Genomic DNA, 72,089 nt, shown 5'->3' on the forward strand with positions numbered 1-72,089 from the left:
ATCTAATTCAAATTTACCGCTAATTAAAGTAAAATTTAAAAAATTAAAAATTGTTGAAATAACTCGTAAACATCTTCTGGCTTTCTATCCTTCCCTTTGTTATTCCTTTTAAAACAATATATGGCCAAAGAATTAAGGCTAAATTTTTGACTTTTCAACGTATTAGAATGGCCACCAATTAATTGACACTTGGCATATTTTATAAAGAACAAAAGAAAATTGAAATAAAATTTGCACAGCATTAGAAAAACTAACGTGCAATCCCTTCACCTATTTCTCTTTCTCTCTCATAAAGTGAACAACAACATAAAAGGCCAGATCTATATATCGACATTCATTCACCTTTTCTTCTCCGTTTTTCTTTTACCCAAACAACCACACAACAATTAAACATACAGATTTTCTATATCAAGATCTTGGCATGGCTCAATGTTAAGAATCAAATATAAAAACGAAAGGTACCTTTTGAATTGGAAATCGACGCTCGCGGCGGAGGTAAGTAGATCTGGTGACATCAACGGGTTGTGTATACGATTGTTCGTTGGTAGGATCCACGGCTGTGAGCAGGTCCGAAGGTTCTTCAGTGCGATCGTGAACGGAGGGAGTTTGACCGAAGATGTCGGCTTCTCACGTCGTGTTGGTCAGTTGTTGTTGCGGTGTTGGTCTCTAATTCCTCTTTTTCTTTTTCTGCAGAGAAAAACATCAATTTTTACATATTGTGGTGTTATGGATGGTGTGATGATGTTATGAGAATTTTTAGAAGTTAGTTCATAGTTAAAAAAGATGAGAGAGAATGTTTGACTTCTCTCTAAAAAACAAAACACAACTTTTTGCTTAGCCTTAGCACTTATAACTCGCAAAGCAGTATCGTCCATGTCAACCATGTACAACAATCATAGATCAGAACCAGCAGAATGGAAACAAGTTAGGAACAGGAGGAATCAAAAGTCAGGTAATCAGGTGTGGAACGACATCAGAGGTAGAAGGAGAGAGGACCTAGCGGAGCACAACACAACAACTTTCTTCTTCTCTGAATTCCCGGAAGACTTCGGGGCAAAGGAAATGTACGCGATATTCAAGGAAAGCGGAGAGATTGACGAAGTTATTATCCCACCTAAAAGAGACAAGAGGGGAAAAAGATTTGGCTTCGTGAGATTTTTCAGGGTCGTGGACGCTAGATTGATGGCCATCATGCTGGACAACATCATCATAGGTTCTAGGAAGATTCATGCGAATCTTCCACGTTTCCAACGGGAATCAGGACGGGAGGAGGTCAAAAGAAAAGAGCATGAAGGCCTAGGAGCTATGGGGATAACAGCTGTGAAGACGATTCCTAAAGGGGGTTCAAACTTCAGGGGTCATGGTGAGGCGGCGCCATCTTATGCACAAGCAGTTAGAGGCAACCACCCAAAACACCGTAAGGAGTCGCAACGTAGACATATTGGAACATGCCAAGAAGCTCCCATTTGTACATCTGGAATATAATCTAGAAGAGGAAGATTTGGCGAGGTTTCGAAGAGCTTTTGTAGGAATAGTGGAGAATCCAGGTGTGACTTATAATCTGCAGGAATATTTTCATATGGAAGGATATTTCGGCGTTAAGGTAACACCTATGGGAGAAAATCTTTGCCTGCTAGAGGAAAGTGACGAGGGTGAATTAGCAGCTTTGATAAAGGAGGTGCCAGATTGGATTGGCCAGTGGTTCCAAGAGATTAGACCGAGGCGTCCCCAGGATGTTGATAATGAAAGGTTAACGTGGCTCAGAGTGTACGGGTTACCTTACCATGCATGGAATCTGAAAGTGTTTGATTTCATGTCAAAACTTATTGGCCACTTTGTTTGCTCAGACGAACAAACTTCTAACCTTAAAAACCTGGATGTAGCAAGAATCTTGATTAGAACTAAATATTGTATGGTCCTGAATGAAACATATAATATCTCTATTAATAAAGATGTCTTTCAAATCAAGGTGGTGGAAGATGTTCATGGCCCAATGAGAATATCAGTGAACACCAACAATGAGAAGAAGGAAAAGGATGATGAACCGGAGGACAACTCAGATGAGGATGACAAGGATTGGGAGGAGAATCAATCCGACGAGTTTTGGAGCAAATGTTTTGTCCAAGATTCTCAAGATGTACACCCAGTGGCGGCGAATGGGAAATGTGTGGAGATTCAAGAAAAATTTAATGCTGGGAGCAGCAAGGTGTCGGAGGTGCATGAAAAAACGGTGGACAAGGACTTGCAGTCATTGGAAAAGAGGAAGCAGGTATGTGTTTTAAATGGTCCCGAGGAAAACCATGATGACACTGACTTGGCAGCCTTCTTTAAAGGAGATGGTGGAATTGAGGGAGAAGTCAAGATAGGTGATTGGGAATGTGTAAAAAGGCGTGGTGGGGCCCATAAAGCAATTTCGGATTTGGGTGTTAATCTTTGGGCTGAGAAAAATAGAGAGGTTAAAGGAGCCCAATATGTTAAGACTAATAAGGCCCACAGCTGGACAGGATCCTTTGATGAAGCGCTGGCCCATGACGGGAGAGTGTCTCAAATTCTTCCCAACAATTCTGGCCCAGTTATTCCACTGAATAGAGAAGTCAATGGAAGACCGTGTGATTACAATATTTCGAAATCATACTTCTCAGCGTTGAGTAGGAGAAAGCTAAGAGACCCCATCTCCCAAGCTCAATCTTCTGAAGGGTCTACTCTTTGTCGAAATTCTCAAGCAGAAACAAGCTCTTTGCAAGGGAATCAAAGTCAGTCGGCTGTAAGTGATACGACGCAAAAGGTTTGGCACGATCTTTAAGATTAGGGGATTTCTAGGGGAGGTAATGATCATCTGTTTGTCGAAGCAATTAGGGACATGGAAGTAAGAGATTTCGAAGGGATGAAGGACAGGAAGGCGAAGCAAACAGCGGTGCAATGAATATTATGTCATTTAATATCCGGGGGTGTGGAATTTCTATGAAACGAAGGCGATTAAGACAAATGATTAGTCAAGGCCAAGATGATATTGTGTTTATCCAGGAGACCAAAACAAAGGAGATCAACGAAAAGTTTGTATCTAGCTTATGGGGCAACGAGGTAGTGGAATGGTCGGCTAAGGATTCTATTGGGGCATCAAGCGGGATTCTCACTATGTGGAAGAAGGATGTCAACATCCCTTTGTTCAGCTTTATTTCAGAGGGTTCTTTAGGTCTCTGTGCAAGATATAAGGGATAGGTTTGTTTTTTCGTAAATGTTTACTCTTCATGTTCGCTGGACTTGAAACGAAAGTTATGGGCTGAATTATTCCCGCTGAAGAGTAAATATGGGGAGGGGTGGTGGTGCTTGGGTGGCGATTTCAACACTACAAGAGATAAGAAAGAAAGGATTGGGAATCATGCGGCTTACAGAACCACCGATATGGTGGAGTTCAACGAATTCATTGACCTTATGGAAGTTGCTGATGTTCCAACATTGGGTGGAAGATTCACCTGGTCCAACAAAGAGGGTAGTTCTAGAAGCAGGCTGGATAGGTTTCTTTTGTCTGATGACTTGATTATCAACTGGAAAATTGTGGGACAGGTTGTGGGTACAAAGGACATCTCAGATCATTCACCCATATGGCTTAAATCACATGAGGTTAATTGGGGTCCGAAGCCCTTCAGAGTTAACAGCTGCTGGTTTGAGCATGAAGAGTTCTTGATATTTGCGGAGAAGTCGTGGCGTAGTCTTACTGTGGTAGGGAAACAGGCTTATGTGCTAAAGGAGAAGCTTAAATTGCTCAAGGGCATGCTGAGAAAGTGGAACAAGGAAACCTTTGGTTGGTTAGATCTTAAAGTTGAGGAGGCTTCGAATAAAATCAACAGTCCAGAGTTATGTCCAGTTAATGATGATGAGATCAATAACAGAGGCCGGTTTGAAAGTAGGAAGCAGGCATCCGATGACTTTTTGAAACATCTCAGTCTTAAAGAGAGTCTACTGAGGTAGAAATCCAGACAAAATTGGCTTTTGGAGGGAGATCAAAACACAAAACTTTATCATGCGATTATAAGGGAAAGGAGAAGGAATAACAATATTGTCTCTCTTCTTAGTTTCAATGGTTCCAGAATTGAAGATGTTGAAGGTATCTGTGGAGAGGTTTTGAGATCTTTTAAACTCAGGTTTGAAGAACCAATTAAGCTCAGACCTAAACTGTTTGGCTTGACGGTTAAGAGCTTATCCCAAGAATACAACACATTCTTGGTCTCAGAATTTTCACGTGAAGAGGTTCGGGCCGCGGTTTGGGACTCAAACGGGGAGAAAAGTCCTGGACTCGACGGCTTCAACTTCAAGTTTATTCAAGAATGTTGGGGTTTTCTGGAGGATGACATTTTCAGGTTTGCCACGGAGTTTCACAGGACAGCCATACTGCCCAAAGCCATTACTACATCATTTTTAGCATTGATCCCAAAAAAGTTCAACCCACAGGGTCTTAGTGAATATCGCCTATCTGTCTCGTGGGCTGTTTGTACAAGATCCTCTCTAAAATTCTGGCGAGCAGAGTTAAAAAGGTATTGGCTTCGGTTATCTCACCTTCCCTGTCAGCCTTTGTACCTGGCAGACAAATCCTAGACGGAGTTTTAGCTTTAAACGAAGTTATAAATCATGCATCGAAGGAAAAGAATGAATGCTTTATATTCAAGGAAGACTTTCAACAGGCCTACGATTGCGTAAACTAGGACTTTCTGAGAGCTTTGTTTCAGAGTTTTGGTTTCTATAGCAAATGACGTGATTGGATGGAGGCTTGTATCTTCAAAATCTCCATGTCCATTCTAGTTAATGGAAGTCCAACGTCAGACTTTTGGGCGGGGAGAGGTCTTAGGAAGGGAGACTCCCTGTCTCCTTTTCTCTTTACTTTGGTGGCGAAAATATTGACAGGTTTGGTAAACAGAGCGGTGGATTTAGGGAGGTTTGAGAGTTACAAAATCAGTGAAGATTTAAAGGTAAACATTCTGCAATTCGCTGACGACACGGTTCTATTGGGGAGCGGTATCTGGGATAATCTAAGGAGCATCAAATCCATCTTTAGGGGCTTTGAACTAATTTCTAGTTTGAAGGTCAATTTCTGCAAGAGCATGATTATAGGGGTGAATATCAAAGAAGAATCCATGGAGGGAGCATCGCATTTCCTATGCTGTTGCAGGGACCAACTTGCCTTCAAATTTGTAGGCATCACTGTAGGTAACAGTCCAAGAAGATGTGACTCATGGACACAAGTGGTTCGTTCCCTCAAGCAAAAACTTTCGAATTGGAAGGGGCGGTTTCTATCGTTAGGAGGAAGAGTCATATTGCTAAATTTTGTTTTATCCAATATTCCCATTTATACGATGTCTCGGAGGATGGCTCGGAGGATCCCTTCTTAAAGATAGTTTTCCCATTATTTTCAATTTGACGAAGGCGACATTGGGAAAGGTAAACGAGATGGGGCGGTGGCATGCAGAAACATGGCAGTGGGATTTCAGAATCGAAGCTGATGATGTTTTGGATAATCCAGTGGCAGCGATCGAGGCGTTAGAATTGCTGGAACTGTTAACAGATCACAAACCTTTGGTTGATGTAGTGGACACTTTTAAATGGTGGCCTAGTCAGGATGGTTTGTTTTCTGTTAAAAGCTGCTGGATGTGAATTCAATTTGGATGCTGAAACAACTCTGGTCCTCTAAAGTTCCTTCTAAACTCAAAGTCTTCGACTGAAGATTAGTTCTTAACCGTCTTCCTACGAAAGATCAGTTGGCAAAGAGAAATATTATCCACTCCGACTCTGACAAGGTATGTTATTTCCGTGGCATTGTAGATGAAGACCGGGATCATCTTTTCTTCTTGTGCAATCTATCTAGGAATATATGGCAGTGCATCTCTGTTTGGCTGGATGTGAAGGAGCTGGAAAATCTACAGGGGGTTAATCATTTTATAGCTTTCTGCAATGCTTTAGAGGGGCGGATAGCTCGTAAACAAATCTCAATGCTTTGGCTAGCCTCGGTTTGGTCCGTTTGGTTAGCTAGAAACAATTCCATTTTTAATAGTGTCGCGGTCGCTTTAGACGATATCGTAGGAAACATTAAATTGGTGTCATGGTCATGGTTATCCATTAGCAACAAGGGGGTAAAATGTCCCTTGTGGTACAATTGGTTTCATGCACCAAATAGAATGTTTTTCTTCTTGTTGATTGTATCTTGGCTGAGTACTGTTTGTACTGATTATAAATATATCTATTTGCTTATCAAAAAAAATACCATGGTGGTGGTGATGAATGTAAAAAGAAAGTTTTAATTTTAATGAGAGAAAATTCTTTATGTTGGTTCACTTTGCCATGATATTGAAAGAACACTGCACAAATTCAAAAAAGCAAAGAAAACATTTTTGTTCGTATACACGTAAGATTTTCATGGTCATTCCAATTTATGAATTAAGTTGCTCAATCGAAAATACTTTCTGCCAGAAAGAGTTTGTCAATTGCAAGATAACTAAATCATAGTATAAAATATTAGGGGAAAATAGAATTTAACTAAAAAAGAACCCAACCAAATCACAAAAATTAGAAATTAAATTATAAACAAAGCAGGTGCAAGGTTTACAAAATTTGTTAATCATCTCAAGCTGTGTTAGTGAATTTGCACTGTCAATATTTACAGTGTAGGGGTGAGTACAAAAAGTATTGAAATGAATTTTGCTTACATAAAAAATGGAATTGTTGATAACTGTTTTTGTGGATGAAAGCGGCTTCCTTCGTTCATTTACAGTGTACGAAGTTGGCCCCCTCTGACTGTTAGAATTATTATTTATTTATATATGCTTGAATTAGGGTTTTCTACACCCAATGGGCCTATTGCCCAATTAACTCAATAATTATAAAAAGACTAAAAATAATCCTAACAATAGTAATATTTAAATTAATACTTATAATCCTAATAATATTGATCCTAATAATAGTAATACTTATAAATAATAATAAATAATAATCCTATTAATGTCTAATTCAAATAAAAGAAATTGATAAATATATTGTAACAAAATAAAACCCAAGATAAATAAGTGGGCCAAAACGTTTCAATATTCAGCCCAATGATGCTTTAATGACACCCCTTTCCCTTGCATGCACCCCTTGAATAGTAATAACCAATTAGAAATAGATTATGAGAATAAACCCAAAATAAAAATACTCAGGCCTAATGTTTGGACCTAAAATATTTGCTGTCCACACCCCTGTTTTATCAAATTTATAAAAGAACGGGTTTAACAATTAAAATGTTAAACCCTATAACTCCTAATTTTGAAACTCCTAACAAATAATTGACACGAATCGTATCGGGTAAATTTTAGGGTATGACACACTGAACCCGACGCAGGAGTGTCAATAACCATACTTCCATTTATATCAGATATTTCTAAATTCAATCTTTTAGCACAATCCAACGAAACAAACGAATGAGTTGCTCTAGTATCTATAATTGCAATTGAAGGCGTGCCATGGATGTACCTTTAATCAATCGATCATCAGGAGTAGTCTCTGACCCAAACAAAGCAAAAACCTTCCCACCAGATTGTTCTTCTTTCGCTTCGTGCACTGCGGACTGATATGGCCTTCTTCGCCATAGTTGTAGAAAGTCACGGTCTTCATCCTACAAACAGAAGCAATATGACCCGCCTTACCACACTTGTGTAGCAACCTGCCTTAAAAATTAAATACTTTTAGAGTCGCCACCTATTCTACCAGGGCGAATAGGAAACCCTACGCAGTTAAGAGATCGGGGTAAGATTATTATAATCAGGTCGAGGGAAGGTGTTAGGCACCTTCAACCCTTTCCTAAGGTTTGTATCTTAAAGTAAAGGTTTGTGGCTAAAATATTCAGGTTAATAGCTAAGGAAATGAATAGGGTGAAAATTGAGATTTGAAAGTGAATTGAAATTGTGAGGGGGGAGACTCGCCTTGTTACCAAGTGCCTACGTATCTCCTTATGGAGAATCAGAGTCAACGTAGTTCGGGCATAGGGTTGTACGCCTTAGAATTTGATATGAAGGTGTTTTAAAGGTATTTTGAGTTACCTATCGTAATTTTGAATTTGATTTGAAAGGCATTTTAAGTTGCCTGATTGGAAAGGATGAAAATCCGTAGTTTTGGAGTGTCTTGAATGTTTTAAGTCTTGGGCGTACAACCCTGATTTGATATGTCACCGTTAGATGCGATGACCAATAGATTTGGTCAGTATAGCTAACGGATTAGTGGGGCATTGCTGGTTACTCAGATCGATAGATTGATCCTCGCGGGCAGCAAATTAAATATGTTTTAAATTTTATGTATTTTTATCTCTCGTCTAATGCGACTAATAGATTTAGTCGGGTCGAGGAGAGAATTTATCAAAAGTTAGTGTTTTCTTTGCCAAATGGGCAGTGGGATTGGGCAAACCCTAATATTTATAACCTTCCTAGGTTTTTTTGTGATTTATAATTAAAGATTAATTAAATAATTAAGTCGAATAATCGAGAGAAAGCAATCGAGAGAAAACAATCGAGAGAATAATCCTAAATAATTATTGACCTAACCCTATTATTTATGCTAATCCTAATTTTATAATTATCATTTAAATTTAACTAATTAAATAAATAAATAAACACTAGAAGAACCTGGCTTGGATCACATGTGAGTGAGTTGAGTGTCTATGGCATGTGGCTTCGTCCTGGTACGTTAGATTGGAATCATAAGAGATCCCGTGGCTTTATGCTGAGGGTGTATTGTGAGCCTTCCCTTTGTAAACGCGCTGGAATATGGAAGCAATACTAATCCAAAATAATAATATGGACCCAGGGATCGAACCCTGGTCCTTATGGTAACCAGAAATTTCCCTTACCAATTAGTCTGCGGATGTGTCTTGTTAAATGAACAAACAAAATTAAGTAAATATAAAAACGCATGGGAATTTGTGAAGAGTCAAAGAATTACAGACGTGGGACCCTCTGTGCTACGCACTGGCCAATTGGGAAGGAGAGAGAATGTTGGAATTGTTTGACCAGCTATTCATGCTATCCCACGCGTCTGGAGAGAGAACCGGGAGTTGACCGGCCCATGGTCTTGCGCCACGCGTGCAGTCAAGTATTCCCTCCACACTATTCATCACCACTAACCTCGAAACCTGCGGAAATTGCTGCAAAATCACCTATGGAATTACCTGCGGAATTTCGCAGGTTTTTTCCCTTTTTACACCTGCGATTTGAAACCTCAACAAGACGCGTTAGGAATGAATTAAGAGCGCCCAGATCCCCTCAAAAATCTCCCCTCAACACGATGGTGATGTTATTTTTGACTTATAGTGGTCCTAGCTACGGATACGAAGAGATTGAAGCTCACGGTCTCAACAATGGTGCACATGAATTCACGCATCCCTGGTTCCATGTGGTCGTCCCGATCCACTCTAAATGACTCCATGAGTGTATTAGTACATTCAAATCACAAAAATAAAAACAACCAATCATGCGATATAAAAATCAGAAGGTATGAACGAAGTTGTTACACATGATACGTGTAATCCATGTGTAGTTAACCTTCAAATCTTACCTGGACTCACCCTATGATGCCCTAAGAGGGGAATGGGATGCTTATTTGCCTCTGATACGCCCTCCAACCAAAGCTGCGAGTTTGCCCTAATTATTGACCTTGGGGAGTTTTGAATAGGGTTTTTGGAACCAGCCTCCCCTCCTCCCTTTGGCACGTGCATGGTTTGCATATATATAAAGGAGAAAAATAGGGTTTCAAGTTTGAAGCAAAATAGTTTGATTAGTGAGAAAGATTTGATTTGGAAATTTGCATTTAAACTTTATATTTTTGAACCCCATCTACTCTTTCTTTCTCCTCGAGATTTGCACCATTTGTTGGCTATTTGGGTGATTGAAACTTGATTGGAAAATAAATCCTTGATTTAATCTAATTATTTTATGTGTTACTTAATTTATTTAATATTTAAATGAATAAATTCAAATAAATAAAATAAATGTATTAAAACTAAAACAATAGATCTTTAGGTCCTAATATTATTCGTGGATATGTTTTATATCCAAAAAATAGGCCCAAGAATTCAAAATTTCAAAATTCTCCACTTTGCATTAAATGTAATTTCTCAAAATCGCCCAACTTGTACACGCTATAACTCCTTCAATTTTTAACATATGGAGGTGTTCTTGGACATTTTGGAAAGCTAAAAGAGTCCTCTAAATGACCTTTTTGGTTTCATTTCAATTGAAGCTTCCATGCTCAAGTTATGAGCCTTGGAATAGAAGCTTGATAATTGACATAGCGATACCTTTAGACATATGAAACACCTTGAGATCCATTTGAGGCCCTAAACATTCACAATCCTTTGATAAAATGAAAACCCTAGTTTTGAGAAACCCTCGATTAGGGGCATGTTGCTTGAATAAACCATTGGACCTTGAGCCATTGAAGATAAGCAGAGGAGGGCAAATTTTGGGGTATGACAGCTGCCCCTGTTCAATCTTCTTAAACCTGAAGAGTCGGATAGGCACGTCTGCCTATCGTGATCTTAAAGGTAGAAGATGATTGAACACTGAAAATGCCCTGAAATTTGCTTTTGTCGGGAAGAAGTTCTGTGGGAGATGGGCTTACAGATGCCACCCAAGGTAAACACCATTTCTCAGGGTTTGAAGCAGATGCTTTCAAAAGGAACCACTTGCTTTGATTGTAGCATGGCCTGAAAAGGCAACCTGAATTTTATGCAATGTTATGATGCATGCGATGTATGATGCAGTGAGCTTCTCAAAATAAATGAGAGCCATGTATGTATATGCATTATGTATGAATGAGGTATGTTAATTGAATGATGCATGATTGTTAATTATGTTAGTTGTTGTATGTTAGTAACTTTGAAAAAGAAAAAATAAAACCTTTGTTTGTTATTGATGATGTTTTGGAGAATATCACTGCCGAGGGACTCACGTGATAAACCCAATTGAAGGAACCTTTTGTAAAACCTTGTGCTCGAGCGTGAGAGAAAAGAAACGTCCTGCTAAAGCCTGAGTCTTACATAGCGAGGACTTGTAAGAGTGATCACTTGTTATGATTCTAACAAGCTCACCTGCACCATTAGGATAATTTGCAAGGGATATAGCAAACTCACCTGCACCAATAGGATCATTTGCGAGGGTTATCGCCAACTCACCTGCACCAATAGGATCATTTGCGAGGGTTATCGCAAACTCACCTGCACCATTAGGATAATTTGCGAGGGTTATCGCAAACTCACCTGCACCAATAGGATTATTTGCGAGGGTTATCGCAAACTCACCTGCACCAATAGGTTAATTTGCTAGGGTTATAGAAAACTCACCAGCACCATTAGGATTATTTGCGAGGGTTATTGCAAACTCACCTGCACCATTAGGATAATTTGCGAGGGTTATCGCAAACTCACCTGCACCATTAGGATTATTTGCTAGGGTTATAGCAAACTCACCTACACCATTAGGATAATTTGCGAGGGTTATCGCAAACTCACCTGCACCATTAGGATTATTTGCCCTGGCTCGGACAAATTTCACCTGCACCATTTGGATCATTTTCCCTGGCTCAGACGAATTTCACCTACACCATTTGGATCATTTGCCCTGGTTCGGACAAATTTCACCTACACCATTTGGATCATTTGCCCTCGTTCGGACAAATTTCACTTGGACCAAAGGAATTACCTGCCATGGTTTTGACAAGCGTACCTGCATAAGAGGAATCATTTGCTATAGTTCTAGCAAACTTACCTGCACGAAAAAGATTCACTTGCTATAGTGCTATCACAACACGAGGGTTGGAAACTCACGACACGTGGGTCGGGAAATACACCTATCATAACACGAGGGTTGGAAACTCGCGACACGTGGGTCGGAAAATACACCTATCACAACACGAGGGTTGGAAACTCATGACACGTGGGTCGGAAAATACACCTATCACAACACGAGGGTTGGAAAATCACGACATGTGGGTTGGAAAATACACCTATCACAACACGAGGGTTGGAAACTCACAACACGTGGGTCGGAAACTACACCTTTCACAACACGAGGGTTGGAAACTCACGACACGTGGGTCGGAAAATAAACTAGTCACAACACGAGGGTTGGACACTCACGACACGTGGGTCGGAAACTGGACTTTTGTAGTATGTGAATGCACTAGATGATATGTATATGCTAATGCCTATGTATGTATGCTGATGCTGGTGTCGATCCCAAGATTTTATCTCCTTATTGAATTTATTTAAACCATATTTGCACCTACACCATGACTATGCTTATGCTGGTTTGGCAATGTTTATGATAATGCTTATGCTTATATATATATATATATATATATATATATATATATATATATGTTGATTGATGTAACGAGTGGAACGAAGTAATGTCTTCTATAAGACTACCTGAAAATGTTTCTGGAGTGGATGTGAATGTTTGTTTTAAAGAAGATTATCTGAAAAGATCTTTAGCAACGAGTGAGGAATGTCTTAAAGAAGACTACTTGGAAAGGCTGAATATGTCTTACAAAGACTACCTAAAAAGGTTTTTGGAGAGGACAGTAAATGTCTTAGAAAAGACCACCTAGAGAGATTCGTAGAATGTCTTAAAGAAGACCACCTGAAGAGGTTCCTGAAAAGGATGACAAATTGTTTTAAAGAAGGTTACCTAAAGAGGTACTTAGAAAAAGAATGTCCTGAAGAAGACTACCTAAAAAGGTTCTTGGAAATAACGATGATTGTCTTAGAGAAGACTACTTAGAAAAGTTCTTAGAAAAAGACATTCTTAAAGAAGACTACCCTAAAAGGTTCTTGGAAATGGCGATGACTGTCTTAGGGAAGACTACCTGAAAAGGTTCGTAGAAAAGAATGTCTTGAAAAAGACTACCTAAAAAGGTTCTTAGAAAGCATAGAAATTTGTCTTAAAGAAGACCACCTAGAAAGGCTGAAAATGTCTTACAAAGACTACCTACAAAGGCTGATAGATGTCTTAAAAAAGGCTACCTAAAAGGTTCTTAGCAAGGAATGAGGAATGTCTTTAAAGACTACTACCTGAAAAGGCTGAAAGGTGTCTTTAAGAAGGACTACCTAAAAAAGGTTCTTAGAAAGGACGATTAATGTCTTAGAAAAGACCACCCAGAAAGGTTCGTAGAATGTCTTAAAGAAGACCACCTGAAGAGGTTCCTGAAAAGGATGACAAATTGTCTTAAAGAAGGCTACCTAAAAAGGTACTTAGAAAAAGAATGTCCTGAAGAAGACTACCTAAAAAGGTTCTTGGAAATGACGACGATTGTCTTAGAGAAGACTACCTAGAAAGGTTCTTAGAAAGAGAACGTCTTGAAGAAGACTACCTGAAGAGGTTCCTAGAAAGGATTGTGAGATTTATCTTAAAGAAGAATACCTGAAAAGGTTCTTGAAAAGGATCGTAAGATTTGTCTTAAAGAAGACTACCTAAAAAGGTATAGTGTAATGCATCCACCAATGTATGTAATGCATGATTTATATGTATTTGCATGATGCTCCAATGATAGGTTGTTAATAACCAAAGCGTATATAGTTCGCTGGAGTTGTAAGGTTGTTGGATGCTAGCGCGATTCTCCAATACCTATTTTTTGAACTTTGAATAGCGTAGTTAGGAGAAAGATTTGTTCGATGTTTGTAGAGTGTGAGAACGCCTTTTCCTTATGTTGTGCGTCTTGCCCCATTTTGGCTTTGTCGTATGCTTCGACTTTTAGATTGAAGGGGTATGCCCTTGATCCCCAGGATATGGAGGGTTATCCATAGTGTACTATCCTTTTGAATTTGAATTCTTCCCATGTTTGACATGCCCCATGTGGACCTCCGATTTTTTTTTAATACCGGGCCATACCTCTGATCTGTAGAGATACGTGAACTGACTCTTTTTTGTCGCTTAATGCTTTCGCATTTTTGAAAATTCACAGAGTCGCCACCGACCTTTTATTTTATCCAATTAAGGAAAGGTTTATAAAAGAAACAGAAAAAAGACCTTTAAGAAATTCTGGGTAAGGGGGTAGGTTATACAAAGGGAAGGTGTTAGCACCCTTTGTATCCATGGTTATCCATGGGCTCTTAAGTTTGCTTAGCTCACTTGTTTTTCGATCACTTTTCAATTGCTCTGAAATTGCTCATATGTGGTTTCAAATACCTTTGTAATTTGAATTTTGTAATGATCCGTGTGTGGATGTATACAAAATGCTTGTTTATCTTTCGAAAGATGTTTTGAAAAGAACGTTAACTTTGTAATAACCCGTGTTTGGATGTATACAAAGTATTGTCTTTTTTGAAAGTTTTGAAAAATCAACAGTGTATGAGAATTTTGTTTGTTTTGATTTGAGCAAGCAAACTAGGAGGTCTACCCTGAGTTGTAAGGTCTTTATCCTATTTCCTTTAAAAATCTATCCTTTCACCGGATATAAAAGCAAGGTTCGATTTTGTACTCAAAACAGTGGAATTTTGACTTTGATTTTGAAAGGAATGAGAAGGGATTTACCTTAAGAGGTGCAAGTGTGATTGTGTTTGTATTCAGATATTTTATCTTTGAAGTTAGTGATCTAACGGTTCAATTTTATCTTTGACATACACGCAGTTTATATTTGCTGGAAATTAAAATGCGGAAATGTAAAGTGCGGAAAGTAAATCTACGCTATTACATCGATTGTGCAGGAAATGTAAACTAGCCTATTTACATGAATTTGACATCCTATACATTTATCTAGGAATTTAAATTGCAAGGAAAATAAAAGGCATGTTTTTGGATTTTTTATGATTGTTTTTAATTATAATTAATGCATGATTAATTAAATTAAAATGAAGGAAAAAGATGAAAATAGATTTAAACCTAGAAATTAAGTTTAAAATATGTACAAAATATTTGTCAATTAATTTTAAAACAAAACTAATTTTTTTGGAATTTTTGGAATGGATTTGAAATTGATTTAAGTTAATTAAAACATAATTATGCAAATAATTATACAAATAATTAAAACTTAAAGATAAAATTATTCAAAATATGTACAAAATTAGTTTATAATATATAAACAATATTTAACACAAAGAACAATTTTTTTTATGATTTTTTGATTGGTTAGAATAATTAAAAAGCCAATATATAAATATATACTAATTAATTATGCAAAATATTGAAATTATGAAGAAAAATAAAATATTTTTATTTCAGAAAATAATATATTATTTTAGAAGTCTAAAAATATTTTTGTGTATTTTTTGGATTTTTAAAACTATTTTTAATTAATTTAACAAAGAAATTAAAATAAAATAGAAAATAAAAATAGAAATAAAAGGGATACCTATCAGGTGTGATGGGCTGGAAAGTGCATGGTATAGATCACTCATATGGTGCGTTGGATGAGATGGCTAGTGGATCATGTGGCTCAGATTTAAAGTAACATGATGCACATGGATAGAGAGAACACATGTGATCATGCTGATTTGGAAAGTCCAACGTGGGACCCATGTGCAGTTGACCAACGAATGAGAGGGAGTAAATCTGCCACGCGTGCTGGTCAAAGATTCCACCTTACTATTCATCTTCTTCTTCATATTACCTGCGGATTTTGCTGCAGATTTACCTGCGGATTTTCCTGCGAATTTTTCTTTCTTTTTCCATGCTTTTGAACGACCTACAAAATGAAAATAAAAAAAACAAAGGCCACCCAGATCACCTAATTGGACCCTTCTGAACATGATAGCGTCGTTAGTTTTTCCATTTGAAGCTTGTATCATGGAGAACGAAAGCTTCACATGTTTGAAGCTCAAAAATGGTGGAGCTTCAAAACCACGTTAAAGCTTGCATGTGATCACTCAAACCTACTCTATATCATGCCATGAGTCCATGCAAGTGGTTAGTTTTTATTTTAATCAAGCATGCATGGGAAAACGAAAGTTACATGTGTATGTTCATGAAAAACACCATACATATGTTACGACTCTCATGGGACCACACAAAGAGTTTATTCTTACTCTATATTATTTTAGAAGATAATTGGAAGTGTTTGCTTGTATTGATATTGATTGGAATATGGAAAACGAAAATTACAAAGTTTTATGGAATTTTGAGAGAATTTATGAAGTTTCTTGCTATGCTTTTGCTTATAATTTTCGTGCTCTCTTGGCTCTCCTTTGTTTGTGAAGTATTCTTGCCTTTATATAAGCCTTGGAGTGCTTAAAAAATAAGCTAAGAAGCATTCATGAGCTTTGTTGGAATCTTGACTTTTCAAGCTTAAAACTTAAGCCACCATTGCTTGATCTCCACACCTTTGCTCTAGGCTTTCCTTGCAGCTTCCTTGCTGCATAATTGGAGTGATTATTTGATGAGTCATGCTTGGAAAATAAGCTACCCATTATTCTTCCATTTTCCTTTTTAAATTTAATCTTATATGTGATAAAATTAATTCAAAAATGGATAAAAATGATGTGGGCTTTGTCTTGGTCGTGGGAGGCCCATAATATCATGGAAATGATGTTTGAATGCTGAAAACTTGGCCCCATTTGGAAAAAATACATTTTTGAGCAATGTTGATTTCATGTATTTTCCCAAAATTTAGCCAACTTCAACAAGGTGTAAATCCTTCAATTTTTGTCATATGAAGGAGATCTTGCACTTTTTGGAAACCTAAAAGAGTCCTCTAACCAATGCCTTTGGTCTCATGTCAAAATGATTTTTGAAGCTCCTTGTGTGTCCTTTTGAAAAAAGTGTCTTTTTGTTGACTTTGAAAATGACCTGTAATGTCTTTGATCATATTTTTCAAATGGTGAATCCAATGACCATGGGATCGATGGCATTTGAAAGATAATTGAATTTCCTTCAAAACAAACTTTGGTTTGAATTTTTTGGATGAAGGATGAGAGAGTTATGATCAGTCAAAGTTGAGTTGACTTTTCAAGCAAAAACCCTAATTTTGAATCTTAGGGTTTTGTTGATTTTTGATCTTTCCTTGATGAATTATGATCATCCAATGATCAAATGATGAATCCTTTGACAAAATATGGACTTTGACAAAAAATTTCATTTTTGACTGTCTGTTGACTTTTTTGGTCAAACGGGTCGTCTGTTGACTGTTTGAGCTGCTGACGGTGCGTCTGAGTGAATTGAAGTCTGAAAATTTGTGTGATGGTACTTTGAGATATATGGATGTGCATGAAATCCATTTGAGGTCTCAAAAGCTTGTTTCTCCTGTAAAAACAAGAAAACCCTAGTCAGGGACTGTTTATGTAGGAGACAGTTAAGCGTACCTGATTTTTGTGCAGTGTTGAGTCTCTGCTAATCGCGTGATATTCAGAAGACTTCTAGAACAAAAATCTTGGAATTTTGAATTGTGAAAGATTGATTTGATTGATGGTACAAAACACTGAGAATTGTACTGCCAGCAGTTTGGCTGTCAACTGACTGTCCGGGTATTGACGTAGCAGTTAGAGTGAAAAATCAACAGTCAAAGTTAATTTTCTTTTTTGTTGTTTTTGTTTTTTGTTTTATGTGAAAAATGAAAGTTTATTTACATGACTTGTTAGAAAAACACAGACATAATAAATAACTAATATTTACGGTATGCGGGCAAAATTACCGATAATAACCCTGAAAATCATTTAATGCACAGAAATAGGAATATTTGACTGGCAGAAAACACACAAAATATTATCTTAGTAATTAAGCAATATTATGACAAATAGTACAACATTTAATACTGACAGTACAAATATCACATACTATATTGAACAGTACGACGAATAAACGGTACATTTAAGAAATAAGAAATACGGCAAATTTTAAGAATGACGATTAATGACCCATGCTATGAACAATAACATGTAGATGATTGGGAGTGCAACCATTGCAGGTCCACACTCTTCAGGACTATGCAGGTAGAAGAAAGTCATGATCACCGTAGCAATGGTGATGACTGTAAGAAACAGTGTCTCTATCCATTTTGCCATTCTTGTTAGGGAAGAAGAGAAAATAGATATGAGGTAGGAATTTGAAAGATGAGTTGGAATTTGATGTGAGATTTTATGGAAGGAAATGAGAGGTATTTATAGAATGGAAAGAAGGAAAGAGACGTTGGGGAATGATGTGATTCCGTACAAAAAGGAAAATTTGAGTGGAAGTAAGATTTGAAAGAAAGTGTATGATAGTGTTGGAAAAAGAGAGATTTGATTTTTGAAAAAGAGATTTGAAACGATTTTTGCAAATAATGGAATATAGTACAAAAATTAGTGGGAAACAAAAGATAATAATAATCTACTTGTTACCAGTACAGTCTGAGTTTCCTGATTCTGCGCCTGCAAAAAGATTTAACTCTGTACCAATTGTGTCAGTACTATTTATCTGTAAATAAATAAATAGCATGTGTGAAGTAATACACAGTATTTGGTGTTTGCGTAAGAATAAATTCAACTGCAAGCCAAATTACTGTATAAGAAAAATTCTAAAAACTAAGTATTTCATATGTCAGGATATTTGTTGAAATAAAAATCCATGATTATATGAGACCATTAATTTTCAGATTGGAGTTTCCTTGAAAAATATGTGGGCAAATTTTGGGGTATAACACCCCAGATTGAGCTGTTGCTTCGAGATGTTCCCCAAGTCGATTGAACCTTAGGAAGAATGCCCCCAGTTAATAGGATTTTTGTTCGTATGCCCTGCGATCCTTGAGTTTTTGCCCCTGTTAAGGGAAACCCCCTAGATGTGATTCCCCCCATTCTAGAGTCTTTATTAGAAAGATCGCCTTTGATTAAACCAATTTCGAGGTCTCCTCGATGCTAAGTGTATACTTGTAGATGACGTTGTACCCTTTGAGAAGTAACTCCAATGCGATGCGTATGCATGTTTTGAAATCGAAGTTCGTTATGAATTAGGACTGGATGATTAGAAATGAATGCTTGAAGAAGCGTAGTGATTAAAAGTAGTTTTAACAAACATAGGAGTCAGTATAACAAATCCTGCTTAATATGCTTTCGTAGTTAACCTTGCCTCAATTAGGACTTTTGAATGTTGTAACTTGGCCTGGTTCAGGTTTTAAGAAACAATGTATATAAGGCTCAAAATTTTATTTATCCCACCCCTTTCTCCTTGATATTCTCCAGATCCTAAAAATTCGCCTAATCCAATGGATGTGCTTTGTTTGCAAGAGAATCACTTCAGTTTTGACATTGAGCAGAAGCCTTAGTAGAGATCCAGGCACTGATGAAAATGTTGTAGAGATCCAAGTATTGATGAGAAGATTCGATGATTTGGCAGTCACAAGATTGTACTTTGTATTTTGCTTTTGTTGTTCTTCTATCCCTTATTTTTGCATGAGCCAATTCTTTTGAATTTGATTCATCGGGATGCCCTAATTTTTGCCCAAGTCGTTTTTGTTTTCTTTCATGAAAATTTTCCATTTTGACTTAGCGGGCGCTTTCCTCCTTTTTGTTTTGAATGCTCCTTTGGAAATATTGATCCTTGGATTTTGAATATTGTGACTGCCATGTTGACTTTGATTTGTAAGCTTCGATTTTGATACTTCCTCGATCTTGAATGATGTATTGAGGAAGAAGATGTTGTGAATGTTATCTCCATTGCTTCCTCAATCTTGGATGAATGCGAGGAAGAATATATGCTTGAACCTTTGCTTGAATCCTTGCTTGGATTGATTGATTCTCTTGACAACCAAAATACACCATTGAATTAGTCAAAATCTACCCTGCCCCTGGTTGAAATCAAGGTTTATTTGAAAAGTAGAAACAAACTCCAACTCCTGGCTCGAGGGGGTGACGAGGGATTAACATCCTTATATCTCCATTGTTTGGGAATTGAAACAATGCCTGTACATCGTCGGTTCGGTCTTACCTTGAAAGCATATGTTTAGCTGGACTTAGTTATTTGTATTCGTCATTCTCCCTTAAGTTTGTTAATAACCCTAAATTTGAAATTGAAAATAGAAGTGTGCGACTGGAAAGTCGTGGTAGTGAGAGAATGAATTGACTCCAAAACCTGCATGGTCATCCCATTAGAATTGCTAATTCGAAGGTACAACTTCTATCCTGAGTAACACTTAGCGATCGTAAGGGTTGAAATTGTGAGCATGGTAAACACCTATTGATCCTAGGGATAATCTCCTTTGTAGATCCACTGACCTTGTTTTACTCCTTAGTTGATGAACTTGTAGAAGTGAAGGGTAACCTCGAGTTCTCCTTAGACATGTCAAACCTATTGGGAATAAATGGTTAGCGGTGGGTTTTCGTCGTATCGGAACTTCATGATTTTCCTTTGACTGAACCTCTGTTGCCTTTCCCAAGGATAGTATCACACCATTCGCAATCTTTGGAGTTCGTAGGTTGATGAAGAAAACCTATGGCCCTTTTTCCCCTTGGTGTGGAGTCAACATATGCCGCCTTCCCTCCATCGTAGTTATGCACCTCCGTTCAGGATATTGCCCCAGTTGGACTAATCCTTGCCCCCAGGTTATCGTAGAGCGTCCTTGTAAGTTTGATATGTTCTAAGATGAACCCCTTTATGACTAGATACATCTTGAGTGTATCTATGAGGGAGCTTCTTTGTTGAACTAATCCTTGCTCGATGACAACCTTTATTGTATTTACAAACCCGTTACGGAAAGGCATGGACATGCGGCTGGCATGATGAAAGGCATCCTCTTTTCCTTAGTAAGACTAAGATCATTCTTAATAGTTTATCCTCCTTTCTCCATAGTCTATGATCCTTTTCTTTTCTTCAGGAATTTCGGGAAACCGGCTAGCATGGTAAGCATGGGTGCGGGCGAAGACGCGAATGTAAATGTATGAATGAATGCATGAAAATGCGAACGCGTGCGTATGCGAGAGACCCCTTGTATTATAATTCCGTGTATGCAATGCAGACGGGTGACATGTAATCCTAGTGATAGCCTTAGAGGCGACATTAGACCCTATTGAAATTCTTGCGCGATAGATGTTACGAAACGCCAATGGAAATCCCTTAGTTTAGGGGATATGCAGAAGGTGGCGGCTGGTGACTGTTCAAGACAGTCACCAAGTCTCATGGCCATCGAGAGGCCAATCGACGTGTACCAATGAAGTTGTCTCGTATGGGAAGGTTCTCTATGCGGAACACAACCTATCTAAGGATGATATCGAATGAACTGAAATCCCTACAGGCTAGGGATGAAAGACGTAGAGATGGGAATCCAAACCCTACAAGTTAGAGGGTGCGCAGAAACAAACATGGAGTGACCGTTCCAGACAGTCACTAGATCTCATAGCTATCGAGAGGTCAATCGAACGCATGCTAATGAAGTTGTCCTTCATATGAGGGATGTGATTTTTTTGAAGTATAATCCCTACAGGCTAGGGGACACATAGATGTAAGCACGGGGTGATCGTTCAAGACAGTCACTAGATCGCATGGTCATCGAGAGGCCAATTGACGTGCGTAAACGAAAATGTCCTTCAAACGAAGGATCGTAGTTGTAAAAATATAAAGATTTAGAAAGAAAATCCCTACAGGCTAGGGAATGCGTAGATGTAGGCACATGGTGACTATTCATGACAGTCACTAAGTCTCATGGCCATCGAGAGGCCAATTGACGTGCATAAATAGAGGTGTCCTTCGTGGGAAGGATCGTAGTTGTAAAAATACAAAGATTTAGAAAGAAAATCCCTACAGGCTAGGGAATGCGTAGATGTAGGCACATGGTGACTATTCATGACAGTCACTAAGCCTCATGGCCATCGAGAGGCCAATTGACGTGCATAAATAGAGGTGTCCTTCGTGGGAAGGACGCGATTTTAGAAATAGCATCCCTGTAGGCTAAGGAATGCGTAGATGTAAGCACGGAGTGACCGTTCATGACAGTCACTAGGTCTCATGGCCATCGAGAGGCCAATCAACGTGCATAAATGAAGGTGTCCTTCGTGGGAAGGACATGGTCTTAGAAATAGAGTCCCTGTAGGCCAGGGAACGCGTAGGAATACCTGCAAAAATTAGAATGCAAGGCATTTGCAGTATATAAATTTCACATATAAGCACATAAGCCCTAGGTTCATAGGTTCGACGTAACGGCTTAGGGTGCCTACCCTTCCCATTGGTATGTTCTAGAAGGTCTCATGGGGTCGTTCGTAGCCGCCGAGACTTTTTGTCTCTTTGAATTTTAGAACAACTCATTTTATCCATGAGGTTCGAGTTTTAGGGGTAGGTTCCTAGAGAGATCAGCTAAATACCAAGTCCAGCCCTCAACAAGGTCAAGCCTCGTATCAGACCTTTCCGGATATTTAACCCACTCTGAGTGGAATTATAATAAGACTCGTAGACGATGTAATTCCCCTCTGGTCTTAAATATAATTCCCACGCTTAGGTTTTAACAACAATTTATATACAACCCAAAAAGTGCAGTAAAATAGCAAATATTCACGTAAACAAATATTTAATTAAATTACTGTAAATAAATGTAATTGCTGTAAATAATTGAAATTGCAAGTAAATAATTGAAATTGCAAATAAATAAATAAATAAAATTAAAATATTTACAATAAACCATAAACCCTAAAATTGCGAATTAGCCAAAACCTAAAAATTTCGCCGAAAACCTGAACCATTGATCAAAAACCTAAACCCTCTCAAGCCTTAGGAGCATAATAATTAACCAAAAGTGTATTTCCCCAGCAGAGTCGCCAGCTGTAGCAACCTGCCCTAAAAATTAAATACTTTTAGAGTCGCCACCTATTCTACCAGGGTGAATAGGAAACCCTACGCAGTTAAGAGATCGGGGTAAGATTATTATAATCAGGTCGAGGGAAGGTGTTAGGCACCCTCAACCCTTTCCTAAGGTTTGTATCTTAAAGTAAAGGTTTGTGGCTAAAATATTCAGGTTAATAGCTAAGGAAATGAATAGGGTGAAAATTGAGATTCGAAAGTGAATTGAAATTGTGAGGGGGGAGACTCGCCTTGTTACCAAGTGCCTACGTATCTCCTTATGGAGAATTAGAGTCAACGTAGTTCGGGCACAGGGTTGTACGCCTTAGAATTTGGATATGAAGGTGTTTTAAAGGTATTTTGAGTTACCTATCGTAATATTGAATTTGATTTGAAAGGCATTTTGAGTTGCCTGATTGGAAAGGATGAAAATCCGTAGTTTTGGAGTGTCTTGAATGTTTTAAGTCTTGGGCGTACAACCCTGATTTGATATGTCACCGTTAGATGAGATGACCAATAGATTTGGTCAGTATAGCTAACGGATTAGTGGGGCATTGCTGGTTACTCAGATCGATAGATTGATCGTCGCTGGCAGCAAATTAAATATGTTTTAAATTTGGGTTAATGAACTTTTTCGTCTCTCTAAATATTGCAGATTTCGTTTTTAGTCCCTCCAAAATTTTCCTTTAAGAAATCGTCCCTTCAAAATATTTCTTCCGAACTATTGGTCCCTAACGTCAAATTTCGTAGCTAATCGGTGGCTAAAGTCGTAGCTAATCTCTAGCAAATTTGACGTTAGGGACCAATAGTTTAAACGAAAAATTTTGAAGGGACGATTTCTTAAACGAAAATTTTGGAGGGACTAAAAACGAAATCTGCAATATTTAGAGGGACCAAAAAGTTCATTAACCCTTTAAATTTTATGTATTTTTATCTCTCGTCTAATACGACTAATAGATTTAGTCGGGTCGAGGAGAGAATTTATCGAAAGTTAGTATTTTCTTTGCCGAATGGGCAGTGGTATTGGGCAAACCCTAATATTTATAACCTTCCTAGGTTTTTTTGTGATTTATAATTAAAGATTAATTAAATAATTAAGTCGAATAATCGGGAGAAAACAATCGAGATAATAATCCTAAATAATTATTGACCTAACCCTATTATTTATGCTAATCCTAATTTTATAAATTAATTAGATTAATTAAATTAAACAATATATAATTATCATTTAAATTTAACTAATTAAATAAATAAATAAACACTAGAAGAACCTGGCTTGGATCACATGTGAGTGAGTTGAGTGTCTATGGCCTGTGCCTTCGTCCTGCTACGTTAGATTGGAATCATAGGAGATCTTGTGGCTGTATGCTGAGGGTGTATTGTGAGCCTTCCCTTTGTAAACGCGCTAGAATATGGAAGAAATACTAATCCAAAATAATAATATGGACCCAGGGATCGAACCCTGGTCCTTATGGTAACCAGAAATTTCCCTTACCAATTAGTCTGCGCATGTGTCTTTTTAAATGAACAAACAAAATTAACTAAATATAAAAACGCATGGGAATTTGTGAAGAGTCAAAGAATTACAGACGTGGGACCCTCTGTGCTGCGCGCTGGCCAATTTGGAAGGAGAGAGAATGTTGGAATTGTTTGACCAGCTATTAATGCTATCCCACGCGTCTGGAGAGAGAACCGGGAGTTGACCGGCCCATGGTCTTGCGCCACGCGTGCAGTCAAGTATTCCCTCCACACTATTCATCATCACTAACCTCAGACCTGCGAAAATTGCTGCAAAATCACCTATGGTATTACCTCCGGAATTTCGCAGGTTTTTTCCCTTTTTACACCTGCGATTTGAAAACTCAACAAGACGCGTTAGGAATGAATTAAGAGCGTCCAGATCCCCTTAAAAATCTCCCCTCAACACGATGGTGATGTTATTTTTGACTCATAGTGGTCGTAGCTACGGATACGAAGAGATTGAAGCTCACGGCCTCAACAACGGTGCACATGAATTCACGCATCCCTGGTTCCATGTGGTCGTCCCGATCCACTCTAAATGACTCCAGGAGTGTATTAGTACATTCAAATCACAAAAAAAACAACCAATCATGCGATATAAAAATCAGAAGGTTTGAACGAAGTTGTTACACATGATACATGTAATCCATGTGTAGTTAACCTTCAAATCATACCTAGACTCACCTTATGATGCCCTAAGAGGGGAATGGGATGTTTATTTGCCTCTGATACGCCCTCCAACCAAAGCTGCGAGTTTGCCCTAATTATTGACCTTTTGGAGTTTTGAATAGGGTTTTTGGAACCAGCCTCCCCTCCTCCCTTTGGCACGTGCATGATTTGCATATATATAAAGGAGAAAAATAGGGTTTCAAGTTTGAAGCAAAATAGTTTGATTAGTGAGAAAGATTTGATTTGGAAATTTGCATTTAAACTTTCTATTTTTGAACCCCATCTACTCTTTCTTTCTCCACGAGATTTGCACCATTTGTTGGCTATTTGGGTGATTGAAGTTTGATTGGAAAATAAATCCTTGATTTAATCTAATTATTTTATGTCTTACTTAATTTATTTAATATTTAAATGAATAAATTCAAATAAATAAAATAAATGTATTAAAACTAAAACAATAGATCTTTTGGTCCTAATATTATTCGTGGATATGTTTTAGATCCAAAAAATAGGCCCAAGAATTCAAAATATCAAAATTCTCCACTTTGCATTAGATGTAATTTCTCAAAATCGCCCAACTTGTACACGCTATAACTCCTTCAATTTTTAACATATGGAGGTGTTCTTGGACATTTTGGAAAGCTAAAAGAGTCCTTTAAATGACCTTTTTGGTTTCATTTCAATTGAAGCTTCCATGCTCAAGTTATGAGCCTTGTAATAGAAGCTTGATAATTGACATAGCGATACCTTTAGACATATGAAACACCTTGAGATCCATTTGAGGCCTTAAACATTCACAATCCTTTGATAAAATGAAAACCCTAGTTTTGAGAAATCCTCGATTAGGAGCATGTTGCTTGAATAAACCATTGGACCTTGAGCCATTGAAGATAAGCAGAGGAGGGCAAATTTTGGGGTATGACAACTTGAAGCATTTCTTTTCTCCACTCTTGCACTCATTACTTCTATGTCCAATCTCACCACAGTTGTAGCACCTAACGGGAGCACTAGAATCTCCCCCACTAGGCCTTTTCCAATCACTAGCTTTTGGATTTCCTCTACCATATGGCTTATCTTGTTCCATAGGTTTCTTACCTCTTTTGTCAACCAACTCGCGAGAGTGGGATGACTTCAGCTTAATGTTATCCTATTCGAAGATCCTGCTACATTCCACCTAATCAGCAAATCGGCGAATCCTCTCATACCTGATACCTTGCTTGATCTCATCACGAAGGTCATTCTCAAACTTGATACACTTAGAGAATTCACTTGCCTCGTCATTATTGTAGTGGGTGTAGTACTTCGCCAGTTCGACAAACTTGGAAGCATATTTCGACACCGTCATGTACCTTGCGTCAGCTCTAAAAATTCTATTTCTCTCTTTCCCCGAACATCTTTAGGAAAGTACCTCCTCAAGAATTCTCTTCTGAACACCGGCCCAAGAAATAACCACACCATCAGTGTCCAACTTAGCTCAAGTAGCAACCCACCAATCATCAGCTTCTTCCGACAACATGTGAGAACAATACCTCACTTTCAGTTTCTCAACACAATCAATAACTCGGATAATCCTTTCGATCTCCTTTAGCCACTTTTGAGCACCTTCAGGATCGTGAGTACCCTTTATGCCAACCTTCCAAAATTTGAGAGGAAAAGAAAGGAAGGTGGGGTTAATGGTCCTTGGATAAAGGAGCGGATTATGAAGTCAGGCTATGTCCCTAGGCAAGATGGTGTGTCAAAAGGGAAGTCAAAGTTTGTAGAGGAAGATAACAGATCTTTTGCGGAGGTCTCAAAGGACTGTGGTATAGAGACACCTAAGGAGAAAGGGCTAGAATCCATGAACTACACAGTTGATAAAGAAGAATATAAATTGTTGGAGACAACTTTCTTAGGAGTGGTCAAAAATTCAGGAGTGGCATATAATATGAAACAAAATTTCCACGGCGAGGGTATCTTTACCATCAGAGTGGTGCCTTTGGGAGCAAATCTAGTCTTATTGGTAGATCTTGTTGAAGGAGAAGTAGTGAACTTCATCAGAGAAAGGAAAAAATGGCGGGGGCAGTGGTTCAAGCTTTTTAGACCTTAGAACCCTGAAAACATTGATGAGGAGCGAATAGTGTGGATTAGATAATCAGGTATCCCTTGCCACGTTTGGGGGATGCCTTTCTTCGAATTCATCTCAAAGAATAAGGGAGTGTTAGTTGAATATGATGAGGCTACTTTGATGAAGTTATGGATGGATATGGCAAGAATATGTATTCGTACAAGATATATGGATATTATTAATGAGAGCTTCTCAGTTATTATAAATGGAATTTCTTTTACTATTTTTTTGAAAGAAGAATCGGGTGGTCCTTTTATCCGATCGGTTGGAAGGAAGGAAGTTGAATCAGATTGCTCAAGTTCGTCTACTAGTCCGAATTCCAGCTCTAGTGAAGAGGAATTTCGGGAAGACAAGTGGGAAGATTACGAAGTTGTTGCAGAGTGCAGTAAAATTAATCATAATAGAAAGGAGATTGTGACATCCCATGTTGTGCAGAAATTGAGTGAGGCACGTGTGTAATACGGTGGGAGAACTGACTTTTAAAAATGTTGCGGATAGCAAGAGTCGCCACCGACTTTTATTTTATCCAATTGGAAAGGCAAAAAGAACTGGAAAGACCTTTGAAGGATTTTAAGTTCGGGGGTAGGTTATACAAAGGGAAGGTTTAAAGCACCCTTTGTATCCATGGTTATCCTAAGTTTGTGAGCAAGCATTTAAGAACAACCTACCCTAAGTTTGTCTTTCATGTTCTTTAAGTCTTTCGGGCAAAAGGGTCTATCCATACCATGAAAGGGCAGGGAGTCATTCAATTGGATGCGCGGGTCATCGAAGGGTCAACTAGAATAATCGTTCGCCACAAGATTGTCCCTACCATAAAAAGGGCAGGTAGTATCGGGGAAGGATATAATAGTCATTTTAGGCAACAATAAGGATACCTTAGCATTCGAAGGGACTATCACCATTTTATCGAGGGACGAGATCATATTTATCATAGGCAACTCGAAGGGACTATGATCTTTTATCGGAGGGACATGGTGATTTTGAATCGAAGGCAGCAAGCTAAGGTATCCCTATATCCGAGGGGCTTGACTATTTTTGATCGAGAAGGCAGCATAAGAGTGGTTACCCTAAAGGTGAGTGGGTGCAACAATCACATGATTCAATTCAGATATTTATCTTTTAATTAGTGATCTAAGTCCAGTTATTAGTCTTGCCACTCCCTATGTTACTAACCATGCAGAAAATATAACAGTTTAATATTCCTACGCTATTACAGTTTTATGGGCGGGGGATTTTACGATAAACACCTGTGGGGGTTTGCGGAAAATAAAGACGGGAATTAAAGAAAACCCTAATTATTTATTACATTCAAAAATATTTAAATCAACTTGAATCGTCGTCGAATCTTCGATAAACCCGAAAATCAAGAATAAAAAAGAAACAAAGATTAGTGCATCAAGGAACTATTTATCGTAATCTCGATTAATCACTTAAATCCTAATTAAATGGTGTGTTTAAGTTTATGTGCGAAAAAAATGTGCAAAACAATTAATTTTTAAATGTTAAAGAAACAATTTTTGATGAAATTAAAAAAACGAATTTTCGATTAAAATTAATAAAACATTATTTTAGTTAATATGTTTTTCTAAAAAAGAAAACAATAATTAATATTTAATAAAAACAAAAGAAAATAGTTTGTTTAGAAAAAAAAGGAAATGTGTAATTAAATATATAAAAAAAATAGAAAAACTTAGCTCTGGATTCTGTGTGGACGCCTACTGAAGGTGTATCGTGAGGCACATGCATGGGCTCTTGGATCTGGACTGATGGAGATCTAATGGTTGAGGAGTGCTGGTCCCTCATACGCTCGTCTGGAGTGGTCGTACAGAATCTATAATCAACAACTATCAAAAGAAAAAAAAAGGAACAACTGCAACCAGTGAGGATCGAACACCACACCTTGTAATCATATATCCTCTTCTTTTGCCATTTGTACCAATTCTGTTAGTCGTAAGTAATATGCACAACAAACATAATAAAATAATAAAACCTGGAAGTCAACAATACGCGCGCGTGGCAGTCCTCTTACTTTGACTAACCAATCACATAAAGAGAGAGAAATTGGAAAAATTGACCGGCGAATCAGAACGCGCTTGCAAGCCACGTTGTCATCGTCTTCTTCCTATTGCCTGGGCTGGATTTGCTGCGGATTTTCCCACAATTTTTGATGCGGATTTTGCTGCGATAAAACCTGGGTAATTCACACCTGCAAAATAATGCATGTAACGAGAAAACCAATGACCCAGATCCACTTAAAATCATCTCCTGAAGACAATGGTGTGGTCCGTTTGACTGAAAAACACCTGGAGACATGAACACGAAATGCTAGAACATGAATGCCCTAATAATGGCAAGTCTCGTTCTCTATGTTAAAGCTTGTAAATAACGATCCAGTCATTCTCTACATATTGCCAACAACTCAAATAAACCATTAAATCAGATTAAATCATTGAAACACATGAGATATGAAAACCAGAATGTACATGAAGATGATGAACACGATATGCATGCTCTAAGCATCATGAGACTTACCTAATGATTCATTCTCACCTTACCTTGCCTCTGGAGTGGATTGAGAAGATTGGTTTGCTTTGAAACTCGCAGCAACAAGATTTGGATCGTACTCCTCTTCTTGATATTTTTTGTGACCTTAAGAACCCTAATTCCTTGCTCTCTTTTTTCATTTTTTCTAGGTTGCAAGTGTTAGCTATATATAAGTGAAGATGTTAGGTCAACTTTTTTGGAAAGAAATTGTGTGATTGATGACTTGAAAATATTGAAAAAAATTTGATTTATTTTGTATGAAACCTTTCTATTTTCATTCAATCAATCTCTTCCCAATCAAATATTTGATTTAATTGAGTCCTAAGAATGATATTTGAGTAACAAGATTGAATCATATACCAATTTGATCTTTATGTTATTTTTTCTTGATTTAAATTGAATAAAAATCAAAAATAAATAAAATAAAATTCAAAACCATGCTTGAACGAAATTCCCTGGCCCTCAAGCTATTTCTTGGGCCCTCATGTGATCCAAAACAAAGCCCCATGATTTAATTCACTATTCTTGGTATTTTACTTGATTTATATGCAATTTAAATGAATAAAATTCAATTAAATAGAAATAAAACACCAAAAATAAAAGGATGATTTTATAGGCCCTTTTATGGATTACACGTGTGTTTGGAATCCAAAACATAGACCCATTGATTCAAATATGCAAAATTGGAAAGCCCAAGATTTCCTCTACAAGCCACTTTGGAAAACTTTTTGCATTTGAAGATTTTATCTCGATGATATGGCTTCTGTGAAAAAACGGCTTTTTGCGAGTTTCTAGAAGGACCTGTAATGTTTTGGCTTATATCTCTTATGCGGAAACATTTCTTGACCTTGGGCCCAACATCATAGTTGTAAAGAAATTAATTTCCTTAAGAATGAGCTTTGGTTGGGAAATTTCTGACAAAGTATGAGAGAGATATGATCAGTCAAAGTTTGATTGACTTTCTTCTTGAAACCCTAAATTAGAAACTTAGGTTTTTGATGATTTTGGAGCTTTTCTTGATGAATCATGATCAAATCTTGATCAAATGATGAATCTAACATTAAGATTTTGATTTTGACCAAGAATCAGGAGTTTTGACTGTTATTTGACCACAGTTGACTTTTAGGTCAAACAAGTCGACTATTGATCATTTGAGCAGTTGACTGAGCAATCCTATGAATCAGAGCTTGAAACTTGGCATGAGGACCCTTTGAAGCATATGAGAGGCCATGGGATCCATTTGAGGTCTTGGAACTTGATTTGATCTCGAGAGAAACAAAACCCTAGTTATGGGTTGATTGCTTAGGAAATAAGTAAGTGTGCCAAATTCTTGCATATTCTTGATTAAGTGAAGATCATATGAGTCAAGATATATTGAAATGTGATGGGAAAATTTTGGGGTATGACAACGTGGTTTGGAAAAAGGGATTCATTCAAAGGATTGCTCATCATTTAAGGCCCCTTCCAACTCTGTTCCCATAAAGGCAAAGTGTGTCTTTTCTGAGCCTTTTCATTCTCCCAACGTGTCTAGGGGCAAGTAAGGCATAGACTGCCCATAGAGGCGGATAACTTAGAAGATTGGAGTGTTGTAGGAGAAATGGATTTCCCTTAACTTGTGTCATCGGATCATAGATTAAATGGTGGGCCAAGGGAGTTACCTAAAATTGTTAATGGGTCGTGTCATGCTAAAAGCCATTTATCTTTTGATGAGGCCTGAAGTAAAGTTTCTTTAAAAAAGCCCAAAAGAAGAAAACTAAAACAATTAACTGGTTTGGGGAAAAGGGTTGTTAATAACCCTTCTTTATATTCTAGAAAATTACCCAGGAAAAATAGGAGAAAACCTCGACAGATAATCACTGCTCCAACGCGAGAGGAGAAGGGAGGAATTCCTAATGGTGACGCATCAGAGCAGCCCCTGGAGGATGATAGTATATCAAGCGGTACGTTCTCTAATTGTAACTCTTTAACTGATTCTGAAGTGATGAGATGCAATAGGAGATTACTAAAGGATACCAATTCATAAGTGGGGAAGAAAATTTGGGAGGCCATATCCAAATTAGGAGTTGTTAGTAGAGAGGATATAAGTGATTATATTAAAATGGTTGAGGCGCTAGAAGTAAGAGATACAGAAGGAATGGAAAAAAAGAGGGCGAATATGTCAATGGTTCCATGAGTATCCTTTCCTTTAATATCAGAGGAGGAGATGTTGCTTCAAAGAGAAGGAGAATAAGTCACTTAATTCAGTCTGAGAAAATAGACATATGCTTTTTACAGGAAACCAAAATGCCTGTTTTTGAGGATTCTTTTGCGTGTTCTTTTTGGGGAAATAAGGAGGTGGAGTGGACGTCGAGTAATTCGATAGGAGCTTCTGGAGGCATGGTGATTTTATGGGAGAAGAACTCGCTTGAACTTAACTTTAGTTTCAGAGGCCAAGGGTTTGTGGGAATAAACATAAGATGGAAGCGTGGTGTTTGTAACTTTATTAACGTGTATGCTTCTTGTAACGCTAACAATAGGAGAGTTGTATGGAGAAAGTTGATTAACAAAAGAACAAACAGTAGCAATGAAGAGTGGTGTTTGGGAGGGGATTTCAACGAAGTATGTAGTAGAGAGGAACGTCTAGGTGTTGGAGAGAATTATAGTAGAAGAAATATGGAAGCCTTCAACGAGTTTTTTTTAGGAGATGGGTGTGATCGATGTCCCGTGTGTCAGAGGTAGATTCACTTGGTTCAAAGGTAAAGGTAAGGCTATGAGTAGACTAGATATATTCTTGCTCTCTAGTAAGTTGATTGAAGAATGGAGTGTTATCGATCAAAAAGTGTGTAGTGGAGATATCTCCGACCATTGTTCGATCGGTTGAATTCGGGGAAGGTTGATTGGGGTCCTAAACCGTTTAGGTTTAATAACTCTTGGTTTAAACATAATGGTTTTTTACCATTCATTAAGGAAGAATGGAGAAAGATCAAGGTGGTCGGGAGGCGATTATGTGCTGTATGAAAAAAATTAAGCGTCTTAAAGATAGGATTAGAGATTGGAATCACACTACTTTTGGGTGGATTGACTTGAAAGTTGACAATCAAGTCAAAAAAATAAATGAATGGGATAGCTTGTTGATAGATCTTCAAGGAGAACAAGTTGATGGAATGGTGAAAGATGGAATTTGGATACGATAAAGTTGTGGAATAATCTAAACTTGAAAGAAGACATGCTTAGATTAAAGTTGAGGAAGCTGTGGTTGAAGGAGGGTGATAAGAACACTTGTTTCTTTCATATTGCGATTGAGGAAATAAATAGAAGGAATGCAATCACGTTGTTAGAAGGGGTAAATGGGAGAGTGGAGGGTGTTCATGAGATAAAGGAGGAGATCAAAAATTACTTTGAGAATTGTTTCAAGGAGAGCAATGTTTCGCGTCCGGTTCCCAAAGGGATTGCCTTTAAATCGTTGAATGATATGGATAGGAATTGGATTGAAAGGCCGTTTTCGGAGGAAGATGTAAAAGATACAGTTTGGTCTTGTGATAGCAATAAAAGTGCGAGTCCGGATGGGTACTCGTTTGATTTCTTCAAACAAAATTGGGCGGAGATCAAAGAATATGTGATTAGATTCGAGGAGGACTTTTATGAGAAGGCAAAACTCACTAAGGCTTGTACGTCTTTATTCCTTAATCTTATTCTGAAAGTGAAAAACCCTCAAGCACTACACGAATATAGACCTATATGTTTAGTTGGTAGCCTTCACAAGTTGTTATCAAAACTTCTCGCGGTAAGGCTTAAGATGATTATAGGCAGCATTGCATCGGAAAACCAGTTAGCTTTTGTCCCGGGAAGAAGCATTATAGACGGGGTTTTAATGATTAACAAGATTATGGATATGGCTTATCGCGAAAAGAGAAGTTGCGTTATTTTAAAAGTGGATTTTGAAAAGGCATACGATTGTGTGAGTTGGAACTTCTTGCGTTACCTTTTGCCAAAGATGGGGTTTGGAGGAAGATGGATAAGATGGATGGAAGGAATAATTTTTACGAGTTCTATGTCGATTCTTATTAATTGTATCACTACTAAAGATTTTAAAGTAAATAGAGGTCTCCGTCAAGGATATCATATTTCTCCGTTCTTGTTTCTGTTAGTTACGTTGGCGTTATCTTGTATTATGGGTAAAGCGGTGGAGGAAGGGAATTTTAAGGTATTTAAGACAAATGAAGAAGAAGAAGTGAATTTGATGCAATTCGCAGACGATACGATTATGGTGGCGGATGGGAGTGATGAAAATCTTTGGAGCATGAAAGCGATTCTTAGAGGATTTGAATTAATGTCTGGTTTAAAGATTAACTTCAACAAGAGTAATCTTTATGGTATTCATGTTGGAGATTTGTTCTTGAATGCGGCGCCAACCTTTTTATCTTGTAACATTGCTAGCCTCCCGTTCAAATTTTTGGGAGTGAAAGTAGGAGATAGCCCGAGAAAATTATCTATCTGGAGGGATTTGATCAACTACATAAAAAAGAGATTGGCGAGTTGGAGAGGTAAACATATTTCAATGGAGGGTAGAGTTATTTTGATCAATTTGGTTTTGAATGCAATTCCGATTTATACTTTATATTTTTACAAGGCGCCTTCAAAGGTTGTTCGGGAGATTCGAAGTATCCAAAGTAATTTTCTGTGGAAAGGTAGTGAGTATAAGAGAATGATTCATTGGGTGAAATGGAGCAACGTTTGCAAAGATAAGGAGAGAGGTGGTCTTGGAGTAAAAGACGTCGAGGTAACGAATATGGCGCTCTTGAATAAATGGAAGTGGAGAATTATGTCAGACAAAGAAGCACCGTGGAGGAAAGTTCTTAGATATTGTTACGAAAACATTGAATTAAAGGTCAATATCGGAGGAAAATCGATGTTGTGTAACTCTGACTCTATTTGGTGGAGGGATTTGTTGTTGGCTTATTATGATAATGTGCAGGAAATTAACAGTTTTGCCACTTCGATCCGCTGCAATGTAGGAAACGGTGTCGGAACCACGTTTTGGCATTCTATATGGCTCGGTAATAAGCCATTGAGGGATGTCTACCAAGTTTTTTTTGCGCAGGTGGCCAGTAAGGATATTTCTGTGGCAGAAGCAGGGTGCTGGGATGGTTTGGAGTGGCGTTGGAATACAAAAGCTTTTTTGTAGCCTGCGACAGGGCCACTGATACGGCGCTGGTTTGAGCTTTCGTTAACAATTTGCAGCAGTACAAAATGGAGATACATGGCATGGATATATAAGTGTGGAGACATAATCCAAACGATATTTTTTCTGTCCACTCTTGTGTAGTAGCTCTAAATGAAAATAGAATTGCAACTGTTCTGATGACTCTGTTAAACTCGTTAAAAAATCTGTGGAACATAAAAGTTCCTCCTTGGTTGCATATTTTCGTGTGGAGGCTGCTGCTTATAGAATTCTGACTAAAGACCAATTGTTTAACCGAGGCATTCTATCAGATTATGGTGATCTCTGTTGAGTTTTTTGTGAATCGGAGATGGAATCTTTATCACACTTATTCATGAATTGTACTTATTCGGTGAACATTTGGAAGAAAGTATATGAATGGATGGGAATAGACTTTGATTTCACTCTGGATGACATTGTGGATTTCCTCAACAATTGCGATAAGGTGAATTGTGCTTCAAAAAAGAATATCATGGTGGTTGTTTGAATTTCTACAATGTGGTCTATTTGGCTATCCCGTAATGCCATTGTTTTCAAGAATGAGGCCTTTAACTTTCAGGAATGCATGTCGGCTATTATATTAAGGTCGTGGAAGTGGTTGAGCCTGTATTGTAAAAAAGTTGATATTTGTAACTTTTATTTTGAGAATACTCTACCTCTCCTTCATATTTTTCAAAATATTTTTTATAATAAAAATACAATATTGTAATGAGTTAAATCTCGAGTATGTTACTGATATATATATATATATATATATATATATATATATATATATATTTATATATATATATATATATATAAGAAAATGATATATTTATTATATTGTATTTGAGTTTTTGCAAATTGATTTTAATATCAATTGTTAAAACCAAAAATTGACTTGTCATAAGAGTATTATATGTTGTAAATAGAATTATTATTTTATAAGTTTTATGAGAATATGTAAGTAGGTATTAGGTTTATATATATATATATATATATATATATATATATATATATTATAATTAGAAATATAAATATTAGTTTATAAATTTTATGACATTATGTAAATAGTTATTAAGTTAACATATTTTTTGCATTTTTCGAGATTCAAACTTGTGATCTCAAGTATAATTTCTTTGTGATTTTTAACTATTAAAAAGTGAAGAGACACTTTAGAAGATGTCACGTAGAATAATGAGTGATGTGACAAAAATAATTTTATACTGTAAAAATATGTTGAAGGTGATTATACCTTCCATTGCTAAGCAAGAAGAAAAGCTCTGTAAAGGATAAGATTTTCTTTTTGTGAATTAATTACACTGCACGTGTACAGATTACAATATATATAGGTCCATACACATTGTTCCAGCTAAGCATCTACTAACCAACTACTAACAAAAACCGTTACACCATATATACAGTCAGCAACCCTATATATTTAATATATCTAACCCCCCTCCCCCCACCTCAAACATAAAGGGATTGGAAACAAAGAACCTTGAGTTTGTCTCTCAACAGTTCAAAGGCAGCAAACCCAAGTGGCTTGGTTAATGTATCAGCAATTTGAGCAGCAGCTGGGGCATGATGGATTAGCATCTGTTTGGCAACAACACGTTCACGAACAAAGTGTATGTCCAGCTCTATGTGTTTAATGCGTGCATGATGGAACGGGTTATGAGAAAGAAGAACAGCACAAAGATTATCACATAGTAAAACATGAGTATGAAAGGGTATACTAAGTTCATCAAGAAGAGATTCCAGCCATAACAATTCTGAAGTCGTATGAGCTAACGCACGATACTCTGCCTCTGTGCTAGCACGAGCTACCAGAGACTGCTTTTTAGAACTCCAGGCTACCAGATTGGGACCAAAGAAAATACATGACCCGAAAGTTGATCTCCTGTCATCCGGGTCACTGGCCCAATCAGAGTCACTGTAGGCACGAATGGAAAACTTTGAACCAGACACAGATGGTGCTAAGATAAGACCATAGGAGGCAGTTCCACTTAGGTACCTGAGAATTCGTCTTACTGCAGACCAATGGGAATCCAATGGGCTAGCCATGAATTGGCAAGCTTTATTAACACTAAAGGAGATATCTGATCTTGTTAGGGTGACATATTTAGGAGCTCCTACTATGAATCGATATAATTGAGGATCTGAGAAGAGATTAGTATCGTGTCTGCTAAGTTTACAAGTGCTTATCATTGGAGTAGGAACACCATTGGAATTAACCATCTTGGCTTTGAATAAGAGATCCTTGAAACTTGACTTCAATTCCTAGAAAATAGCTTGGTCTGACAAGCTTTTTCAAGGCAAACTTGTGATGAAGATTATTGATAAGCTCATGCACAAGATTAAAATTAGAACCAGTTATCAAGAAATCATCAACATAGAAAAGGGCATATAAGGAGATACCTTGATTGGAGTATACAAAAAGAGAAGTGTCACACCTTGAAGCAACAAACCCAAACTCCAAGAATGCTTGATTGAGCTTCTTATACCAGGCCCTAGGGGCTTGCTTGAGTCCATATATAGCTTTATGAAGTTTGCACACTAGGGATTTGTTAGTAGTAACAAAGCCAGGAGGTTGTGTCATATATACTTCCTCTTGAAGCACACCATTCATAAAAGCATTATTGACATCAATTTGTTGAATGTCCCATTGATAAGTCAAAGCAAGAGTAATAATCACCCTGATGGTTGTTGGTTTGACTACAGGGGAGAAAGTTTCTGTAAAGTCAAATCCCTGCTCTTGATGAAAGCCTTTGGCAACAAGCCTTTCCTTGTGTTTGTTTATAGTACCATCGGCATTTTTTTTAGCTTGAAAACCCACCTGCACCCCACAGCCTTTCTATCAGGAGGAAGTTGAGTTAAGGTCCAGGTGTTATTAGCCTGAAGTGAATCAAATTCATGTTTCATAGCTTGTGGCCATTCAGGTGTGGTTAAGGCTTGTTTAACACTAGTAGGTTCATTAGTGGACATAGCAACAAAGGCTTTAGGTTTGGACTTCCTAGTTTTAGCTCTAGTGAGCATAGGGTGATCATTGACCAGTAAAGGAATGGAGTTGTTAGAAGTGTTGATTGAAGGTGAATTTGAAGATGCAGAGCCAAGAATAGGAGAAGAAATAGTGAGTTCATTTGAGGAGTGAGGTAGAGTGAAAGAATCTATGGCATTAGGCTCTAAAGGTAAACTGCTTGGTTGTTCACTGTTTTGATTAACAGAAATATCCTCAGGGCTGTGAGCTGTGTTTGGAGACTGAAGAATGATATTATCCTGAGGATAAGAGGGCAAAGTTTCCCTTGAATTATGGGAAGAGGTACTATGAACAGGTGAAGACTCAGTGGATAAATGAAGTGCCTCAAAGTTTAAAAAGGATTCATTAAGGAAACTGTCAGTATGCTGAGAGGCCTGAGGACTGATTTGAATAGACTCAGACACATGAGTTATAGATGGGGTATTTTCTGCTGAGTGTTGATCATTGGAAGAGACAACTGCTAAGGGTGCAGGCACTGGTACAATAGGTGGAGCAGTTATCATAGGTACTAAAGAAGTAAGGTTAGGACAAGGTACTGACCTCTAGGCAAAATTGTTGTCACTTGCCACTTCCATAGGGAACAATGTAGAAAAGGGAAAGTTGCATTCATTAAATGTGACATCTTTAGACACATATATCTTGCCATCTTTACTGAGACATTTGAAGCCTTTATGTTGAGTGGATACCCCTAAGTAAATACACTCTTGACTTCTGAACTGAAGCTTATGTTTGTTGTATGGCCTTAGTAATGGGAAACATGAACAACCTAAGACCTTTAAGGTTTTATAGTCTGGTTGTTTACCATACAGAGCATAAAAGGGTGAATTGTGCCTAGGCAAATTAGGAGTAGGCAATCTATTGATTAAGTGTGTGGCAGTGGAGAAACTGTGATCCCAATAGGTCAATGGGAGAGATGAGTGTGCCAAGAGGGTGAGCCCCATTTCAACTATGTGCCTGTGTGTCCTCCCAACTGTGCCATTCTGGTGAGAGGTATGAGGGCAAGTGAGCCTATGTGATATGCCCAAGTCTGCTAGAAATTTAGTAAATGGTCTGAACTATCCACCAAAGTCAGATTGAACAGCTTTTATGGTGGTCAGAAACTGTGTTTTAACAAACATATGAAAAAGTTTGAATGCATGTAAAGCTTTAGATTTTTGCTTGAGTAAATATAGCCAGGTAAATTTAGTATGGCCGTCAACAAAGGCAATATAATATCTGTAATTTGAGCTAGATGGTAAGGGAGATGGACCCTACAAATCAGTATATACAACATCAAAGGGATTGGAATAGACAGTGTTGGTCAAGGGAGCATGAATTCTATGTGCCTTACCAAGATTACAAGCAATACAACAAAATGAACTATTTTATAAGAAGTAGAAATATTACACAGTTTGAGAACTTGAGCAACAGAATTGAAGTTAGCATGCCCTAACCTATTGTGCCAGAGCACACTAGTATCACAAACTTGTTTACTACTAGTATTACAATGAACAATAGAGTTAATAGGAGAGGCAACATAGTTTTGAACACCAAAAGGAGTACTCAAGGCTTTATTCTGACATTGTGAATCTGATTGCTTCAATTGATGCAACAGTTGAGGAAAACAATAGAGTCCACTTGCATCAAGTGTGCCTTCAACTAGAATGTGTTTAGAAGCTTGAGATTTTATATAAAACTTACCAGGCAGGAACTCAAAGCTAACATTATTATCATGAGAGAATTTTGAAACAGATAAGAGATTTCTAGTGATAAGGGCACATGTAAGATATTAGCAAGGAGAAGATTGTGATTAGGAAAGTTCTTTGAATAAAACTAAGATGAGCCAACAGATTGAATTTCTAAAGTTTGACCATTTCCTACAAACACTCTATTGGATCCTAGATAAGGATTTTTATTATGCAAAAAGAATTCATAAGGATTTAAGTGATGTGAGGCACCTGAGTCAGTGAACCAGGTATGGGATTCTAGCTCCGATGGTAGGGACTACTCCTGAGTGAATGCAGAGGATCTGTTGGTGGTGGCCATCAGGGCTACAGTTTGAGAACTTTGAGAAGCACCTTTGGTGGCCTCCTATCCTGAAGATCTTGGCTGATTCATCTGATTATTGGTAGAAGTAGGTGGTTCAAAGTTTTCATCAAATCTATGCCAGCATGACATGACTGAATACCCATACTTGCCACATAATTGACATGAAGGACGATTGCCGGTGGAAATGGTGGCTCTGCCACGACCCCGACCACGCGTGAAACGGTTGTTACGGCCCTTGTTACCTGAGTAAGCTCCTCTGGAGCTCCTAGCTTCTTGACTTGTGTGAGCCACCTTCACAGCAACACTTGAGGTAGCCAATTCTTGGCGAAATGTTTCCAATTGCGCCTCTTGCACATATAGAAGAGCTTCTACTTCACATAAAGTTGGTGCACTTGGGCAGCCATACATCTGCATAATGAATGGACTATACTCCTCAGGGAGTCCATTCAAGATTGAATCAATTTGATATTGCTCGGTGATGAGATCACCCACAGCTAACTGTGGTGTCATTTTTTTTACCTCCCCGTTTCACTTGGGAGGACGGCACGCCAGACCCTTCATGCGAAATTTGGAAGGAGAGAGACACCCTTATGGGATGAATTTTATTTCAGTTCTTCCTACGATAGCAAACAAACTTTTTAATTATCCTACAAGGAGGAAGGGGAAAAAGATCTCAACTAAAACCTAAGAGTTTCTAGGTGTGGGGATTTCACCTAATCAGATGTTCTGGAGTCCGGGAGGTCGGTTATACATAGGGAAGGTTTTAAGCACCCTACATATCTGTAGTACTCTACGGGAACCTTCTCTGTGTCTATGTGTTTGTGTTGATGCTTAATTGGGAAAGTTTCTCCTTTGTGTTAGGAGAAGGAATTGAATTGAAAGACAGATGAAGTGACTATTTTTGGTTTTTGATTAGCTCGCTGATATTCCTTGTGAATCTCATGCCTACATATCCCTAATGGAAGTCAGAGCTTTTTGTAGTTCGGAGAACTAATTAGGGAAATGAATTGATTTTTTTGGGCGCCTTGCTTGAAGCTCAATGTTCAAGCTTGAATTACTGTTTACAGGAAAGAGACATGAAGTCATCTTTACAGAGAGGTATTTCTATTATTCCACCACAAACATTTGAAGTGACAGAAAAGTTGGGTTCGTTTCATAAGAGAGGGACCTTACTTGGTTGTGTGCAAGTATGCCAGTCGCGTGTCTCTTGAATGAAAGAAAGATTCTCAACCAGTTTAGGGAAAGTGTACAAGTCTGGGTGTGTGTGCCTCAGAGCATGCCTTTCAGAGTCCTAAATGGGAGAATGTTTGAAATTGAAATGTTTGTATTTTTTAATGTGGTTTAATAGAAGAAATATCTCTCTATAGAGATAAATCATGTGTATCTACTGTATGAAAGATTTAAATTTGGCAGGCTTGTATGAGGCCCAAGCTTGAGGCTTAAAAGAGTGTTCATTGACTCTAGGAGATGACTCCACTGGGAATCGACTTTGACTGAGGAAATTTGGTGTTCTGTATAAAGCCCAGAATTGTTGCTGACTCTAGCTGGAGAGTGTTTATTTTATTTGATTGATTTATTTAGTGTTCTGTACAAAGCCCATAATTGTGGCTGACTCTACCTAGGGAGACTCTATTTTATGCCTTGTACAAAGCCCGAGGTTGTGGCTGACTGCTGAGGAAACAGAGTTTGGAGACTATGGATGACTCTATTTTATGCCTTGTACAAAGCCCAAGGTTGTGGCTGACTTATTGGGGAAGGACTCATTGTGGAGACTCTATTATCTGCCTTGTACAAAGCCCAAGGTTGAGGCTAACTCTTAATGGGGGAGAAGATCTACCAGTTTGGGATCTTTTGACTCAAAGGGGAATATCTGCCTTGTACAAAGCCCAAGGTTGAGGCTAAATCTTTTGAGGGTTACTCTGTTGTTCAGAGATTGAAGGTTGACTCTTCTAAGGACTTCGCTTCTTATTAAGCAGGGATGGATGAATGAAACCCCTGAGTTGAAGGTTGACCTTACTGGGGAATTTGTTTGAATGATTGAGACTGATCCAGGGTTGAGTTTACCGGGGAGTTTTGAAGGTTTGAAAGATGGATGATTTGGAAGCTAACCCTTTCTAGGGAATTTGGATTTGAAGGATTGACTTTGGAGGCTGACCCTTTTCAGGGGATTTTTTGAAATGAAAGATTGTTTTTGGAGGCTAACCCTTTCTATGGTTTTTATGAAAATGAAGGAATTGATGGAGGGTGACCCTTTCCAGGGATTTTTATAAAATTGAGGAATTGATGGAGGCTGACCCTTTCCAGGGAATTTTATAAAAATGGAGGAATTGATGGAGGCTGACCCTTTCCAGGGAATTTGATTAAACGAATGTTTTAATTTTAGACTTCTCGTTTAAAGCCCAAGATTAAGGCTGACTCTAACTAAGGATATTTCAAATGTGGAATCTAGACTCTACTAAGGAGAAGACTTATTGGAGATTGAAGATAAAGGTGACAGAGACTGTCCATGTCTCTCATTCCAAAAGGTGAACTCAATACTGAGATTGAGACATTCTTGGCTTATTTAAAGTATGGTTTGAAGAATAGAAGAATCTCACCAGGGTAGGCTAAAAGGTGGCTAAAGACCTGTTCCTATGTTTATAAGAAACCTGATGGGTCCTTGTATACAAGCTCAAGAGAAAGATGTGAATATGCTTTTAAGAAGCCTGTGGGTCCTTGTATTGTAAGCCCAAGAGGAGGGTCATCGAGGGTCCTTGTTACAGCACAAGAGAAAGCTATGTTGGTTTTGAACTTATTTTGGCTCTAAGCAAATGGGTAAGAGGTTTCACCGGGAATAATTCCTCTTGGGTGGATGTGCCCTATTTTTGTTCTAAGGCTTTTTTCAAGATGTTTCATCGGGAACAATTCATCTTGAGGTTTAACTAAGGAATTCTAATTAGGAAAGAGCCTTCACCAGGAAGACATTCTCAATCCTAGGCCATAGTCCTATAATATATATACAATTTATTTGTCCTAAGGTTTTTCTCAGACGGAGTTCTAAACAGTGTATATACAGTTCATATTTGATAGTAATTTAAACGAAAACTGTAAATGAAAGCTGTAAAGCCAAACTTGGATGAAGAGGAGGCCTTTGAAAGATGTATGTACAAAGCTTTACCATCAGCTTAGTTGTTTATTGATAACAGTTGAATTGTTTATTGAAAACAGCTTTGAAATGTTTTTGTTTTGAAAACAGAAGAAGTGAAGATGGACACTAGGTCACATAGGTATATGAAGAGTTTCACCGGGAATAATGCCCTTCAATACCGAGAAGAAAGTTTTGAAAACAGATGAGAAAAAGGTGTTGGGTCTTACACTCTATTAGAGGCCCAACGAAATTGATTTACTATTTATGAAAAATAGTTGAAAATGTTTTGCTGGATGTAAGGTTTTGTTGACTGTAAATCTTAATCGTCTGTTTGATCGAGGTTTGAAAATAGTTTGAAAATTGACAAAAGCCAACTTAATTAGGGTAAAGACAAAGTCTACACTTAATTAAGACCTAAATGATTAGGGTTTTACCACAAAATATTTAAAAAGTGATTAGGTTTTGAAAATTCAATGAAAACATGTATTAAAAGTATTTTAAAATACTTAAAAACATATTATTTTAAACCTAATAAAAATATATCAAATAAATAGTATTTTTGTGATTTTTTTTATTATTCATAAAATAGATATATTAAATGACAAGTGTGTGAAAAATCAAGAGAAAATGATTTAATTTGGTTGGTGAATTAATTGGTTAAAGTTGTGAAGAAAAATGAAATGAACAAGTGGTAAAAGATTGGTTTTGGCCTCACCATGGTTTGAACCCACACCTTCATGATCAACACACCAAAACCTAACCAACTGAGCTACGTGCTCAATTTGTATAACACACGCGCGCCTTTGATGATGTATGAAACAAGTGTGGAAAAATGAAAAAAAAAATAACAAAAGGTCTGAGGGGGGGATCGAACCCCAGACCTTATGGCAAGAGAGGCAAGAAGCGCATGTCACCAAGTAAGCTAAACGATGTATTCGTTTAGAATACACCTTGCAATAAATATATTTTAAACTCGCCCCTGAATATTTGAAAATGACGCCACCACCATCTTCGTCTTCAACCTCAAGCTCATGGAATTTTGAATTTCCAACTCTCTCAATTCTCAACCAATGGTCAAAATGTAAACATGAAACTTGTTCTAAATTCACTCACGATTCCAGATATGTAACCAACATAAATTTATATTAACTACATCTACTGAATTAACTCAAATACGTGAAGAACCCTAAAAATTGAAAATGAAATTAAATGACGATGCTGGAGAATAAATGACTGATGATAGAGGGTTTTTAATCCTCTGATGATGCTGAATGAATTGGTATTGAGTTTTAACAAAAAGAGTGCACAAATTAAAGAGGTGGAGTTCAAAAACTTACCTCTGAAACTGAAGGTCATGATGATGGTGGAGAGCTTTTGGCTTTAGTTGGATGATTGCAAAAGCTTCCTTGTAGCTCAGTGATGCTAACTGAATGCTTATTTCACCTTGAATACTTCAGAATTGCTCTACTCGATACCTTCTATTTGAGCTTCAAATGAACATCAAGGATAGTGATTCTGTGGTTACAGATGTGTTGCAGGAATCTGAATAGCTTCACTATACCCTAAGGAACATGTTGGTATGCTCCAATAGCTTTGACACCTTCTGAATTGCTATGTGCTCCTCCAACTGACTTTGCTCCTAATTGAAAGTGAAGATGGTGTTCTTGCACTTCCAAAAATGTTCCAGGTATCTGGATCACTTCTACTAAGCCCTCTTGAGATTTTAGAAGGCTTACTTTCAGAAGAGAAGCTTTGGTTTGAAGAAATCGATTCTTCTTGCCAAAGACCTTTTGAAAATGATAAGCAAAAGGGAGAGAGTGAGAAAGCAAGAACTTTGACTTGATTTGGTGTGAATTATATAGAGGATGACACTTCTATTTACAGGCAAAGAGCTCAGTATAGTTTGGTGGAGTGAGCTTTCTTAGTGAAGTCATTTTGGTTTCTTGGCTATGAAGAAATTCAAAGAATATCCAAAATGTAACGATGACAATTTTGATTCCACTTGATCAACTCCCTAGCCATCAATATTGTATGATCTTAGGAGACATTTCTGATGCAGAGGAGAGTTCCAATTGGTTGGGAGAAGATTCCATTTATGAATCACCACTTGGCCATAAATTCTCAAAAGTAATGATTACATAATCACATGTCTTTGTTTTCTTGAATATTCTCCATCTTTGTTCAATGATGCAATCGATTCAATCTTATCCCTTATGATGTTTCTGAAGTTTAGAGGCACCAATTAGTGTAGGCTCTTGCATAAAGATGACCAAACCAAAATTGGTCATGACTTGTAATTTCACTTCATGTGCCTAACTTTGGACAAGCATAACTCCTAGCTCAAAATGAATTTAGAGGAGGTTGAGGACAATTTGGAAAGCCCTTGACATGTACTTCAATTCATTAGTTTGGAGTTTCCTCAAAATCCTTAAGGAAGTTAGTGAAAAAGTTCCATAAAGTTTGAGGAAAACTAGGGTTTCTTTACTAGTTTCATGAGGGCAGCAACTTTGAAGCTCCATATCTCTTCAATAGTTGATTTTTAGCCAAAACTTTATATGTGACAAAGTTGTTCATTGGATCAAAATCTACAACTTTGATGTTGGAAGTTCTTTTCAGTTTGTACTTGAAATTTTGAGATATTCCCTTCCAAAGTTTTAAAAAAAAGACCTTTAAACACTTAGAAAATTTTCTAAGTATGAAAAGTCAATCATTGACTTTTTGATTCTTGATTGATTTTATTGATTTTTCTTGGTCAAATGACTTCAATAATCATATATTGATGATTTTGATCCTTAAAATTCATGGTTTGATCCAAAACCCTAAAAGTCAAAGGTGATATTGTACACTTGACTTTTTCCAAATGAAGTGAAATCTTGGACTTTTGTGATGAGTCAAACTCTCCTCCTTAAATGAATGGTATGAATGGAATATATTGAGGTAATAGAAGTTCTTGAGCCATGTTTTGAGTTGTGGAGCCATGTCCTGATTAAAAGTCAATCGTCCAGGTGAATTAGGTCAAAAACCTTAATTGTAGGTCAGATGAAATTGATGACTGTGGATCTTGAATTGAAGTACAATTCCCATTGGATATTGTCATAGGGATCATTTGAAGATGATTAAACACTTTGAGTGATCCCCTGGAGCTTTTTAGGGTTTCCCATATGTGGTCCCTGATTTTAGTCCTTGACGGGCTCAAAACTCTAGTTTGGTGACCTGGGCAAACCTGAGTCTTGATGACTGATGCATGATCATCATAGGTGGATGAATGAATCATTTTGAGTCATATGATTGTATTAGAAGTGATTTCATTATTGATTGATCCTTTGCCTGAGCTTCTTTGTTCTTGAACACCCTCAACTAAGTACTAGGTAAACAGGTGACTGCTCTGGGTATTTATCTGGAGTTAATGAAGTGTCTGGAGATGTGATATCTCAGGGGGGTCAAAATTAGGGTATGACACTAACAGAGAATTAGCAATGGCTTTGATCCTCAGCACAAATTCCGTGATAGTCTTGTTTCCTTTCTTGGTAGACTTGAGCTCAACACGCAAATGACAAACCCTGGCCTTCATTTGAGCATTGAAGTATTGATGAATTTTATCCCAAACTTCAAACGCATGCTTGCAAGCCATAACCCTAGGTAACAGTGATTTAGAAATCGTGGAGAGCAGCCAGATGAAAATAGCTTGATCTTGGACAAGGCACGATTCGTATTCAGCAGAGATCGTACCTGTGAGACGATTTTCATTCGATTGAAACTTTTGAGGAATCTGCGGATTTACCACCATTTTGTGCATATTCTGAGTGAGAATCACTCCTTCAACCTGTTGATTCCATAGCAAATAATTGTTTTCATGGAGTTTGATCGAGAGCTTGGGACCAAAGGAATTGTTAACTTTGGACGCACCCATGGTTGACGAGAAATATTGCGTTTGGGTTGATTCTTTGCCCACAGAAGTTGCAGGTTCAGATGACTCCATGTTCAATCAGCAGCGCGAGGAAGACGAAGAATAGAAAAGAACAAAAGGACGGAGCAGAAGCACACTGGATCAGTGAATGATGTAACACCCCTCTAATACCCCGCGGTAATTAACAAAATTAAATCAGAGTAAACATGCAAAGGGTGTCACAATTCAAAAATAAAAGAAAACACACGTTCGGCATATGTCATGCATTCACTGAAACATCTGAATTATAACTCATTAGATAAAAATCATGTTTACACAGCGGAATCAAATCATCAAGTCAACATTACATCGTTAATGTATCAGACTTCAAATAAAATAAACAATAGAGTTATAATCGAAACTCAAAACATCGCATTCCCAGTGTTACATCTATCAGAGCATGACACCGACACAACAACTAAACCGACTTATGAGCTAATCCTCACCAAGTCGAAAGCAGCTATCCTCAATCTGAAAATATCAACAGTAAGGGTGAGTCTCATCACAGTTAACAAATGTTATTGCATCTTAAATAACAACACATCATAGTTATATTATTCACCCAATTTCATCATATTCAGATTATCAGGAACATCCATCGTTTACACAAATGTTAACAGAACACATCTTGCAAGCAGACAATTATACTCAACATTAATTCAACAAACACACAACCAACACATCATCAATATTTATAACACTGGAATACTTCCAATCATGTTATAAAAGTATGCATATGTATGAACTAACACTATGCATGTGGTACCAACATCATCAATGGGAATAACCCATGACCGATCCAACATCATCCAGATACGGCCCTGCCAGCACAGATTCCACACAATGGGAATCATGCCCTTCACTGATCCAACACACCCTTATGGATACAGTATCATCAATGCACATGAATGAATGCAACATATACAACATACTTATACCATCGTCAAGTCTAATGAGTAACATCATCAAATACTCATTTCATCATCATCATTAACATCATCATCATCATCAAAGTATGTTTATATACATTAGCATCATTCAATACAATCAATCATCATCATCATCATTAAAGAACATACATGTGTCCACATCTATCATCATCATCAATAAGAAGAACACACATGTACCCACATCATTCCAAAACAAATCAATCAACATCATACAATTCTCTACAAATCATCACATCATAATATTTTCAAAACAACATCTTATATTGTCACATTTCATCATATATGTCAACAATACATCATCCAATCAAACAAATCGTCACATGATTAATATTTCAACATAGCATGTATTTAACACATCTCATCACATATATGTACAATACATCATTCATCAAGAAATAAAATCATATTTAAAAATTATTGGATTCACACCTCATTTCATCATTTAAACACGTAGGCTATCTTATAAGATTCATCGTGCTCGAAACAGCACTAAAAGCGGACCTACGGTTCGAAAGTTACACATCATTTAACTTTTCCAAGAAAACAACTAATGCTATAGCACGCGGCGCAACCAAAGTTCGCGGCGCGACCTGAACCACAAAAACACGTTCGCGGCGCCAACCTATGCACGCGGCGCGGAACGGGAAAAAGTTACGCCTTCGCGGCGCCAACACGGGGACGCGGCGCGAACTGGCGATTTCGCAGACTATCGGGTCTGCGTCAGATCCTGCGATCTGACTCAATCTGAGTCCAAAACTGTCTCTAAACGTCATATATAGGCAGTTAATCATCAATTGCATCATTATTCATCATCACACATCAAAACAACACATAATCAACCAATAATCCATGCAATTTTCATCAATTCATAACCTCCTTAAACCTAACATATGATCCAATTGACTCAACAACATCCCTAATCAATATTATTATCTAAGAACACGATAATAGATGATAACCAGAGAGTCCCCCCTTACCTTAGCCAAGAGTTCTTGATCTTTGGTCCTCTTCCTCTTTGGTTCCTCTTTACGTTCCTCATCCCTTCTCTTCCACCTCTCATTTTTCACGTTCTGACTCTTTTCCTCATTTCCCAATTTTCCTTATTTTATGAAACATAACATTTTAATTAGTAAAGGCTTTACTAACATAGTACCCCCTCTTTACTAACAACACACTTGGCCCAATAGCCTATCTCATATTTCTTTCCAAATAATTCCACAAAATACTGAATAATTCTAAATAATAATTTAATTTCCAATTAAATTAAATTTAGAAAATATGGGGTGTTACAACTCTCCCCCACTAAAAGAGTTTTCGTCCTCGAAAACATACCTCAAGTAACCAGCTCGTATAAGAGTCCTTCACCTGACTCTCCAGCTCCCAATTAACAGTACCATCAGTCAATCCTCAAAATCCATCCAACATAACCAACAGGAAACATGTTTCATACATTCCAATCCCAGTTCTTACGTCACATTTGACCATCCAAGGTGTACCACTCATAATATCTCCAAAAGGTTAACTACAATAGAACATTGAGGTACAACCTATACCATACGCTCAACAACTGAGTAATACAATTACACAATCCATAGTATGATCACACTTGATCGACAATGCAGTAATGCATTCCATCTACCAACATACCAACCTTAGACACACTCTTCCATCTGAACGATAAAATAATACTTACATTTTTCACCAGCTGCTTCCTTCAAGGAACTCAACAATAATATTCATATATCATCGGATTTCAACTTTCTGACTCCTCTTAAGTCGCACCAGCAATTATCCAACACGTCACATTCCGCTTTTCCGCATTACTCTGATTACTCATCACAATCATCTATACCAAATAGATTTTCTGAGTTTTACCCGATTCCGACTCTCCCTTTACTAATTCGTTCAAGAATCATTCTTCATCATTCATGGTACCAATTTACCACTTAGCAATACTTACTCGTACTCAAAAACAAATTCTTGAATTACTACATCTATTAAAACATTCTAACCATCAGAACGAGTATACACAAGCAATTATAATCACACTCATCAGCTTCAATACACAATTTCTTACAAAACAACTCAAATTGAGTTTCAATCTTTTCTAAGAATTAAATCAATTTCTCTCTTCATAGAGTATAATTCCTCATTATATCTGGAATCTACAATGTCACCTCAATAACAGCGCAAAATTATTACAACATCATATAGCATCAACTCTTCGTTTTAATTTCGCCGAATACATACTTGTTAAGTACGTACAACCGTAGTAACATATTCATCATCTCGGTAATTATTCAAAAGAGTTACAATCCTTCGACACGACATCCTCACATCCACTGGATTCTAAATCCAACATATAGATCAATACATATTCTCTATGTAGGCTTCCGACATATTAATTCCTTACTTCCCGCGAGTAGTACTCATAACACTACTCCACATCACACTTTCGCTGCGCGACTCTGATTACCCGTCTTAAGTCATCATCCACCATGTTGCACTCTTTCATATTCACTTCTTCATAAGTTCACACAACATAGTGAGTGATTATTCTCACAGCTTAGTATTCATCACATCTTAAACCATTAGGTAACAAAACAAGCTTATTTCTTCTATATGATTCCATCTACTACCAACAAGAGATTTAGGGTGATCAAGTCCTAAATTTGTCAATAGATAGTTGGCAATCATATTTAAGCATAAACCGTTGTTACTACATAATAGTGTCCATCTTCTGAGTTTGCACCCAAACTTATTAACATCGTCATAGTTCAATAATTCACTACGGTGTCCTTCTTCTAGAATATTCTTTCGAAGCTCAAAACATCAGGAACACAATCCAATCACTCAACCTCATTATACTATTCTCGTCGGTTCTGAATTCACCGCCTTTACCTTGGTAATTCAAAGTCAAACTGTCGATCAACTCAACCTCATCTTTCTGACCTTCTCTAATCTCGTCAAGAATACTACTAGTCATCTTCTAGCATACCCAATCTAACACTATTAGGAGTGCCTTCAGATACCAACTCAAGTCTCAAAATTGTCCAATTAAATCCAACTCATTCATCATTAGCACCGACATATTTAAAGACTTCCTACGCAACACAGTAACACAACATTCATAACTTGTGGTTTTAATTCAAATTCTATTACATCCTTCACGTCCAAATATCATCCCACTCGGAATCTCAACACAGTCTTCCTCACGTCAACAAATGTTAGAAATTCCCTACAAATTCTTCTTTTATACTTATCGTTACTTTGCCATCACAAATACGATTCCAAGGGTTCTAAAGTTTATTCCATCTTTACTACTAATTCACTTCTCACTAAAATCCATCGGTACTCAATTCATCTTTATCACCGAACATCTCGTCAATTAATTCATCGACAACATATTCTACTCAATTCTGTTTCAAACAATCGCGGTAGTAGGCATTCTTATTCAACAAGTTTCACGTTTCCTTAACCAACTTCATAATATCTCCTTATAGGATCAATCTACTGTATTTATAACTCTCCCATAAGGTATAACATAATCTCTCCTCTTCGTAGGTTCAAACGGTACATTAATCCGACACTCGGAACTCAAGATATGAATTTTCCAGTCATTGCCCGAAACATGCAACACCGATATCATGTAGCGACACTCTATACGATATATACAAAACTCTTCAAATGCTATATTCAATTCTTAAAATTACTCCTCAACAAACCTTCTAATTATTCCTTCGATCCATTCAACACTGACACTGACATCCCGTGCAGTACCAATAAACAAGTCTAGTTATAAGAACAAGAGTAACCGTAACTTCACCTCTTTCCAACGTCATCCTGTCACAATTAATTATGTTACAGATGCTGCAACCATTTTTATAACAAAGTTCATCCCGTTAGTTTTCCGACGCTTCAAACGGAACTCAAATCGGATGTCCAGAACTCTAGTTATGAATTTTCGAAGTTCTGCAGCTATTCAGCAATTTTCCTGCGTTTTGCTTACGAAAATTACACTCCAAAACTCATTCTCTTCAACTCGATCACATTCCAAACAGCCCCTTATCATATCTCTTCACTTCCAAACATTCTTATAACTTGAGCAACACCTCCCATCGCCGAAGCGCAATTTCTGGAACATTACGACAGCAATCCTCTTTGCAAACTTGCAGCTGAATCTCTTCCGAGACGTAAAGCTACTCAACTGACATCTTCGCAGTACACCAGTAGAGCTGACACATCGCAAATTTCCAATTTCTCTCCTTTCAATAATTGCCAATTACCTCTAATCATCTTCCTTCAAGATGTTCCAACTCAATTCCCAGTGAAGTCTTAATTCTAAGTCACCTTCAATTCGGGAAACAACAAACTCCAACAACGCTCGCACTGTTGCCAACAACAGCCTACTGAATCAATCTTCTTACAACTGAAACATAACCGAGAAGCGAAGCTTCTCCCCCACTTGTTTCAATCCAACACCTGCAACAAACAACCAAGTACCGACAGTGATTCACTCACATATCGCGTACCAAGGAGTAAAATGCCGACAATATACAACTGTCGCGCAACTCAACTGACTCAACAATTGGCCAGACGGACCGACCTGCTCTGATACCACTATTGTAACACCCCTCTAATACCCCGCGGTAATTAACAAAATTAAATCAGAGTAAACATGCAAAGGGTGTCACAATTCAAAAATAAAAGAAAACACACGTTCGGCATATGTCATGCATTCACTGAAACATCTGAATTATAACTCATTAGATAAAAATCATGTTTACACAGCGGAATCAAATCATCAAGTCAACATTACATCGTTAATGTATCAGACTTCAAATAAAATAAACAATAGAGTTATAATCGAAACTCAAAACATCGCATTCCCAGTGTTACATCTATCAGAGCATGACACCGACACAACAACTAAACCGACTTATGAGCTAATCCTCACCAAGTCGAAAGCAGCTATCCTCAATCTGAAAATATCAACAGTAAGGGTGAGTCTCATCACAGTTAACAAATGTTATTGCATCTTAAATAACAACACATCATAGTTATATTATTCACCCAATTTCATCATATTCAGATTATCAGGAACATCCATCGTTTACACAAACGTTAACAGAACACATCTTGCAAGCAGACAATCATACTCAACATTAATTCAACAAACACACAACCAACACATCATCAATATTTATAACACTGGAATACTTCCAATCATGTTATAAAAGTATGCATATGTATGAACTGACACTATGCATGTGGTACCAACATCATCAATGGGAATAACCCATGACCGATCCAACATCATCTAGATACGGCCCTGCCAGCACAGATTCCACACAATGGGAATCATGCCCTTCACTGATCCAACACACCCTTATGGATACAGTATCATCAATGCACATGAATGAATGCAACATATACAACATACTTATACCATCGTCAAGTCTAATGAGTAACATCATCAAATACTCATTTCATCATCATCATTAACATCATCATCATCATCAAAGTATGTTTATATACATTAGCATCATTCAATACAATCAATCATCATCATCATCATTAAAGAACATACATGTGTCCACATCTATCATCATCATCAATAAGAAGAACACACATGTACCCACATCATTCCAAAACAAATCAATCAACATCATACAATTCTCTACAAATCATCACATCATAATATTTTCAAAACAACATCTTATATTGTCACATTTCATCATATATGTCAACAATACATCATCCAATCAAACAAATCGTCACATGATTAATATTTCAACATAGCATGTATTTAACACATCTCATCACATATATGTACAATACATCATTCATCAAGAAATAAAATCATATTTAAAAATTATTGGATTCACACCTCATTTCATCATTTAAACACGTAGGCTATCTTATAAGATTCATCGTGCTCGAAACAGCACTAAAAACGGACCTACGGTTCGAAAGTTACACATCATTTAACTTTTCCAAGAAAACAACTAATGCTACAGCACGCGGCGCAACCAAAGTTCGCGGCGCGACCTGAACCACAAAAACACGTTCGCGGCGCCAACCTATGCACGCGGCGCGGAACGGGAAAAAGTTACGCCTTCGCGGCGCCAACACGGGGACGCGGCGCGAACTGGCGATTTCGCAGACTATCGGGTCTGCGTCAGATCCTGCGATCTGACTCAATCTGAGTCCAAAACTGTCTCTAAACGTCATATATAGGCAGTTAATCATCAATTGCATCATTATTCATCATCACACATCAAAACAACACATAATCAACCAATAATCCATGCAATTTTCATCAATTCATAACCTCCTTAAACCTAACATATGATCCAATTGACTCAACAACATCCCTAATCAATATTATTATCTAAGAACACGATAATAGATGATAACCAGAGAGTCCCCCCTTACCTTAGCCAAGAGTTCTTGATCTTTGGTCCTCTTCCTCTTTGGTTCCTCTTTACGTTCCTCATCCCTTCTCTTCCACCTCTCATTTTTCACGTTCTGACTCTTTTCCTCATTTCCCAATTTTCCTTATTTTATGAAACATAACATTTTAATTAGTAAAGGCTTTACTAACATAGTACCCCCTCTTTACTAACAACACACTTGGCCCAATAGCCTATCTCATATTTCTTTCCAAATAATTCCACAAAATACTGAATAATTCTAAATAATAATTTAATTTCCAATTAAATTAAATTTAGAAAATATGGGGTGTTACAACTCTCCCCCACTAAAAGAGTTTTCGTCCTCGAAAACATACCTCAAGTAACCAGCTCGTATAAGAGTCCTTCACCTGACTCTCCAGCTCCCAATTAACAGTACCATCAGTCAATCCTCAAAATCCATCCAACATAACCAACAGGAAACATGTTTCATACATTCCAATCCCAGTTCTTACGTCACATTTGACCATCCAAGGTGTACCACTCATAATATCTCCAAAAGGTTAACTACAATAGAACATTGAGGTACAACCTATACCATACGCTCAACAACTGAGTAATACAATTACACAATCCATAGTATGATCACACTTGATCGACAATGCAGTAATGCATTCCATCTACCAACATACCAACCTTAGACACACTCTTCCATCTGAACGATAAAATAATACTTACATTTTTCACCAGCTGCTTCCTTCAAGGAACTCAACAATAATATTCATATATCATCGGATTTCAACTTTCTGACTCCTCTTAAGTCACACCAGCAATTATCCAACACGTCACATTCCGCTTTTCCGCATTACTCTGATTACTCATCACAATCATCTATACCAAATAGATTTTCTGAGTTTTACCCGATTCCGACTCTCCCTTTACTAATTCGTTCAAGAATCATTCTTCATCATTCATGGTACCAATTTACCACTTAGCAATACTTACTCGTACTCAAAAACAAATTCTTGAATTACTACATCTATTAAAACATTCTAACCATCAGAACGAGTATACACAAGCAATTATAATCACACTCATCAGCTTCAATACACAATTTCTTACAAAACAACTCAAATTGAGTTTCAATCTTTTCTAAGAATTAAATCAATTTCTCTCTTCATAGAGTATAATTCCTCATTATATCTGGAATCTACAATGTCACCTCAATAACAGCGCAAAATTATTACAACATCATATAGCATCAACTCTTCGTTTTAATTTCGCCGAATACATACTTGTTAACTACATACAACCGTAGTAACATATTCATCATCTCGGTAATTATTCAAAAGAGTTACAATCCTTCGACACGACATCCTCACATCCACTGGATTCTAAATCCAACATATAGATCAATACATATTCTCTATGTAGGCTTCCGACATATTAATTCCTTACTTCCCGCGAGTAGTACTCATAACACTACTCCACATCACACTTTCGCTGCGCGACTCTGATTACCCGTCTTAAGTCATCATCCACCATGTTGCACTCTTTCATATTCACTTCTTCATAAGTTCACACAACATAGTGAGTGATTATTCTCACAGCTTAGTATTCATCACATCTTAAACCATTAAGGTAACAAAACAAGCTTATTTCTTCTATATGATTCTATCTACTACCAACAAGAGATTTAGGGTGATCAAGTCCTAAATTTGTCAATAGATAGTTGGCAATCATATTTAAGCATAAACCGTTGTTACTACATAATAGTGTCCATCTTCTGAGTTTGCACCCAAACTTATTAACATCGTCATAGTTCAATAATTCACTACGGTGTCCTTCTTCTAGAATATTCTTTCGAAGCTCAAAACATCAGGAACACAATCCAATCACTCAACCTCATTATACTATTCTCGTCGGTTCTGAATTCACCGCCTTTACCTTGATAATTCAAAGTCAAACTGTCGATCAACTCAACCTCATCTTTCTGACCTTCTCTAATCTCGTCAAGAATACTACTAGTCATCTTCTAGCATACCCAATCTAACACTATTAGGAGTGCCTTCACATACCAACTCAAGTCTCAAAATTGTCCAATTAAATCCAACTCATTCATCATTAGCACCGACATATTTAAAGACTTCCTACGCAACACAGTAACATAACATTCATAACTTGTGGTTTTAATCCAAAATCTATTACATCCTTCACGTCCAAATATCATCCCACTCGGAATCTCAACACAGTCTTCCTCACGTCAACAAATGTTAGAAATTCCCTACAAATTCTTCTTTTATACTTATCGTTACTTTGCCATCACAAATACGATTCCAAGGGTTCTAAAGTTTATTCCATCTTTACTACTAATTCACTTCTCACTAAAATCCATCGGTACTCAATTCATCTTTATCACCGAACATCTCGTCAATTAATTCATCGACAACATATTCTACTCAATTCTGTTTCAAACAATCGCGGTAGTAGGCATTCTTATTCAACAAGTTTCACGTTTCCTTAACCAACTTCATAATATCTCCTTATAGGATCAATCTACTGTATTTATAACTCTCCCATAAGGTATAACATAATCTCTCCTCTTCGTAGGTTCAAACGGTACATTAATCCGACACTCGGAACTCAAGATATGAATTTTCCAGTCATTGCCCGAAACATGCAACACCGATATCATGTAGCGACACTCTATACGATATATACAAAACTCTTCAAATGCTATATTCAATTCTTAAAATTACTCCTCAACAAACCTTCTAATTATTCCTTCGATCCATTCAACACTGACACTGACATCCCGTGCAGTACCAATAAACAAGTCTAGTTATAAGAACAAGAGTAACCGTAACTTCACCTCTTTCCAACGTCATCCTGTCACAATTAATTATGTTACAGATGCTGCAACCATTTTTATAACAAAGTTCATCCCGTTAGCTTTCCGACGCTTCAAACGGAACTCAAATCGGATGTCCAGAACTCTAGTTATGAATTTTCGAAGTTCTGCAGCTATTCAGCAATTTTCCTGCGTTTTGCTTACGAAAATTACACTCCAAAACTCATTCTCTTCAACTCGATCACATTCCAAACAGCCCCTTATCATATCTCTTCACTTCCAAACATTCTTATAACTTGAGCAACACCTCCCATCGCCGAAGCGCAATTTCTGGAACATTACGACAGCAATCCTCTTTGCAAACTTGCAGCTGAATCTCTTCCGAGACGTAAAGCTACTCAACTGACATCTTCGCAGTACACCAGTAGAGCTGACACATCGCAAATTTCCAATTTCTCTCCTTTCAATAATTGCCAATTACCTCTAATCATCTTCCTTCAAGATGTTCCAACTCAATTCCCAGTGAAGTCTTAATTCTAAGTCACCTTCAATTCGGGAAACAACAAACTCCAACAACGCTCGCACTGTTGCCAACAACAGCCTACTGAATCAATCTTCTTACAACTGAAACATAACCGAGAAGCGAAGCTTCTCCCCCACTTGTTTCAATCCAACACCTGCAACAAACAACCAAGTACCGACAGTGATTCACTCACATATCGCGTACCAAGGAGTAAAATGCCGACAATATACAACTGTCGCGCAACTCAACTGACTCAACAATTGGCCAGACGGACCGACCTGCTCTGATACCACTATTGTAACACCCCTCTAATACCCCGCGGTAATTAACAAAATTAAATCAGAGTAAACATGCAAAGGGTGTCACAATTCAAAAATAAAAGAAAACACACGTTCGGCATATGTCATGCATTCACTGAAACATCTGAATTATAACTCATTAGATAAAAATCATGTTTACACAGCGGAATCAAATCATCAAGTCAACATTACATCGTTAATGTATCAGACTTCAAATAAAATAAACAATAGAGTTATAATCGAAACTCAAAACATCGCATTCCCAGTGTTACATCTATCAGAGCATGACACCGACACAACAACTAAACCGACTTATGAGCTAATCCTCACCAAGTCGAAAGCAGCTATCCTCAATCTGAAAATATCAACAGTAAGGGTGAGTCTCATCACAGTTAACAAATGTTATTGCATCTTAAATAACAACACATCATAGTTATATTATTCACCCAATTTCATCATATTCAGATTATCAGGAACATCCATCGTTTACACAAACGTTAACAGAACACATCTTGCAAGCAGACAATCATACTCAACATTAATTCAACAAACACACAACCAACACATCATCAATATTTATAACACTGGAATACTTCCAATCATGTTATAAAAGTATGCATATGTATGAACTAACACTATGCATGTGGTACCAACATCATCAATGGGAATAACCCATGACCGATCCAACATCATCCAGATACGGCCCTGCCAGCACAGATTCCACACAATGGGAATCATGCCCTTCACTGATCCAACACACCCTTATGGATACAGTATCATCAATGCACATGAATGAATGCAACATATACAACATACTTATACCATCGTCAAGTCTAATGAGTAACATCACCAAATACTCATTTCATCATCATCATTAACATCATCATCATCATCAAAGTATGTTTATATACATTAGCATCATTCAATACAATCAATCATCATCATCATCATTAAAGAACATACATGTGTCCACATCTATCATCATCATCAATAAGAAGAACACACATGTACCCACATCATTCCAAAACAAATCAATCAACATCATACAATTCTCTACAAATCATCACATCATAATATTTTCAAAACAACATCTTATATTGTCACATTTCATCATATATGTCAACAATACATCATCCAATCAAACAAATCGTCACATGATTAATATTTCAACATAGCATGTATTTAACACATCTCATCACATATATGTACAATACATCATTCATCAAGAAATAAAATCATATTTAAAAATTATTGGATTCACACCTCATTTCATCATTTAAACACGTAGGCTATCTTATAAGATTCATCGTGCTCGAAACAGCACTAAAAACGGACCTACGGTTCGAAAGTTACACATCATTTAACTTTTCCAAGAAAACAACTAATGCTACAGCACGCGGCGCAACCAAAGTTCGCGGCGCGACCTGAACCACAAAAACACGTTCGCGGCGCCAACCTATGCACGCGGCGCGGAACGGGAAAAAGTTACGCCTTCGCGGCGCCAACACGGGGACGCGGCGCGAACTGGCGATTTCGCAGACTATCGGGTCTGCGTCAGATCCTGCGATCTGACTCAATCTGAGTCCAAAACTGTCTCTAAACGTCATATATAGGCAGTTAATCATCAATTGCATCATTATTCATCATCACACATCAAAACAACACATAATCAACCAATAATCCATGCAATTTTCATCAATTCATAACCTCCTTAAACCTAACATATGATCCAATTGACTCAACAACATCCCTAATCAATATTATTATCTAAGAACACGATAATAGATGATAACCAGAGAGTCCCCCCTTACCTTAGCCAAGAGTTCTTGATCTTTGGTCCTCTTCCTCTTTGGTTCCTCTTTACGTTCCTCATCCCTTCTCTTCCACCTCTCATTTTTCACGTTCTGACTCTTTTCCTCATTTCCCAATTTTCATTATTTTATGAAACATAACATTTTAATTAGTAAAGGCTTTACTAACATAGTACCCCCTCTTTACTAACAACACACTTGGCCCAATAGCCTATCTCATATTTCTTTCCAAATAATTCCACAAAATACTGAATAATTCTAAATAATAATTTAATTTCCAATTAAATTAAATTTAGAAAATATGGGGTGTTACAAATGATACCATGTTGAAGGTGATTATACCTTCCATTGCTAAGAAAGAAGAAAAGCTATGTAAAGGATAAGATTTTCTTTATGTGAATTAATTATACTGCACGTGTACAGATTGTCGCACGCTCGCGAAAAATGAACCCCCCACCTGGCCTGGGTAGTGGGCCTTTTACCTCACAAAAACCCCCCACCTGCAAAACAAAGCAGAAAAATATGTGGCCCCCACGGGTACCCATAATATAGTCCAGATGCATGCGGAAAGTAAACATGATATGCAAACAGGAAATAAACATGATATGAAAACATATACACAAAATGTAAACAAATAAACATATAAATAAACACCCAATAAACGAAACAAACAAAGGCTAGGATCGACTCGCTAAGAATGGACCAGCATAGGTCTATCAACATCCCCAGCAGAGTCGCCAGCTGTCGCACGCTCGCGAAAAATGAACAGAGTCGCCACCAATATATTTATCCCATAAGGGAAAGGAATATCAGAAAACCTAACAAAGGAAGGAACAGGGTCTTGCGACCAGAGAATCTAGGTACGGGAGTCGGTTACACAAGGGGAAGGTATTAGCACCCCTCGCGCCCATCGTACTCGATGGTATCCACCTATGTTTGTTTCTATCTAAAGGGTGTATCTATGTCTATGTCTCTATGAGAATGAATGCAAAAGAAATACGGGGAAGAGAAGGAAATATTTACAAATGTGCTCGTTCAAGCCCCGCGACTTGATGCCTACGTATCCTTTTCAGGAATCAGAGCGTCGTAGTTCGGCTCACATGTTTTTGTTTGTTTTGTGTTTTTTAGTTGGGCGGCGTTAACGCTCGCGCTCTTGCATAAGGGATCGACCTAGGATGCAATAGAGCGGAGATAACAATGCCCTTAAGAAAGGAGAGAAAGAGAGAGTTTGAGTGTCTCGAGGAAATCCCTAAAGCAAGGGAAACTCGAGTTACTCTTTGGTTTGTGTCTTTTAGAATTTGGGAACTTACGCCCGAAGGGAACCCTAAAGCAAGGGAGATCCAAGCACTCGAATGATTCCCTAAAGCAAGGGAGATTCAAGCTTCCATTCCCTTTTTGATGATTTTCACTTTTTTATTAATGTTTTTTTAAATGTTTTCTTTGTATTTTTTATGGGGATTTTTATTCAAGTATTTATTAGATGTTTTATGTTGTAAAAAAAAAAAGAATGAAAAAGTGGGGGACTAGCCTAATCTCTAAGCCTAATTGTTATTTATGAATTGGGGAAAACTAGCCTAAAGTCATGTTATGGAATTCTAAAAGGAGCATACTTATGATATTAACAAAATAGGCCAAAAATATGACCAAAACATAAAGAAACAATTCAAGAATTAGTGCAAAATTAAACTAAAATACTACTATTTTTATGAGCTTTTTATGAAGGAGTTTCTAAAAGACTAAGAATTAAACTCTCAAAAGCTACCTAAAAATCTAACACAATTTTAATGGTTTTTTGTGAAAGAAATGAATTCAAAAGATTAATGTCAAAATTAATCTAAAATCTACTTATTTTTTATGAGTTATTCATGTGGAGAATTTCTAAAAGACTTAAAATTAAACTCAAAAATCACCTAAAATCCTAACACAATGATTATTATTATCTTTTATCACTAAGAAGGAGAAAAAAAAAGAAAAAAAAACTATGTTAAAAAAAAAAGCCTAAATTCTAGTAAGGAAAACATGGGCTCAGAGGGGGTGTACTGGTGAAATTGGTGGTGAGGTCAGAAACAGGCGTAGGGCCCATGATGATTTTGGCCCATCTATATTGTTTTTTTTGTTTGACAGCATAAAAAGGAATGGGGTGATTGGGCTCAGGGGGTGATAGCATAGCAATTGAGCCCAAAGGGTTTTTGTATCACAAATTTTTCTATGGAGATGCATGGGCCTAAGGGAGCGCATATAGCAATAGGCCCACAGAGATTCGTTTTTTCTGTTATTGTTTCCTAAACACACGAAATAAGGTGTGCGTGGGGCACAAGGGGTGTGATCAGTAATAGGCCCATAGAAGTGTTATGTTTGCAGATTTTTGATCCAGCCTTTTATATTATCCAAATTATATCAGTTTTTTAATAAAATGAAAATAAAAAATAAAAAAAGAAACGAGATTAGGATGAATGAAAATGGTGCGTTTAGGGGACTTAGGGTAAAATCCAAATTGTGACTATTCAACTACCCTTCACTCTCGTTCTCTCATTCTCGCGACTTCCGGCGAAATGCCACCGTCACCGCCGACGCCAACCTCCTCCAACCAACCTAACCTAAACACGAACCTCTCCTGAAATCACACTCCAAATCCAATCCTCTCATCAATTTCTTACAAGGAGCGCGCAAACAGAGACGAATCATCGAACCCTAAATCCTAGGAATCACGTATTCGCGCGGAAATCAAGCGGTTGGAGGCATACGCCACAACACGATTCACAGCAATCAAGCGTACAAACATAAATTGGTAAAGAAAGCAGTCAAAAGAACCTGGATCGAAGGCCAACGGTGGAAGAACGGAAAGCCGGAGAGGAGAATCCTATAATAGCTCTTGAAGGTGCGAAACGCGAACGGCGGAGGATTTCTTCAGGTAACAACTTCTGATTTTTGGCGCTTTTACTCTTACACGAATCTTCTTCTCCTCTTTCTTCTTGTTTTTGTGTTCGAGCGATTCTCTTCTTCTCCCTTCTTCTTTCGTTTGCGTCTGGTTCTCTGTGATGCTTTTTGAAGTTGTGTTGTTGTGCGTGATGGTTGTTGTTTTTGAGTGCTGAGAATGAGAGCTTGAGCAGGTAAGATTGTGAAACTTGATACAGAGTTATTCAGAGAGGTGTGGAGGTGGTTGAAGGTCGAGCTCGGTTGAAGGAGTTTCAAAGATTGAAACTCCAACAATGGTGGTGATGAGCTTTGGTGAGGGTGAGGGAGAGTGATGCGTTTGTTTTCTGAGTTTTGATGAAAATGAATCATGGAGATGAGGGTGAAGAAGAATGGTTATGGTGTATGTGAAGAATGAGCGTGAAGATTTGAATTATGGAGGGAAGGGTGGTTATATAGAGAAGGTGATGAGCTAGGTTCGGTTGAGTTAGGTTTGGAGTGAGGTTCGGTTTCAGTTAGATAGGTGAGGAATGAGGTTGGGAGATGCTGACTAGGAATGGAGGAAACTGAATTAGTTAGAGGTTTGGAAGTTAGTTAAACTATTGCAAACTGTTTAGAAGGTTGTTATAAACTGTTAGGGAATTAGTTAGCTAGAAAAGTTAGTTATTGATAGGAAACAGTTAGTTATTAGAAGTGAATCAATTGGTTCAGTGGCTGGGAGTTAGAGATTGGCAGGGCTGTATGGATTGATGCAGTATGTGAAACTGTTTGGTTTAATGAATGTGCAGTAGATTGTTAGAGCAGTTAGTTGTGGACTGTTAGGGAAAGTTAGTAATTGGACTGGTTCTTATTTAGAATGCCGGGCTGCAATACTAATCGAACTGTGTGAATTGATGTGAATATATGCATGATGACCTTTCTTATTGAATGTGTCCTGTGGTTTGAATTCGATTTTTTCCATATTGCACAGGGGAATTCTGGTTTTGATGTGTGGCAGGTTTTTTATTTTGGTAGAAGCAATTTGGCATAGCATGAAGGTGGTATTTTTGCGGTTCATGGTACAAAGCTTGGGGCATTATTGCAAATCTATTTTGGACAGCATGATGAAGATGGATTATGGCATGAAGACTGTTTTTTTTTGTGTAATTGTAATGAGTTTTTGTAATAGATGTCTTGGATTTGAATTGTATTTGTGAGATTTTGTAATGGAGTGATGGATTTTTGGATGATAATGTGATGGTTTAATTTGTTAGAACAAGATTTGTTCTGATCAATTATCTTAGTTTTGATGATAACAATAATATGAATTTTGCTTAAGATAATATGGTACTCTAATTCAATGCAATTTCCCTTTCAGGAAATATATAAAGAGTACGCATAATTCAGCGCTCAGAAGCTTTGTCTCAAATGGTTCAGCATGCAACATCAGAACATGGTCTGGCAAGACATCAGAAGATGGTCGAAGCAGAATCAGAACATGGGTCTATGGAAGCATCAGAAGAACAAGAGAACAGAAGCACTGAAGTTCTGATGGTATCACGCTCAGAAGCACTTCAAGGTCAGAAGATCAGAAGATGCTATGCACCAAGCTGTTTGACTCTGATGATATTCAAACGTTGTATTCACAAACATCAGATCAGAAGAAAGTACAAGTGGCAAGCTACGCTGTCTGACAAAAGGAACGTTAAAAGCTACTAAAGGCTACGTCAGTAGACACAGCGTGAACAAGGCTCGAGGTAATTGACAAAAGCGTATAACATTAAATGCGATGCTGTACGGAACACGCAAAGCATTAAATGCATTCAACGGTCATCTTCTCCAATGCCTATAAATATGAAGTTCTGATGAGAAGCAAGGTTAACGATCCTGAACAAATACAATTCAAATTAACTTGCTGAAACGCTGTTAAACTCAAAGCTCAGAATCTTCATCTTCATCAAAGCTCACTACATTGCTGTTGTAATATTTTAGTGAGATTAAGCTTAAACGATTAAGAGAAATATCACAGTTGTGATTATCGCTTTTAAGAAGCATTTGTAATACTCTTAGATTACATTAAGTTGTAAGAAACTAGAGTGATCGTGTTGATCAGAATACTCTAGGAAAGTCTTAGGAGTGAACTAAGCCTAGAGTGATCGTGTTGATCAGTAGACTCTAGAAAAAGTCTTAGAGGGTATCTAAGCAGTTGTTCCTGGAGTGATCAGTGTGTGATCAGAAGACTCTGGAAGACTTAGTTGCGGACTAAGTGGAAAACCATTGTAATCCGTGCGATTAGTGGATTAAATCCTCAGTTGAGGTAAATCATCTCTACGGGGGTGGACTGGAGTAGTTTAGTTAACAACGAACCAGGATAAAAATAACTGTGCATTTATTTTTATCTGTCAAGTTTTTTAAAGCTACACTTATTCAAACCCCCCTTTTCTAAGTGTTTTTCTATCCTTCAATTGGCATCAGAGCGCCGGTTCTAAGGTGCAAGCACTTAACCGTGTTTAGAAAAGATTCAGGAAGAGAAAAACGCTTCAGTATAAGATGGTTGATGAAAGTGAAAAGACTACACCTTCACCTGCATCTACATCTGGCTCTGCTGAGCAATACAACGGTAACAATGGTTATACTAGACCGCCGGTATTTGATGGTGAAAACTTTGAATACTGGAAAGATAAACTGGAAAGTTACTTTCTTGGTCTAGATGGTGATCTATGGGATCTTCTAATGGATGGTTACAAACATCCAGTAAATGCCAGTGGCGTAAAGCTGTCAAGGCAAGAAATGAATGATGATCAGAAGAAGCTTTTCAGGAATCATCATAAATGCAGAACTGTTTTGCTGAATGCTATCTCTCATGCTGAGTATGAGAAGATATCTAACAGGGAAACGGCCTATGACATATATGAGTCCTTGAAAATGACTCATGAAGGAAATGCTCAAGTCAAGGAGACTAAAGCTCTAGCTTTAATCCAGAAGTATGAAGCCTTCAAGATGGAGGATGATGAAGACATTGAAAAGATGTTTTCAAGATTTCAAACTCTTACTGCTGGATTGAGAGTTCTTGACAAGGGATACACCAAGGCTGATCACGTAAAGAAGATCATCAGAAGCTTACCCAGAAGATGGGGTCCTATGGTGACTGCATTCAAGATTGCAAAGAATCTGAATGAAGTTTCTCTGGAAGAGCTTATCAGCGCCTTGAGAAGTCATGAAATAGAGCTGGACGCAAATGAGCCTCAAAAGAAAGGTAAGTCTATTGCATTAAAATCTAATATCAAGAAATGCACTAACGCTTTTCAGGCTAGAGAAGAAGATCCTGAAGAATCAGAATCTGAAGAAGAAGATGAACTGTCCCTGATCTCCAGAAGGCTAAATCAACTCTGGAAGACCAAGCAAAGGAAGTTCAGAGGCTTCAGAAGTTCAAGGAAATTTGAACGTGGAGAATCTTCTGATGAAAGAAGATTTGACAAGAAGAAGGTCATGTGCTATGAATGCAATGAGCCTGGACACTACAAGAATGAATGTCCAAATCTTCAGAAGGAAAGTCCCAAGAAAAAGTTTCATAAGAAGAAAGGTCTTATGGCAACCTGGGATGAGTCAGAAGATGATTCAGAAGATGAGCAGGCCAACTGTGCGCTGATGGCGACAGAAGATGACGGATCAGAATCTACATCAGAATCAGATTCTGAAGAGGTATTTTCTGAACTTACTAGAGATGAGTTAGTTTCCGGTCTAACTGAACTTCTGGAACTCAAGTCTCAGATTAGTCTCAAATACAAAAAGCTGAAAAAGCAATTTGAATTTGAAACAAAGAAGCTTGAGTTGGAGAATTTTGAATTAAAAGAAAAACTTTTAAAATTATCCAATAATGTTGGATCTCCTTCTGATTCAGAAAAATCCACTCCTAGTCTAAACCATATTCTGAAAGAATATGATTTAAGTTTCAGGAAGTTCTTATCTAGAAGTATTGGCAGAAGTCAGCTAGCTTCTATGATATATGCTGTGTCTGGAAACAAAAGAGTTGGCATTGGTTTTGAGGGTGAAACCCCATACAAACTTGAACCTGTTGATGAAATGAAAATTACATACAAGCCATTGTATGATCAGTTCAAGTATGGCCACTCCCATGATATTAGGCACACTTCACATGCTCAAAGCTTTCACATAACACACACCAAAAAGCATGTGACACAACCTAGGAAATATCATGAAACTCACATTAAAAATTATCATGCTGTTCCTCCTATTGCTTACAATGTTAAACCCAAGTTCAATCAGAACTTGAGAAAATCTAACAAGAAAGGACCCAAAAAGATGTGGGTACCTAAGGATAAGATTATTCCTATTGCAGATATCCTTGACTGCAAAAAGGACAAAGCACAACATGTCATGGTACCTGGACTCTGGATGCTCGCGACATATGACAGGAAGAAGGTCTATGTTCCAAGACCTGGTGCTTAAGTCAGGAGGAGAAGTCAAGTTTGGAGGAGATCAGAAGGGCAAGATTATTGGCTCTGGAACTATAAAGTCTGGTAACTCTCCTTCCATCTCTAATGTACTTCTTGTAGAAGGATTAACACATAACCTCTTATCTATCAGTCAATTGAGTGACAATGGTTATGATATAATCTTTAATCAAGAGTCTTGCAAGGCTGTAAGTCAGAAGGATGGCTCAATCCTATTTACAGGCAAGAGGAAGAACAACATTTATAAGACAGATCTGCAAGATCTTATGAGTCAGAAGGTGACTTGTCTTATGTCTGTTTCTGAAGAGCAGTGGGTCTGGCACAGAAGATTAGGTCATGCTAGTTTGAGAAAGATTTCTCAGATTAACAAACTGAATCTGATCAGAGGACTCCCTAATTTGAAATTCAAATCAGATGCTCTTTGTGAAGCATGTCAGAAGGGCAAGTTCTCCAAACCTGCATTCAAGTCCAAGAATGTTGTTTCTACCTCAAGGCCATTAGAACTCTTGCACATTGATCTGTTTGGCCCAGTCAAAACAGCATCTGTCAGAGGGAAGAAATATGGATTAGTCATCGTAGATGATTATAGCCGCTGGACATGGGTAAAATTCTTGAAACACAAGGATGAGACTCATTCAGTGTTCTTTGATTTCTGCATTCAGATTCAATCTGAAAAATAGTGTAAAATCATAAAGGTCAGAAGTGATCATGGTGGTGAATTTGAGAACAGATCCTTTGAAGAATTCTTCAAAGAAAATGGTATTGCCCATGATTTCTCTTGTCCTAGAACTCCACAGCAAAATGGGGTTGTAGAACGAAAGAATAGGACTCTTCAAGAAATGGCCAGAACCATGATCAATGAAACCAATATGGCTAAGCATTTCTGGGCAGAAGCAATAAACACTGCATGCTATATTCAGAATAGAATCTCTATCAGACCTATTCTAAATAAGACTCCCTATGAATTGTGGAAGAATAGAAAGCCCAACATTTCATATTTCCATCCTTTTGGATGTGTATGCTTTATTCTGAACACTAAAGATCATCTTGGTAAGTTTGATTCCAAAGCACAAAAGTGTTTTCTTCTTGGATATTCTGAACGCTCAAAAGGCTACAGAGTATACAATACTGAAACATTGGTTGTAGAAGAATCAATCAATATCAGGTTTGATGATAAGCTTGGTTCTGAAAAACCAAAGCAGTTTGATAATTTTGCAGATTGTGATATTGATATATCAGAAGTTGTTGAGCCAAGAAGCAACGCATCAGAAGCAGAGCTCCTCAGAAGCAAAGAACCAGAAGATCAAGTATCAGCTTCTCTGGAGGATCTAAGCATTTCTGAAGAACCATCTGTCAGAAGATCATCCAGACTCATCTCTGGTCATTCAGAAGATGTCATTCTTGGAAAGAAGGATGATCCAATCAGAACAAGAGCATTCCTTAAGAACAATGCAGACTGTCAATTAGGTCTTGTATCTTTGATCGAGCTAACTTCTGTTGATCATGCTCTAGAAGATCCAGACTGGATAATTGCTATGCAAGAAGAACTAAATCAGTTTACAAGGAATGATGTTTGGGATCTTGTTCCTAGACCAGATGGATTCAATATAATCGGTACAAAATGGGTCTTCAGAAACAAGCTCAGTGAGAAAGGTGAAGTGGTAAGAAACAAAGCCAGACTGGTGGCTCAGGGTTATAGTCAGCAAGAAGGGATTGATTATACAGAAACCTTTGCACCAGTGGCCAGGTTAGAATCTATTCGTCTATTAATTTCTTTTGCCACTCAACATAACATCACTCTCTATCAAATGGATGTTAAGAGTGCCTTCTTAAATGGTTATATAGATGAAGAAGTTTATGTCCATCAACCTCCTGGTTTTGAAGACTCTATGTCTCCTAATCATGTTTTTAAACTTAAGAAATCATTGTATGGATTGAAACAGGCTCCCAGAGCTTGGTATGAACGCTTAAGTTCTTTCCTTCAGGATAATGGTTTCACTAGAGGAAAAGTGGACACTACTCTCTTTTGTAAAACCTTTAAAAGGGATATTTTAATTTGTCAAATATATGTAGATGATATTATTTTTGGAACATCTAATGCTACACTTGGAAAGGAGTTTGCTGAGTCTATGCAGGCTGAGTTTGAAATGAGCATGATGGGAGAACTCAAGTATTTCCTCGGAATACAAATAAATCAAACATCAGAAGGAACGTATGTTCACCAAACCAAGTATGTGAAGGAACTTCTGAAGAAGTTTAATCTTCTAGACTGCAAAGAAGCCAAAACTCCTATGCATCCAACATGCATCCTAGGTAAGGATGAGGTAAGTAAGAAGGTAGATCAGAAGTTATACAGAGGTATGATTGGATCTCTTCTATATCTGACTGCTTCTAGACCTGACATTCTGTTCAGTGTTTGTTTGTGTGCTAGATGCCAATCAGATCCTAGAGAATCTCATTTAACTGCTGTTAAGAGAATTCTAAGGTATCTGAAAGGTACTACTAATGTTGGCTTAGTTTACAGAAAATCTAAAGAATACAACTTAGTAGGATTCTGCGATGCTGACTATGCTGGAGACAGAATTGAAAGAAAAAGTACTTCAGGAAGTTGCCAATTTCTTGGAAGTCATTTGATCTCTTGGTATAGCAAGAAGCAAGCAACTATTGCTCTATCAACAACAGAAGCAGAATATGTCGCTGCTGCTGGTTGTAGTACACAGATGCTCTGGATGAAGAGTCAGTTAGAAGATTATCAGATATTTGAGAGTAACATTCCTATATTCTGTGATAATACTTCTTCTATATGTTTATCTAAGAATCCTATTCTTCATTCAAAAGCTAAACATATTGAGATTAAACATCATTTCATAAGGGACTATGTTCAGAAGGGTGTTATATCTTTAAACTTTGTTGATACAGACCATCAATGGGCTGATATCTTTACAAAACCCCTGGCTGAAGATAGGTTTAAGTTCATTCTGAAGAACATCAGTATGGATTTATGCCCAGAATGAGAAGATGAGAAGTTCTCATGTATGAGTATCTTCTGAAATGAATGTGGAACATTTTTTTAATTAATCAGAAGTTCTGATTGAATTCTTTTAGAAATTATGATTCGGTTATTACTAACGTTTCATTGTCTAAGTTGATTCAGAACCTCTTTTAAAGCAAAACAGCTGTAACGTTTTATCTCGGGATGGTAAACCTGTCGTTACTATTCATGGATAAGCGCGCGTGCAGTTGAAGGGACGCCGACCATAGGTAACTGTGCTAGTCACCTCATTTGTCTTTATTATCTCTCCTCACGTCACGTAACATTAAATGCTTTTCATCATTCGTTTCATTTCATTTTCTTTTAAATACTCTTTAAACTCTTTTCTTTCCCTCTCAACTCTCTCTATCTCTTTGCATTCTTCATCAAAGTTTTTCTCTCTCTCTCTTCCATATCAAACCCTACCTGTTCATTTTTTCTGCAAACCCATCATGAACTCTTCATCAAGCCCAGGAAATAATGAAATTGATCAAAACAACAAAAGAAAAGCTGTTGAAACATCACCTTCCAAACCCAAAAAGATCAAAATCACCTATGATCCTCTCAAGGTGAATCCTTTCGAAGCAATGTTGTCTGGAAACTATTCTAGACGTGTGTTTCATCCTCCTGGTGAAAGCCCTCCATCATCTCCATCTTCTTCCTCATCTTTCGACCTTCAAGACTCAGCTTCCTCTTCATCTAACCTTTCCTCTCCCTTAATCTCTTCTGAAGAAATCTCTTCATCTTCACCCGCTGAGAATGTTGTCTCTGGTAAAGATGGTGGAAGATCTGCTTCAGGACCAAGTCTCCCTGATCCCTCGCCTGAAAGCCCAAGAAGCAGTCAATGAGGCGTTTCACTCCTTCATGGCATGCTGGCACAGACGTTGTCTTAGCTAGGGTCCTAGGTTTTGGTCTTAGTAGTTTTATTTTCCTTGTTGCATCTGCCTGTTAAACATCTTCTTGTAATCCTTTTTGATTATAAATGAAAAACTTTCTTTGTTTTACATTCCAGTGATTCTATTTGTCGTTTTATGCATCTGAATCTTTTGAAATATTCTTTTTGATGTTATGACAAAAAGGGGGAGAAGATAAATGATAAATGATTGATTAATCTATCAGTTGCTGGGTAAAGCTCCCACACATTAACTAACAAGAACTGCAAGTTCTATATGGTTTAAGTGTTTTGCAGGTATAAAGAACTGAAGAGAATCTTCAAAGCAAACACAAGAAGCAAAACCATGGAAACTGAAGCAAGCTGAGTGCTATCAAGCTTCAGGAATCAGAAGCAAGAAAGAAGAATGAATCAGAAGCACTGATAATAGAATTTGATCTATATTTGTCTATTTGTTCTGACAAAATTCTATTTGCTCTGATACATATAATGTTATGGCTCTGATACATTATTTGCTCTGATACATTATTTCAGCCTATATGGCTCTGATTCATATAATGTGTTCAAACATACATTTTATGTTCTAACTCGTTCATGCAGAATTTTGTCGTTTAGTTTTTGTTCTGTAACATTTCAGGATGTAGAGATGCTCAGATGATGCTCTGGTACATTCAACAATGTTATGATACAATTCTAGCATGAAGTGATGTTGGTAGAAATTCAAAGCTCTGAAGCTATCCGAGGGAAGCAGAAATCAGAAGCTGCGAATGTTCTAAAGATCCAGAAAACTCGATTTCTGAAGCTGTCTTGAATGGAAGCAGAAATCAGAAGTTGTGAATGTTCAGAAGATCAAAGAAATTCAAGTTCTGAAGCTGTCCTGAATGGAAGCAGAAATCAGAAGCTGTGAATGTTCAGAAGATCAAAGAAATTCAAGTTCTGAAGCTGTCCTAGATGGAAGCAGGAATCAGAAGCTGTGAGTGTTCTAAGGATCTAAAGAAATTCTAGTTCTGAAGCTGTCCTATGGAAGCAGAAGTCAGAAGCTATGAATT

The sequence above is a fragment of the Vicia villosa genome, unplaced genomic scaffold (genome assembly GCF_029867415.1).
Source record: "Vicia villosa cultivar HV-30 ecotype Madison, WI unplaced genomic scaffold, Vvil1.0 ctg.000437F_1_1, whole genome shotgun sequence".
Lineage (NCBI taxonomy): Eukaryota > Viridiplantae > Streptophyta > Magnoliopsida > Fabales > Fabaceae > Vicia > Vicia villosa.